The sequence below is a fragment of the Convolutriloba macropyga genome, chromosome 13, assembly GCF_964194025.1.
Source record: "Convolutriloba macropyga chromosome 13, txConMacr16.3, whole genome shotgun sequence".
Taxonomy (NCBI): Eukaryota; Metazoa; Xenacoelomorpha; order Acoela; family Convolutidae; genus Convolutriloba; species Convolutriloba macropyga.
Window position 1 is genome coordinate 34,875,183 of NC_134480.1, and position 72,089 is coordinate 34,947,271.

The window sequence follows — 72,089 nt, forward strand, 5'->3', positions numbered from 1 at the left end:
AAAATTCATGATGGCAAAAACATGAAAACCATTCTATTACCACTAGAAACTATGCAGTAATTTATCATCAAACCCTTTATCAACCTCTAGAGTAGAGATCTTGACACCTGGGGCTGAAAAACGCAAAACCTGAAAAAAATTGCAAAAATTAGTATCATTTTGCGTGTTTGTGTTTGTAGTACCAAAAGATATAGCCCATGAATTGGTCATAATAAGCAATTTCGTCTCCCAAAAAGCCTTGTTCAACTCTTAAAAGCTTCAACCTGAGACTAATCAAAACAAAAAATCACACAAAGCTTGAAAAAATGCAACATTTTGAGTCCAAAAACTCCTAAAAAGTATCTTTTAATCTTAAATTAAGGCCATCCTAGCAGCTGCACCATTATAAAGACCTGAAGGACTACTAAAGCCCACTTTGGGTCTCTAATGAAACTAAATGCCCGCCGGGCTTTACCTGTGTATCCCGTTTTGAAAGATCAAAGTCGTTGAAAAATGTGTGAACCCATCTTAAAAAACAAAAACACAGCGCACCTGTACAATTCAAATTCTTTGAATTGTAATAATAAAACTACAGGAAAAAATGTGGAAACAGTAACCAAATGTACTGAATCAATGATTGCTTTACGTTATTTTATAGGGGGTTGCCGAGAAGCAACATAAAAAAACAAAAAAAGAGCAAAAAAAAAGAATTGCTCAAAATGTAAGCGATCGAAACTTTTATTAATCAAAACTTCACCTGTAAGAATGAATAAGCTATATTAGACGGCATCACACAATATCTACGAAAGAAAAAAAATGTGCTCATGTGCGACCAATACAACAGCCCCAAGTTTTCCGAAAACCTATCTCTTTGTGGGGAAACATTAAAACTCTGAATGTTCAGAGCTTGGCAATTATTTAGAAATAGTTAACTGGCTTGGAAATATTCAAATAACAAATTATATGTTCTAATGAAGCTGTTTGAAAAGAGAAACAAAAAACATAAAGAATTTTTATAAGTGTTGTAAAAATCAGAACACTTAAGATCAGTAAGATCATTTTTTTAAAACCGAATGCATGTAAATTTTCTAATTACATGAATAACAGAAAGAAACGATTCATATCATAAGTTGTCTCAAAAATATTAACGTCGAAGCGTAAGCATTAGGTTTTTCGGAGACATCAAGGGAAAATTTTTCATCAGTTTCGTTTCGGTAAACGTGCCTGATTGCAATAACGTCGTTGATTCAGCTATCTTATTTCCTTCCGTAAATGCAGTAAGGTGTCACTTGATTTTTTTCCTTCATAAATACGAAAATCAAACGCTCAGAAATCTGAGTGGTCAAATATATATATATATATATATATCATACTTTGCATTAACAAATTTTGCAGAAGATGCACTCAACCAACTGTCTATTCGTTAACTCTGATCTTTACCACTTATACATTAGACTGATTTTATGAGCAAACTTAAAAAAGAGGCGTTTAAACAATACGTAGTTTGTAGTTGCATTTTCAAAAGTATACTACTGTGAGTGGCATAAATACTGATTCGACGATTTGTCCAATAGCTTTATCATAATGTGCCAGATATTTGAAAAAACTAATAAGTTACTTCGAGTATCTATCAATTACAGATTGGGGAAAAGGCAAAAGTTACCTGTCTGAGTCTTTTAGAAATACTGCAACAACGTGTAGTCAAAATTTCAGTTTGTATCCGACTGTTTCGAATGCGTTTCGAATGTTTCGAAAGTTTTTTTTGAATACGTCGAATTTTTTTAATATGGTTTGAAACTGTTCAGGAGCCAAAATCATTGTTATTGGCTGCAAAACTCCGATCAATTCAGAATACCACCAGGCAATCTAAGCATCAATTGTTTACGTAAATAGTTAAAATTAATATAGCAATGGATACATTTTAACGAAGCAGACTTTTCAGAGCATTTTCTTTTCTGCTAAAATCATTTAATTTGGAGTAAAAATAAGGAAAAACGTTGCTTGACAAACAAAAACGCAAAAACGAATATAGTGATTATCAGATATACGTCAGATATCGGGTCTAAGAGAAGTGCTCAACATCAGTTTTTTAAAAGCATCTGTGATCAAATCACCGATTTTAACGCAACTATAATCTTTCATTGGATTACGAAACATTCGACCAGGGATAATGCTTTTTGAAACCAATTGAATCAATGAACAAAACAATTGAAATAAAAAAATAATGAAACTAAAAAAAACTGCGGAAACATCAACCAAATAGTTCCAATCAAGGACTGCTCTACGTTATTTTGTGTCTCTTCACGGGGGATAGCCGAGAAGCAGCAAAAATGGAAAACAGCAAAAAAACAAAAAACTCGGATTGGTTTGCACAAAAATGTGAGCCTTTGAAACTTTCAGCAATCAAAACATCACCGCGGCGGTACATATTAAATGTTTTATTTATATTTATTTCATTTTAATTCAAAGTAATGCATGTGTTTTGAGTTTTTCAATAGTTTACATCGGGCATGAAATGCCTGATTTAGGAATTCAGATAAGGGATCTTAATTGTTTGGACAATTTAAGATGAGAGACAACAATTGATCGAGAAATGGCGGGTAATTAGCCTGCTCAGATAGAGATAAGAGAAATGGCGGGTAATTAGCCTGCTCAGATAGAGAAATGGCGGGTAATTAGCCTGCTCAGATAGAGTGAATACGGATAATTAGCAATGCTCAGCTTGAGGACATTCGGTTAGTGAAGCTTCACAGAGAACGCTAATAATAACAAAATAATGCGTAGGATGAATCACTATAATTTTATCTGCAGAACATGCTGTAAATTGCAAAGTGGGACATGTTCAGAAAGCTGGCCTGGCTAAAATCCAGGCTGTAAAAATTAATGTTCCAGCTCTGATTTTAACTGACTAACAGATCCGGGCGGTGAAAAAGATTAGGATATATTTGACAGCATCACACAATATTTAAAAAAGAGTACATTTTCAATTTTCAATTGAAGTTTGCTTTGCTGATTTCATTCAGAAAAGAGTCAACAAACTGAAGACAAGTTTTGAGATTTTAGCTCCTCTAGATCTTGTGGTCTCCAGTTCTTGTTACAAAAAACATTCTCAGTATTGATCAATTTTTGCGTCATCTTGAAAACAAAACTAACAAGTATTCCTAAAAAAAGATGTTTAGTGAGAAAAAGTTCGCAGTTTAGAAGCAAATACTTATTTTCCTACAAGCCAGACAAAGGTAACATTGAGTTGTTTGGCGGTACTTATGAACGTCTGCCTCCGATCTATCCCTCCGATTATGGACTAAATTTGTATCAGAAACAAATGATTTCAGAAATTAAGTATATGAAAATTACCAAAAAATACATATTTGCGTTTATTACGCTTCCTTTCCCCTCTGACAGAGTTTTGTTAAGAATAGAGAAATGATTGGTTTTTTGAAAGAAAAAGATAGCGACTACAATTTGTTTCAAGATAGTGAAAAACTGGCTGTTAAGCTATTGCATTCATTGGTTTTTATTGGATTAAATAATTGCTTTTAATTGGATAAATTTTTGCTCAGATAAAAAAACAGCTTCAAAAGATGAAAACATTGAATAAACTTGAAACCTCACAAGCTCTTTTTCATCACATAAATGCCAAATGTTATTTAAAGTGGGCTAATAACTGGCTAACACATCACTCAATTCTACTGCTAAGTTGTTCTATTTAAGTTTCAAACAATGAATTCTACTTTTTATTGAAAATCTTTACGAACTGTTTCGACTTCGTAGTTTCTGTTTAATCAGAATAACACTTAAAAGGGGTCTAAATTCTTTTTTCCGGGGTCTTAGCTTGAGATTAGGGAAAGCTTACACATCACTCGAAACTTTACACGCAAAATATATCAGGATATCAAACTTCATCGAGTAAAAAATATCTTATTTTCAGAATAAATTTCTTCGCCATTATTGGTTTGGAATAATGTAAAGGAGCTGAATAAAATTAAATTTCTAAATTGAGAAGACGAGTAAAAAACACACTGCAGCTGAAACAATTACGTTTGTGGCTATAATGAGCATAAGCGATAAAATTTCGGAGATCATGTTTACGAAAATTTTTACAGGACATCATATCAACTCAGCTGAAAAGAAAGTTGAACTCAGTATGTCTCCGTTTATATTTTAGGCTATTGCTGCACGTGGATCTGCAACAATGTCCAGACAGCCAGATACGAATGGAGGTGTAAGTGGTCGAACTCATATCAACGCTTACTGAATGCCCGGACTGAACGTCAAGTCTTAATCAGTACTGATTCAGTGAAATTGCAAGTCTTGGATCAGTACTCTATCAGAGCTCTGATTAATTCACTTTTAAGATCTGCAACGTCTTAAATCAAGTCTTAGGTCTTGGCAAGACTTGATTCAAGTCTTGGCCAAGACTTGACAAGTCGTGAGAAAGTCTTGGCCAAGACTTGACAACAATCTTGTATCAAGTATTGAGCACAATTCATTTTGTTTGTGTGCTTTCGTTTGGTAATGAAAGAAGAAAGCCAACACTAACATTGGCCTGCAAAAAACTCTTCAAAGTGAAAAAATAAGCACATAACAACACGATCACATCCACAAAGTTCAATTTATAGAAAATGGAACAAATTCTGATATCGCATATCGCCCAATGATACCAGTCATGACAACTTTTTAGAAAATTTATGGATAAGAGATTTTGGGGGGAATATATGAGACATTCAAAATTGGTATAAACGCAATTCAGAAATAGCTTGGTCAGATTAGCAGATTTTGAGTAAGAATTTTACCATTTTTTACTACTTTTGAAATACATTAGTTATAAATAATTTCAGATCAAAACGTTTCTTTGTCTACCTGCTCATTAATCAAGACTTGACTCAAGACTTGTCAGATCTTGGCCAGGGCTGGACCCAAGACTTTCCAAGTCTTGGCCAAGACTCGACTTGGACCTAACAAATCTTGAGCAAGTCTTGACATTTCGTCACAAGTCTCAAGAATTAAGATTAGAAGTTATCAGTACCGGCATATAATTTACTTTTCTTAAAATTTGGTCATCGGTTTTTTTACTCGGTTTTGGTCTTCGGTTTTGACGTTCGACGGATAAAAATGGCAAAATTTTGCAAACCTTCAATCATTGAGCAAAAATTTGAATCAGTCGTATAAATTTGGCTCATAATATTTAAACGCAAAATTTCGAAGCTTATCTCTACCCAGGTTTAGGTGCGCGACCATAGACTGCTCTGATCAGACCATTTCTTAGACTATGCCCTTTTACAAAACAACCATGCAACCCTCTGATTAGACCGTAGTGCAACCCAAAATATTGTGAGACCATAGTGCGACCCGAAAGACCTCTGATCAGACCATAATGTGACCCAAATCCCTCTGATTGGACTATCGTGCGACACAAAATTTTCTTGCGATTCTGATGCGACACAAAAATGTTGTGCGACTTTAGTGCGACCAACGCTCCCTCTAATCAGACCGTACTCCGAACTTTGTCCTATGATCAGATCATACCCGAATACATGTTATAATGCGTTGACATTTGTTTAGTTGATTCAATTCAAACCTATATACTGCTCAATCTAAAATTGAATAATTTGGTATATCTTGTTAAGGCAGAGCAAAACTAATTGATGAGATAAAAAGAAAAGTCATTTTGAACTGCTTGCAATTTTTCTTTTGTGTCAGTAAAACCAGAGGTAAAACCCTGCAGTCAAATAAATATGGCCAGTTTATGCTCTGTGGTCAGATTTTGAAGCAACTTATGTCCTGTCCAGACTTTGGTCTGTGATCAGACCGTAGTGCAACCATTGTTCAGACTTTCGTGCAGACCTATGATCAGACTATAGTGCAACTTTGCCCTCTGATCCGACCGTAGAGCGACCATTGCCCAGACCAATTCCCAAACTTTCCCCTCTGATCAGACCGCAGTGCGACCATTGTCCAGAGCATCGTGCGACTCAAGCGTTTCCAAGACCAGGTATTTTGGGTGGCACAATAAAAAAAAGAACATTGTTAATTTCTTCTGGTAAACATAAGTATAAAAAGCAAATAGTAAAAGAGGCAATGTAAAGTTAAGAATATAACATTATGTAAAACTATAAAATCATTAAATTACCTTACTAAAAATTTGACCTTACATTATTAAAAAATGGCCTAAAATGCGAGCAAAAAATGTTCTCACAATTCTATATGTACATCATGAAGATTAAAAAATAAAATTAAAATCTAATGCTCTCAATGTCTTCTTTTATATCAGTTACTTTTGGGTCCTTCAAAAATTCTTTCCAAAAATAATCTTTCAGTTCTTTTTTTAAGGAGGCTTTCGATGTTGTTTTCAGTCTATTATTAGAAAGCAGACTATTATAAATTGGAATGGCTTGTGCAATAAAAGAATCAGTTAAAAGCTTATTGTTCTTTCTTAAATCGAACATTACTTTTTTTTGACCTGTCATGTTGTTTTATTCTCATGGTAGAGAGAGGTTCATTTTTATATGCTGGAAGATCGTTGCTGAGTAAGAAAAAAATTTTTTGAGCAATGGTATTTCAAGAGAAAAGAAACTGGTAGTATTTTGTCGCGAAGTTTGAGATCTCTAGACCGATCGTATTTTCTCCTATTAAAAATGGATTTTATTCCCCAATTCAATTGTTTTTCTAAAGTTGTGAGTAATGACTTTTGCAATCCTGTCAGAATTAGAGGGGAATAATGTAGATGACTTATTACTATTGCATTAAGTAATAAGACTTTCGTTTTCTCTGGTAAACTTTTACTTAGTGTATTCAAAACTTTTATTCCTCAAGCCATTCTCTGAAGAATCTTTTTCACTTCTCCATCAAACTTTAGTTTGCTATCAATAATTACGCCAATATACTTCACACTATTGGATTCTGCTATTCTTTCGTTGTCGACATTCAAAACAGTATTTGTTAACCTCTTCCTGGTGCTGAACACAATATATTCTGTTTTTTTTTGTTTGTTCACTACTACCTGGGACTTTGCAAAAAAATCGATAACTTTTGAGATGTTATGTTTAAGTGTCGGATGTAAAAAGAAAAAAATCGTCTGCTTACTGGACGACCGTGGATTCGTTTTCTACAATCTTTGCTAAATCATTGACGTAAATGTTAAATAATAGAGGTCCTAAAATAGTACCTTGTGGAACTCCTCTTTTCAAATTTATCCAATCTGATTCAATTTCATTCAGAACAACTCTTTGCGTTCTTTCACTCAAATAATTCTCTATTAAATTGGTAGCATGTTCGTCAAAACCTATATTTTCAAGTCTCCGTAGCAGTATTTTGTGGTTTATAGAATCAAAAGCCTTTGAAAGATCTAAAAACGCCCCTGTAACATTTTTTTTCTTGTTGAGTTCTAATCTTATTTGTTCTGTCGATTTCAGGATAGCATCAATTGTTGAGATTTGATTTCTATAACCAAATTGACTAGCAGACAATAAATGCTCCCTTTCTAGGATACCTGTGATTTGTGAACTGAACGCCTTTTCAAAAATTTTTGACAAAGCAGAAGTGACAGAAATAGGTCTATAATTGAGTGGGTCTTCGAGATTACCTTTTTTGAAGAGTGGAGTTACACAAGCTTTTTTATGATCTTCTGGAAATTTTCCTTCTGTAATGAACTGATTACTGAGATAACATAGTGGTTCCCCTAGCGCTGCTTTAGCATCTTTTATTGCCCAAGCTGGTATTTTTGATGGACCGACTGGTTTACTTAGATTCAATGAATCTATGAACACATTTGTTTCCTTGGTTGTTATATATCTGAACTTGAAACACTTTCTCGGAGCAGTTTTAGGAGGAATGTTGTTTGTTTGTTGCAAGTCAACGAACTCTCCTAGAGTGGAAAATCTGTAATTTAGAAGATTTGCAATTTCCATGGGCTTTGTTATCTTATCACCAAAACTGTTTAATAAAGATTGAATTCTTGCTTGAGTCTTTTCTTTATTATGAAGATCTTGAATGAATTTCCATCTGGCTTTTTCAATGTTTAACTCCATAAAACTTGAAAAAATTTGTTTTTCTTTTTGACGAATTAAATCGTTTTTAGTTTCATCATCGCTAATTCTTGAAAACTGTCTTTTTGTTTCCCCACATAGCCCCGTTTCTTGAAGCAAAAATTTTGGTTTATCTGTTCTTATATAACAGGCTTTAGTTGGAGCATGTAGTGCCAATGCTCTTTCAATAATTCTGTGAAACTTTCATAACATCATATCTTCTGTCACTGCACCGTAAAAGTGTCTCCAGTCTGAATTTTCAATAAAATTTTGGAATGCTATGTCAAAAATTTTTTTCTTTGTTGTTTTTGATTTTAGCATCACAGATTTAAGAGCTGTGATTGTTGCAAAATGATCAGTTTTCAAAATCGTATCCGCTACTATGCCTGTTTCGTAATCTTCTGTTATGATATAATCGATAAGTGTTGAAGAAGAGTTAGTGATTCTTGTAGCTGTATCATTATTCGTTGGTTTAAGATCATATGGAGAAATTACAGATTGTAGCAGATTTCTGTCGCGCTTTGCAAAATAGTTTAAGTTGTAGTCTCCAGCAAGTATGACAGATTTTCCTTCAACTATAGCAAGATCAATTCCCAGGGCCAATTTTTCCAAAAACATCTTTACAAATTTTTTTCGGGACAGTATGATAAATTCAAGACGCATTTCTTTTTTTGTATGCTCAACTCAACCCATAAACTTTCAAAATTTGTATCCGGAAAGCAGTTGAGATCATTGCGAAGACGAGGTTTCAATATTTTTGGAATGTACTTGATAATACCACCACCCTTCGTTTTTGATGTTTGGATGCGATCTTTTCGAAAACAGTCAAAGTTTTGCTTATCTATATGCCAAAATTCTTCTGGGTGGTTTTGTGACAACCATGTTTCAGTAAAAGCATATATGCAGTTGTAACCAATGTCCTGAATGAGTTCTTTCAACAGCAGATGTTGTCCTGCTAAACTTCTGGCGTTTTGATGTAGAATTTTTATTCTGGAATCAAATAATTTCAACTTTTTCATCATAAGTGCATATGGCAAAACTGGTCCAGGGTTTAATTCGATTTCACCACTTTTTAGTAGAAGGTACCATATAACAACCAAGAAAAAGGAAAGGTTGAATTTGGATGTTAAAGCACATTGTTTGCTGTTACAGCTTCCTTTGAATGAAGGTATTCGAGATGCATAATGAAAAATTGTAAAAAAAAAATTCTGAAAAAGTATCGGAGGATATGAGTAGTACACATAGTATAACTATGAGTGAGTTGAATACCTGCCATTTTTAGCTATATCTGACTATAAATCATTTCACGTTGCAAAATAGCTTAAAAACAACAGAAACTGCAGCTAAAATCCTTTTGTATAGCGACATGTTTGCCTCCATCGTTTGTAAGTGTTAGCCCTACTCACGTATGCACTTTGAGAATATTGCAAAGGTTGTAAACGAACAAGATTACAAGAAGTTAAAAGAAAATGACTTAAAACTACATTTTTAATGAACGGAATTCCCTGCTGAAAATTAAAATGTATATCATCGTAAAAGAGAGCGTTGTAATTTGCCATTTGACTCAACATGTTTCGGACAGGAAGTATTTTGATTTTTCAGTGTTTTCTGGTGTAATATACTCTCGCAGCTTTTCATTGAAATCGTAAATTTTGTTGTTGGTTTGTTCGTTTTTCGGCAACTTTTTGAAGGGAGGCACTTCCATCAATACCAATGTTTCTGGGCTGAACTTTTCCTATATTGCAGAGACATAATGAGACACATCTTTAATCTGAGAATAATGTTTCTGAATGATCACTTTTTTGTTTTAGAATAGCATTGATCCCATCCTGTAAAATGACTGTTTTCATATTTTTTTGATCGTAACCCTGTAGAAATTGCAGTTTTCCTTTGTGGTTGAGCCTGGGTAAGCATGTATACTGCAGTCCTGAGGAAATGTCCGATCTCTTGCCAGGTGTTTGATGATACTACTACCAATTAAAAAATTTTCCGTTTTCTCATCGATCTTTAATGTTTCAAACTTTCGAATAAAAACGTCATTTTTTGCACTCGTGTTAATCGTTGGTGTTATTATAGCAGTTATTACCTGTGCTGATTTTTTAAGGAACTCACTCACGGTTACCACATGCTCGGCGATGAGACTGTTCTTCTCTTCCAATTTTTGATAAAGTTCGCAATAAATTTTATAAAGATCTGCTTTCGAATAACTATTAAACTTTTCTGCAGTTATCATCATGATTGGAATATGTTACTGGAGGATATTTACAGGAGTAATTTACAATTCTTGATAATTACAATTAGAACTTTGTTACAGAATCTGTTGCTTAAAAAGAACTATTGTGCTAACCTTTAAAACTAGCAATGCATAAGAAAGTGCTTCAAACGTTTAAAAAATGAAGGTCAAGAAGCAACTGTACAGAAAGAAAGAAAATGAAGGTCAAGAAGCAACTGTACAGAATGTACACAAAGAAAAACACAATGCCACCGGTGTGCAACCCAAACGGTCTGATCAGAGCGGTCTAGGGTCGCGCATCTAAACCTGGGTAGGTTGTGCTTTTTGTGAGTTTACGTTCTTCTTCAGGGCAAAAATATTGTAAAGTTTTATGCAACATGATTTCTATCACATTCTTCGTGTCAGATTCGCTCTAATTTTATGTTTTGATCAATTCGGGTATTTTCGGCTTAACTCCAGTCAAGCATAATTTTTTTTGCTTTTAAGTTCAGGCTATTTCCTGCTTTCATCATGTTTTCCAATTCCGATAATTATTTGGACCCAAGGTCTCTACTCGGGAAAATTTTGTAAAACCTCGACCAGGGTGAACATTAACTGAATATTTCTTTGCCAGGTATGCTTTTTAAAGTTTGCCCACTTACCATAGAATCAGCTCTGCCCAGTCCATCAGAGACCTTTGGATTTTTTCTGTCGTACAGATAAAGAGCAAATATGCAACATTTGTTGGATGACCAACCATATTGGCCAGGGACATTTAGTCATGCCTATGGAAGTGGAGCAGGTTTCATTCAAGGAAACGATCGGGAAAAATTCTGAGACGATTACGAGACTTCGGAAAAGTTTTCAACTGCTCACAGCAAAATCAATTGAAGTTAATTCTTCATCAATTTCAGTTGAACAGCTAGCTCAAGATGTTGTCAAATTTCAAAATGATTCCATGTCTGGAAACAACCCAAAGTTGTGTCTGGAGACATACCAGTCGTATTTAGCCAGAAAGTGTGCGCTGCAACAAGCAGAGCTTGACAAAATCTGTGAAAAAGCGGAACATATAAGAGAAATGGCTCTGGCTTCAAAAGAGCAATTAGCTGATCTGATCTCAGTGATCCAACCCACTGAAAAACAAATACAGGCCTTGACCTATCTTAGCACCATAAGAGTTTACACGGTTTTTTGACATGAACTGCATTTAATTTTGATAAAAATACATGCGAAATGGTGATTTTTGTCGGCATCTTTTGTTTTTTTTGTTACATCGTCCACACCAATGAAAAGTTGTAGGCTTTCTCTAATAGTGGAAAGCGGAATCTACAGTTTGCTTTTTTCCGATTAAGGCAATGATTTATTAACTTGTTTGCACAAATAAAATTGCGCAAATATCAGTAATAATCGTATCGTTTTTGTTAATTTGTCCCGTAAAGCAGCATTGAGTGCTGGTATTCTCCCAATTGGAGCCTGAACTTTTGTAAAGGAAAACTGTTGTTCATTTGTTGCTGATTTTTTGACACATATGTCTTTTATTTTTGACTTAGCGTGGCTACGTTATTTTTATTTTGTTTCTCATGAACCGATTAATTGTTTGTGAAAAAATTCTCATCTGTTTCAAAAACAAAGTGCTGATGTGAGGTTTAAGAAAAAGTTTTTCTCAACATTTAAGGAGTGAAACCCGAGGCCGAAAGTATTCATAAAGTTGTCGGATAACAATGAATGACAAAACAAAAGGTCATCTATCGTCTTATGAATTGAGCAAACTAAACTAATTAGAAAACTCTTGAAAAATCAATTATGAGATTTAAAAAAACTGACAGATAACGAAACAAGAGCAGTTGATACAGTTTAACCCGGGTTGCTCGTCATACAAAATTCTTAGTAGTCATACAAGGTCATATATGATTCCTGGTAATCATACTAGGTCATATATGATTCCTGGTAATCATACTAGGTCATATATGACTTGTATGAACTCATGGTAGTCATGCAAGAATCATATATGAATTCCTAGAAATCATACAAGGGTCATACAAAGAATCAAAACCTAAAAACTGTATAATTTTCGTTTCTGTCAAAGTTGAAAAAATTTCTTTGAAACTATACAAGTCATATATGACACATAAAACGAATATCAAAACTTTAGTTATTTATTTGGAACTACTCTTTTATTTAGTTCCCAACCTTGCAAACGATAATGTAAGTTAGGGTCTTTTAGTGGACCATAAAGTTATGCCAGAGTGATCACATATGTGATGTCTTACCGAATAAAATTAAGTAAAACATAAAAGGGAAAAAAGGTTTATGAAAACTGGATGTAAAATTCTTGGTAATCTTACTAGGTTTATATATGATTTCTTGGTAATCATAAAAGGAGCAGATATGACTCTCTGTTGTCATGCAAGGATCGTACAAAGAAATACGCTATGATTTGTATAACATCATATATGATCCCTGTATGTGACGAAGTGGCGACCCGGAAAAGCAGAAATCAAAACAACAGTTATCTAGCACACTGCTACATGAACTGAGGAACAACATTTAAACCATTGCACAGTGATTTCAAATGAAGCATCAATTGGTCTAAATAAGCAAGTTAAACGAACTAGTAGTACCCCATTGACAACCAAAAGGCAATAAACGAAGTTTGCGAAGCAATCAGGTCAACTCTTTTTTTCTAGTTCTCAGAGAGCTATCAGACAAAGTGAGATTAATAAAAGAATTACAAATCTTAATCAAACCGGAAACAATTTCAACAGAGACGCCGCCAATAATAGTACAAGAATTTTGAACAGATTATCCGCCGCACAACTCAACAAAGCGTGGTAGATTCTAGACCTGTATCACAATATCTACTTCCTACAAATACGATACAGCATAATTACACAAACAGCAGACAAGCGTTAAGAAATGTGTAAGAAAAACTGAAGATCAATTAGTGGACACGTGTAATCGACGTTAAACCAATACCCTATCTAAAAAGAGCACAGACAAAGCAAATTAAAATACCTGCGACACAAATTGGACAAGCAGAACCCCGGGTCGAGGTGTCACCACTAAAAATCGCTAAAAGATGTAAGATTTGCGGTGAATTTGAATAAAAGTGTAAGATTTGAATTCAATGCGATGAATGCGGAGAAAAAAAACTTTTAAGCCGTGAAAAATTTTTTTTCAGCGCTTAAGCGGTGAAAGAAAATTTTTCACCGCTACAAGCAGGGTCCGGTGAAAAAAACTTTTCACCTCTACCAGCAGAATGCGGTGAAAAAAAATTTTTCACCGCTACCAACAGAATGCGGTGAAAAAAAATTTTTCACCGCTGAAATCGCAAATCTTACAAATATTCACCGTGCTTATTTCAACGCTTATCTTATATTCACAGGAAATATCATTGCAGTATGTGACAGATGGCGCAGTGGATTATGAAGTTGGTGACACGCATGAGGTAGAGGTTCGAACCCTTCTACGACAGTGTCTTTTTTTGTAAGAATTCCGGTGAATGCGGTGAAAAAAATTTTTCACCGCAAAATTCAACGCAATTCTTACAAAAATTCACGGCTTTCAGCGCATTCAACGCTAAAAGATGCGGGCGCTTTGCGGTGAAAAAAGTTTTTTTTCATCGCTATTCACCGCTAATCTTACATTATTTTTTGACAAAACCTCGACCCGGGACAGATCCTAGGAATGCATTTTCATCCGAAGCTGGATCATCGGATATCACACGCCACGAACTCATCCATCGAATTAACAAAGATCAATAATTATCCGTATTGAGACAAGTCATCAAGAACAACGAGGAACAAAAAACCCTAAACTGAAAACAATGTGAACAAGACCTCGTACAGCTTTGGGAGAGGTAGCGCTGAGTACAAAACAGCACCTCCGAACAAACATATCGGGGCGGTTCTTTCTCGAGCCACTGTCACAGACATGGATTGGGATGTTAAAAGAAAAAGGAGGCCAACCTGGCTTTCTGGGCCGGAATGGAAGCAGACAACAAAAAAAACATCCGCCTAATATAAAATGAAACAGGCAACTAAGTTATCAAAAAATGGTCGGTGAAGACTTGGGGTGTTCCATTGGACTTTTAGAGACAACCCAAGATTAACCAAGACATTCACTCGAGTAGCTATACGTCGATTTTAAGATACAACAAAAATAAAACCCCGGATAATACTGGTAATTCTCATTAGTACTTTATAACTGATATTGGCTGCCATAACAAAAACAAAATATGTCCTGCGTTTTGAACGCGAAGACTTCATTTCCTCAAACAAAGACAACATAAAACTGGAACTCGCCACCTTTACGTAAATGAAGGAAATGTTGAGGTAATATCAATTTTGAACACAAACATAAAAGTCTGAAGTCTTCCAAAGATATGAAGAAAAGTGCCTTATTGCTTCAAAAAAAATGCAGGTCCAAAGATTTACACATCATAATACCAAAATCAAACTACGAGAAAACACTATGGCATGAAACAGACACAATCAGAGACCAAGCACGAATGACCATTGGAATTTCCATGTCTCATTTCCACACTCTTGGTCAAAAACATACAAAATAATTTTGCAGAAACTTGCAAAATAGTAAAAAAAAAATTACGTGTATGAAAAAAATGAATAAATGAATGTAAATATATTATAACGATCATAAAAATTGTAGAAAATATAAAAATTGTAAAGATTGTAAGATCCACGGCCATCAATTCAAAAGGAAATCTCAGTCAGAAGAAGACCAAAACCAGTCTCAGTTCAAGGAATTGTAATTATTGGCTCCAAAAAGAGCTGCATGAAAGCCAGATTAGATAGTGAATACCCTAATGACCAAACTCGCACATTATAGACTCTGATAAAGAACATCCCATAACCACAATTATAACAACGAACCTAGTTGAATCCCCCTCGTCGATTAAAGCTTTGTTGTATAAGAGCTGCTAGAAATGACCAAATAATTAACCCCGGACATCAATCGCATAATTTAAAGCTTCAATTACCTCTTTTCTTAGCACAGGTCAAACAAATTAACGCGCACTAAGGCTTATAATATATTAGAATTTGAGCTTTTGCTTTTCTAAATAAAAAAAGCCTCAGTTAAGGCCTGGATTATCCAGGACCAAATCCAAACTATAACAAGAACTAATTATGAATAGGCGCCGCTAAACCTGTTCTATTTCCCTGCTCTTTGACTGACATTTGCAACTCAGGGAAACTATTTAAAGCATATCACGTGCACCAGAAGAAAACCAAAAAATTTCTCCGCAATAAATTCAAGGTAATATCAGCAGAAGTTGGAGAATTAAAGTGCCTACAAAAAGATGAAACAGGTTCAAATGCTCCCGAAAGTTTTTTTCAGGAAAACAATAGCCGTTTCTTGAGATTGGCAGAGTTGATTCCCGGCCAGTAGGAAAATTAGGAAGCCGTTTCACTATGAACGTGAACATGGTTTGATCGGATATCGGTCTACGCTTCACTGATAGTATTGAGGAGAGAAGCAGGATGAGATTGAATTTTGCTTAAACTTATGCCCGCAGACAACAGTCTTTTTACATTACTTCTAAAATAATTCCAAAGCTACTTAACTATTCAATTAGCTTAAGATAACTTTAACTGCAATCATAACCTCTGTTTCTAAACAAGTGAAATTTATAAGCTTTCTCTCCGCACGAGTATATTATCAGACCTTGGAAAGATGTTGGCCGTCTCATCACCACAACAGTTCATCTCGATTCAACTGGAAATTTGTAAGCAAGTACATTTATATTCAATCTTTTACAAGTTAACACTTTCAGACCCAATCTTTAAGTAGAGACTTATAGCACAAACAGGTCTTAAGCATATATCTATTCCTTATTTTGTTATATCTTTTTTCAAGTTAGTCGACATATATGAAGAGATCTCGTTTTGCTTGATCTGCAATAATCTGCAATCTCTAATTTGATAATTTTTATAGGAAAAATAAACAAAAAGCAAAAAACAAAAAAAAAGAAAAACAGAAAACCTGAAATTAGTCCCGAAAGAAGCATCCAAAAAAAACTTTAAAAGTCCATCCTCTCAAAAGTAAAGTTTATTGCGGCCAAAAAATAAAACCAGTTATAGCAAGCCATATTATTCCACCTAAACTATTTTTACAGTAAAGTTAGATCTAACAGGTTCAGAAACGGCTACGTAAGCAATTCTGTCAAGCAGGGTGAAGCCCAGTGAGCAATCCCACGTGAGGACCTCCAAGATCCTGGGAAAAGCACTCAAGTTCCTAGCAAGATCCTGGAAACCTTGTGAGGTTCTTGGAGAATCCAAGGTCTTGCGTGGACTTGGCATGGATGTCATGGGTTCAAGCACTGCGAGGAAGAGTTGATCGGTAGAGGAGCAAAACTGAGAGGCACAAAAACCAGCAACATCTCCCAAATCTAATTGCCTGAACAATTTTTCAATAAATTCAGCCTTATCCTTCCATAAACTGAATACAAGCCCAAAAATCAACACAGCGACGACGGCACGGAATAAAAGATCCAAAATCCCATGTAAAGCTAGTGTTCACAAAGAAAGCGAAATACGTAATCGCTGGAACTAATGGCCATTTCGTCAAGTTACTCATCGAAAAGTTAGTTACTCATTACGGAAATTGAAAACACTTGCAGAAGAAGTGATGAAAGAAAAGCTACGGGATGAATCCAGAGAAAGATCACATCCAAATCAACCACCAAAACTACCGAAGAACCAGACTCAGGTCAACAAAAAACTAATAGGAAATGTGAACAAAAGCTACAGCTGGAAATGACTGATTCATTACAATCAAGAATAGAACTCTTACGGACTAATAAACTACTCTAAACTAATATTGACTTCTATCGTTGGAATTATACGTTCAATACGTGGTTAAATCTAAGCTTTATTTTGAGCATGGGCCACAGAAACAGGGCCCCAGGATGATAGCACACCGCTGCCCCACACATATAGGGACTTTTGGTGCCATCGTTCCAATACGATTGTACGGGGCAGAATAGTGTACTAATTGACTTTATACGCTTTAAAAATTTTCCTCTTTTTTTTCCGCGCTCTATACGATTCAATCGTTCATCATGTTTTTACCACCAATATAGGAAAAATCAGCACCATTTTCTACTAGAGTTGCTACTACATTTTTGTACCGACCAAGAAGTTCATTTATAACTCATTTGTAGGGATTTTTCGACAACTTAGGTGGCAACCTAATTCGGGATTCGTTTACCCGGGTCGAGGCCGAATGGTTAACTTGTAAGAACTTGCACGTTTCTTCCAAAATATTGTTATCTTTTAAGAACTTGCTAGTCGAATGGTTAACTTGTAAGAAATTGCAAGTCAAATGGTAAACTTGTCAATTTCATACCCAGTCATTTACAGCAGAAAGCAAGTGAGATTAATTGCACAATTTGATTATCATATTACAATGCAAACTAAGTTGATGAAATGTTTACTTCTCAATTTTATCAACTCAAGAGGTCCTTTCGCAATTCATTTAAGGAACAGTAGAAATCAATTGGGTTCTTCACCATTGCTTTTTTAAAAAGTGTTCCTAATAATTTATAACCTTTTTGACTTTGATTGAAGTTTCAAATTCAAATGTCAGCATTTTCGCATAAAAGTTTCGTGACCCTTCATTTTTTATCAATTTTTAATTTATAATTTGAATTCACACTTTTCCAGATCTGAAGCATCTGTTTACAATCATATCTCGCAACGTTTTATTGTTTTTTGCTACAATATAGTCAGAAAATTTATCTGGTAACAACTTATTTTCAAAGAACTTATGTAAGAATTTATGTAAGTCAAATGTTAACCATTGTAAGAACCCGGCGAGATGAATGGTTAACTTTCAAGAGCCTTTTTAGTTTTATGGTTAACTTGTAAGAACTTGTAATTCGAATGATTAACTTGTAAGAACTAGCAAGTTTTAGGAAGAAAAACTTTCAAGTTAATGCATCGCCTTGTCAGTTTCTGCCAGAAACTTGCATGTTTTTACAAGTTAACCATTCGGTCTCGACCCGTGCAGTTATGGGAACCAAAATGAATCAAATTATCTGTGTTTCAAATTTCACTTTTAAGTTTCAAATTTTTTCTGTGTTTCAAATTTCACATTTGGCTCACTACAAAGCCTCACTTGACTGAAAAGCATTCAAAAATTCCCAGGGTCTAATTTCACAATCCTAGTTGAGTGTTGGACGTTGTAATGACGGTCCACTACTGGCTTTTCATAGTCATAGCTCGAATCAGTGATCGCGAGGTTCAACTTGTTGTAAAAGATTTTTGCGTCAATTAGTCAACCGCTAATTCTCACAATGCTCTAATTGTGAAATGAACTTGAATACTTTCAACTACGTTGAGTTTTCGACACTGTAGTACTAAACTTGTCTCTCTGTAGATCATCGGCAAAATGTAAACATGAAGCAAAAAATTCAATTAATTTAGAACGCGTAACGCGTTATTTTGTCTAACTTTTTAGTTTTTTACGAAGTTCGAGAAAAAATTGGAAAAATATGTAAGATAAACGGTGAAACGTTATTCTTTTCACCGCAAATTTTGTACAAAATTTTGCGGTAAAATGCGGTGAATGCGGTGAAATTACCTAAGTTCACCGTTAGAGTAAGCGGTGATCTTACAAAAACTCACCATATTTCACCGCTTAATACAAGTTACCATCTTTGCACGGATTCGAACCTCTCGCATCCTGCATAACAGGCACATCTTTTTCAACTGCGCCACTTTTCACTAACTAGCGGTGATATGTGGTGATTTTTTGTAAGTTCACCGCTTGCTCTAGTGGCGAAATTAATTAAATTTAACGCTTAAAAAAATTTTCAAAAAGATGTATGATTAATCTTGGGTAAATTTTCCGTGCGTCTTTTAATAAATGTATCTTAACTTCGTTGAACAAAAGACAATTCGGAGCGTTTTCTCAGCGATTAATTTATGTTCTTTCACCACAAATTTAAGCGGCGAATTTGCGTAATTTCACCGCATTCAGAGCTGTTCTCACAAAATTTTAACACTTTTTTGTAGGCGGTAAAATTATGTAAGTTCACCACTAAGTTAAGCGATGAATTTATATTATTTCACCGCATTCACCGCTCATCTTACATAATTTGGACACTTTTTTCGAAGCTGCGAATTTATGTAATTTCACCGCTAAAATCAGCTGTCAATATATGTAATTTCACCGCTGCCAGGATCTAAAGTTTTTTTTTCACAGCATTCACAGCCTGATTTATGCAATTTCGTCGCTTTCACCGCTTATCTTACAAAATTTTCCGCATTCGCCCCTTATCTTACATAATTTTGCGTTGAATGGCAGTGATACCTCGACCTGGGAAGTAATTTTTTTTTCGTATGGCATCACTTGTAGAGATAGGTCTTGGGCAGGTGGCGGGTAACAAAAAAATTAGTCTAATGAACTTGAAAAGAAATACTGGAGTTGAATCAGAAGGTCGGGCAAGAATGCACAAGGGTTCTATTGCTGTTGATCACCAATCTCGTCAGATATACCAGTGGTTCACGGGTAGAGAAATTCAGGTCAAAGACTACAGCCTGAAGTGTGACGATCCAATCAATTTCGTGACAGGTGAGAATGTTATTTTTCCCCAAATTTCTAATCAAAACAGCTTTTATTTCCAGTTGAGTCCAGCAGGACAGTGATGAATGCGAGAAGCCTTTTCAGCTATCGTCAGTGCCACTAAAGCAAAGCTTCGGCAAAAAATCTGTATACAAAATTGCTCATAAACCGTAGTCCAGAAATCTTTGTTTTTAAACTGGAAGCAATCGTCGGTATATTCGGTTTTTAAGCGTATGAAATGTTCGGTATGTTTTGTTTTAAAACGTAACAAACTGCCGATTTGTTTGGTTTCCTATATTCGGTATGTTTGGTTCCAAATGTACGAAATTGTTGGGATGTTAGCCTTCAGTTTAGGTACGTTTGAAATTAATGTGACCAGAAATCAGCCCTTATGACATTTGACTGCATATGTGGACTGCATGATTTCATATAGAAAAGGATGACGATTTCTTTCGTTTCCAATCGAACATACCGAATCGAAGAGGTTTAACATACTAACGATGTCCTTCGGTTTAAAACCGAATAGACTGATCGTTTCTTAGGCTTGAACGCAAAAATACCGTATCAGAGAAACCAATCAAGCCAACAATTTTTTAAGCCAAAAACCAGACACCCCGAAATTTTGTTCGGGCTTCTCGACTAGTGGAGCCGTATATTTTTTTCATAGAAACAATGAAAAATTGACAAGAAAATTCAGTGATCAAATAGTTTCCCGTGTAGAAGTGTCAGTGAACTTAAGAGGACATTTGCACAACAAGCTGAAGAAAACCGGCAAAGAAGTTCTTAGGACTTAAAAGTACAAAACGTAAGGAAACCTCAACATTTTCAGGAATCTTTGTTTCAAAATTTGGTGAATTTTGAAATAATTAGTTTAGTCGGCATCATTGGCTTTAGACATATGAATTATTCTGCAAATTCGGTTTAGATAAAGTTAGAGAGCGTCAGCACTTTGAAAAATAAGTAAGAATTCATCATTGGTATTATCGGTTTTAAACGCAATTATTTGTCGGTTTTCGCGTGAAACAACAACAGCTAAGGTAGCCTTTTGTTCGCTCGAGCTTTAACTGTACCTGTTGCCAGATTATTTTAAGACACTGTGCAAACTTATTGAAAATCTCTCTTAGCTCGAAAACAAAAATAGTTGAACAACTATGAGGTTTTTGTTTGCTCTCCGACCTAATGTTGAGAGAAATGCTTGTTTAACATTGACGGAGATAAATCAAATTCTCGGAGATTTTATATGATGATATACAAGCAAGCAAATATCAACTTTTTGTAACTCTAAGCCGTTTGAAATTGAACATCAATTGCTTGTTGCGTTTCAAACTGAATGTACTAAAATTGCCAAGTTTGAAGCCGCGTTAGATACGGACAATATCAAAGGAAAAATACCGAAAGTAAAGAGAAATTCCTCCTTTGAAATTGATTTTTTCGTGAGTAGCGTTTTGCAGGCTTTCAGCTAAATGGGAGCAAACTACTGAAGACATGTGCTTTACTTCTTTAATGATTAGTTACTGGTGTTGAAATTGTTGAATAAATTCGTTTTTGTCATTTTCTTAGCTCTACTCACTTTTGCTAAAGTTCACAGTCGTATTTCAAATCAGATGTTTTAATCTTGAAAACAATACTTTAAAACCATTAATTCAACCGTTTCAGCGGAATTATTCTATAGATTTAAGAAATACTCTAAAACTTTTTTTCATATTTGTAACATATATCATCATATTCCTTACATAGTTTTAGCAATTTTTATAACATTTTCGTAATAAAGAAACTAAATGTTTTGAAAATTTGGATATTAATAGTTCTGGATCGAAATATTGAAAATAAGATACTGAATTTTTTGACAAGGTCTCATACGATTTACATTGTGAAAGGAGAATGATATGGAAAATAAAAGATGAGGAAAAAACCGTTTCGGAAAAATGGAATCTATTTGATAAACTGCCGAAATTGTAGTAGAAATTGTGTAAAGAATTTGGAAGCCGTTTGAAAAAGAAAACTTCCAGTTTTGTTCGCACTTTGTTAGGAAAGTATGAAGAGTTAGAACTAAAGTGCTGAATGTTTTGAAATTTTGCGCACAATATTTGGAAATTGAGTAGAATAGGTAATGAATATATGGATACTATGTATGACAATTTTGGGAGCCGTCTACGCTAGTTTTGTTGATTTTATTCAAGGGAAGTGTATGCAGTATGTAAGATAATAAATGAAGCATGGCAACAGAGCAAGTAAAATGTTCAAATTTATTAAGATAGGTGTTGGGGTATGATTATGTGCACAAAAAATGGAGAAATTATGTAGGTTAACTGCCTACTTTGTTGATATTGTGAGATAAGAGTGCAAAATCTAAGTAATTTGTTTGCAGAAACCGAAAGTGAGTGTCGTGACTTATGAGAAAAAAAAACTTGATCAAAATGTAAAAGGAATTAAAATAAAGGAAAGCGACTAAATAATAGCCGTTGAGTGGCTGACGGTGGCTATTAAACATAAATAGGTTCATTTAAACCTCCAATGAAAAAACTGCGATCTATGATTATCGAAAATACGACGTACAACTAATAAATAACGGACAAATACAAACAAAAATGAAAAATTCAATTCAATTTTGCGAGCAGACAGTGTCGAAGCCGTTGAAACAATAATCTATTCACTAAAACCTTACGTATTCTCAATTGCGCCTTCTTTCTCAAATCAAATATTTCCATTACCTTTGAATACAACGTAACAACTTGTTAACATGCGTTTTCACATAATGTTTCGACCCCGTTCATCCATATTGTTGATTTAATTGTCGACTGAATAAGGAAAAGACAGAAAACCTTCAAAAACTCACAGTTTTATCAAAAATAATTGATGTATGAAAAAAATGCTTTGAAAAAAATTGTAACAAATTCCAATAACAACAACAAGCATTAATTACGACAAAAGCTCAATTTTTACTTTTAAGAGCACTTTATAACAAAGTCGAGATAGCATCCAGCAATCTCATAGCTTAATAAAAAGCTTCAACTACAGCAGCAAGGATGTTGGATGTTTTGCTAATGAGACTACGTTACATGTAGACAAAAAAGAACAAAAATTGCGAAATTAAAGAGTACCTTTAAGTTTTTTGAAAACAATTCATTACAAAGTCATGAAACTAACGACCTACTAATGTGGGTCGGGTCACTAAGTACCAAAAGTTTTTAAGTTGTGTCAAAAAATGCACAATTTTTTGCAACCTCAGTACTGCTCTACAATTCTATAGAAAATTGTCGTAAACATGTTCGATGCAACTCTTTCTGCGTTCGACGTTTTGCCTTTTTTTAAACTCGAGTGCTGGATGTTTTCTGATTAGAAAGCTTTCATTTTAGTGTAAGAGAGTACTGAAACAGCAATTACCTATGTTTTAATTCATGAAAGTGGCCAGCATTTTTGACTTTCAGGCAATTTTCTGGATGTGGCTGTGAGTGGTAACGGCACATTGTATGTGCTTTACGAGCTAAATCAGAGATCCAAACTGGCAGTTGTGGACACTTCAAATGGCAGAATCCAGCGCCATATCGATTTATTTGGTCATGATACAGTAGCTTACGGTCGAATTTCTGCGCTCAAAAACCGACTTGTTTTTGTTCCATGGAAAAAGGAATCAATTCACGCCCATATCTATGATAACGAGAAGTTTATAAAAGCAGTTCATATAGACGGTGCAGGATATCCCTCTTCTGTTTTCTTCATCGCAACTCCCGATTATCTGATGATAACGAAGAGGAACCAAATTACGCTGAAGGATATCAGGGATATGTTTCTCTTAGCTTAATGAATGATTTTGTATAATTATCAGGACACCTTTGTAGTCCTTTTATAATAATGAGTTCGCCATAAGAGTGAAAGTTAATTATGACGCTAATAAGAATACTAAGAATTTTTTTGCACCAATTAAATTAAAAATATGACCATATGGTTACATATACTTGAAAAAAAAATACCTCAAATCATTCAAACGAGATAGAAAATAATAAACGTCAATCAGTTTCTGAAAGAATCACATTATAAAATTCTCTTCCGATTGTTTTCTTCCTAAAAAATAAAAATAACTTTTAAAAGCTCCTGCGTTACTATTCAAAGGAACTTTTTCATGTTGTGAGAGCAAGAAATCATTCAAAGTTTTCCTAAAAACGTTTTCATTTTTTGCCAATTCTTGCCACTGTGGCAACTTATTCCATTTTTGTACGCATTGACGAACAATCGAATTCATTCAAAGTTGATTTTAATAATCTGTACAATTTAGAATTGTTTTGTTCGAGTATTTTGATGAAGACTCAGATACCCGTGGAATTTTTCAGAATTTTCTGGCCTGGCTATATCACAATGAAATTTGGTTAGCGACGTTTTTGCTATTATTAGCTCGGCTGGCAAGATCTTTGTCTGGATTAGCAGATTTGTCAAACTTTTTGCGTAGAAAGCACACCTTTATACCACAATTAATCTGCCGATTAAGACGTTTTAGGTTTTTGCAAATAAATTTTGAAAAAAAATTGCAGAACCCGATAAGTGTGAAAACAAGTGATTTTAAAAGAAGAATGTGCGCGTTCAGGGTAATTTGATGTTTTATCAGGTATTTTGATCTTTAAGCTTGAGCCATCTTTTGTAAGTTTTAATTCAGCTGTTCATCGAAATTAAGATTCCTGTCAATTTTAATACCAAGATATCTGCAAACTTTTTATGTTGTGATAACTTCGTTTTTGCAAAGAATAGATTCGAAATCAGAATTATTGCGCCAAAAAAGATTAATTCGGTGTTGTTTGTATCCAAAATTAGTTTATTCATCTCTAAATATTCTTTTTTTTGTAAAAAAAACTTCCTTGAATTTTCCATGTAAGCTAATTTCCTGTCCTACAACAGACACTTGTGTCATCTGCGAATTGAATTACCTTTCCCGTTGTTTGTATATTAGATGAGAAATCGTTCACATATGAAAGAAAAAAGAGGGGTCCTAAAACAGTCCCCACTGGCACACAGTGATTCAGAATTTCACAATCAGAGAACATGCCATTGAGTTTTTCCTTTTGTCTGCGGCTGGCAAGAAATGAAAACAGCAATTGAAAACAGCAATCATTTTGTTCAGCTAGTAATCTTGTACCCAATTCTGTCGGTCCCAGACCGAAAATCGAGATGTCCAGACAAAAATCCACGCACCTGTAGGAGGTCATGAGTTAAGGGGGGGCGTCGCGACGGTTAATTCAAACAAAAAAATGATTTGTGTTTCTTTTTGCTCTTCTTCTGTGAAGATTTTCAAAGAAATGCAGTATGCCAAACAAATTATTGTTGCTTGGACTAACGTTTGCGGCAAAATTTCGCAATTCATCCCAGTAAATAATTAAGTTGTAAAAGAAACAGCTTCAATATCAGTGACAACGACATAAAAGACAAGACATTCAAACTTGCCTACATGGGAGACATTACAACTCTTGCTTGGGTTTCTCCAATTCCCGGAAATCCAAAAGTAGGATATCTGTTCGCATCATGCAATCACCCAATTTACTCCAGGAATGAATTTGATTCGAAGGTGTACCAGTTAGATCTGGCAAAAGTTGAAGATGGGGTTAAACTGAAGCCTTTGAATATTTCGTTCTTAATCAGCCAAGGTTCTGAACGGTTTGAATTTATTCACGGATTGGGAAATAATTCAGTGCTATGTGTCGAAATTGACCGTCTTGACGGGAAGAAAAGAAACTACGTTGTGCTTCAATTGTTGTACAATTAAATAAATTATCAAAAAAATATTTAATTTCCCCTTAAATTAGAACGTTTTAGACTCATTTAAAGTTTTATTAGCTAGTCAGGCAAAAGTTGTTTGTATTGTTATAATAATAAATTAGTTCTCGAGTTTATTCCATTGCTTGCATTTATAAATTTACAAACAACAAAACATAACCCGAAAGGACATCAAAAGGTCGCTAGACCGGTCAAGTGATGCCTTTTAATTCTTCTCAAAGTCTACTTATTTGTTAATTCAAACCCTCTAAAATCACATTTTACCCTGGTAATACCACTTTCCAATCAAACTTAGAAACCCCTAAGAAAATGTTTAACAAGAATGCCAATTTTACAAAAAAAATGCAGCTCGCTTTATTCCTTACCAAAAAAGGTTAACAAAAAATCTGTTATCTATAATAAATGAGTCTCTAAAACAATGTAAAAAGTTTGCTAAATCCTGTGCACTAAATGAGCATAATTTTTGAATAATACTTTCATCCATTTTAGTTAAAACATTATATAAGCGTCTTAATCTATTTATGAGTGACTTGTTTCTTTGCTTTGTTTGCAAATATTTTGTTTTGACTAGATGAGTTCTTTCATTTATTTGCATATTTTCTTCAATTAATTCCGGAAATGAGTTATTTAATAATTTGCTTGGATGTTCATGGCGGAGAATTCTTGACAGTAATTTCATCAGTTCATATATGTGTAACTCTTTAACAGAAAACAACTTGTGTTTACATCGCAGTTCGTCAATGCTTTGGAATCTCTTAGCTGAAAATAACAAACGAAAAATTCTGCTTTGCCACCACTCTAATTTTTGAAGATCGCTTTTATTGGCCACTCCATACAACAAAACCCCGTACTGTAATACTGGTTGAATGTAAACTTTGTATAATCGGACTAGTCTTTTGAAAAAATTTTTATACTGATAGATTGTTCCATAGCAGTTGCATGCAAAAACCATGCAAAAAATTTGAAAATAGACAATGCATTGAGAAACGAAGAGCAAGCTTCAGGAACAACAAGTGAACCCACCAAGAAATGCACAGAGTAATTGAGCACGAATCATTTTGAGCCCTGAAGCTTTTTTGATTCAAATTTTTGACAAAAAAACAATGAATTAATCTTTGTAATAGTTAATGGAAAGTTAGTTATCTAATAAATTTGCTCAAAATTCTTCAAGAAATGTGGTCACAGTAAACTATTTGCAGACACTCGCAACATTCAAGGTTTTAAAATGGAAGATATGAAACAATTAGACTGGAGCTGGAACGGAATTACTGAAAAAGAATCTGGAAAGACGACTTCCGTCTTGCAAAGTCAGCGAGATAACCTTCTTGTTTCCAGGATCTTGCTGGATAACCTACTCTCTTCCAGGAGCTTGCTAGATAACCTCCTCTCTTCCAGGATTTTGCTAGACAATCTTTTTTTCTTCCAGGATCTTGCTAGATAATTTTCCCTCTTACAAGATCTTGCTAGATGAAATTCTCTCATCCAAGATGACGATAACCTTCTTTCTTCCGGGATCTTGCAAGATAACCTTTTTTCTTCCACGATCTGGCAAGATGAATATCTCACTTCCAGGATCTTGCTAGATAACCTTTTCCCTTCAACGATCTGGCAAAATAAACATCTCTCTTCCAGGATATTGGTGTACATAAACTTCTTTCTTCCAGGATCATGCTATAGATAACCTTCTCTCTTCCAAGATTTTGCTATTGACAACCTTCTCTCATCCACGGTCTCGTAAGATAACCTTCAATCTTCCAAGAACTTGATATAGATACAGACTCTTGTTATATAACCATTTATTTTCCAGGATGTTGTTTGATGCTTTTCTCTCTTCGGGTATCTGGCTAGAGAAACTCCTCTCTTGCAGGATCTACTCAGATAACCTTCTCTCTTCCAGGATATGCCAAGATAACTTTCTCACTTCCAGGATCTGTCAAGATAACACTCTCTCTTCCAGGATCTTGCTAGATAATATTCTGTTTTCCAGGATTTTGTTAGATAACCTATAAAATTACAGGATCATGTTAGATAACCTTTCTTCCCGGATCTGGCAAAATAATATTCTCTGTTCCAGGATATTGCTAGAAAACCTTCTTTGTTCTGTACATTGCAAAATAAATGTCTTTTTCCAGGATCTTGCAAGACAATACTTTAGCTTGAATTTCTCTTAAAATCAAAAGATAAACTTGTGTTTTGTTAGATAGTACAGATATTTTTCCTACTGTGATCTTGTAAAAACTTACAATATAAATTTCTTCCAGGATCCTCCAAGATCTTCTAAAATCTTCCAATGTAGATAACGTTTTCTCCTTCAGGATCTTGCTATATAAATTCTCTCTTACAGGATCTGGCAAGATAAACTTCTCTCTAACAGGATCTTGCTAGATAACAAAATCTCTTCCAAGGTCTTGTTAGATAACCATCTAATTTCCAGGATGTTGTTAGATGCCTTTCTCTCTTCGAGGATCTAGCTAGATAAAATTCTTTCTTCCAAGATCTACTCAGATAACCATCTCTCTTCCAGGATGTGCCGAGATAACTTTCTCACTTCCAGGATCTGTCAGGATAACACACTCTCTTCCACGATCTTGCTAGATAAGGTTGTGTTTTCCAGGATCTTGTTAGATAAAAATTTTTCCCGGACCTGGCAAAATAATATTCTCTGTTCCAGGATATTGCTAGAATACCTTCTTTGTTCTGTACGTTGCAAAATAAATTTCTTTTTCCAGGATCTTGCAAGACAATACTTCAGCTTGAAAATCTCTTAAAATCAAAAGATAAACTTGTGTTTTGTTAGATAGTACAAATATTTTTCTTACTGTGATCTTGTAAAAACTTACACGATAAATTTTTTCCAGGATCCTCCAAGAACTTCCAAAATCTTCCAAAATAGATCACGTTTTCTCCTTCAGGATGTTGTTAGATAACAAAATCTCTTCCAGGGTTTTGTTAGATAATCATCTAATTTCCAGGAGGTTGTTAGATGCTTTTTCTCTCTTCGAGGATTTAGCTAGATAAACTTCTTTCTTCCAGGATCTACTCAGATAACCTTCTCTATTCCAGGATGTGCCAAGATAATTTCTCTCTTCAAGGATTTGTCAAGATATCACACTCTCTTCTAAGATCTTTCTAGATAATATTCTGTTTTCCAGGATTTTGTTAGATAACCTCTAAAATTAAAGGATCTTGTTAGATAAGCATTTTTCCCCAGAAATGGCGAAATAACATTCTTTTTCCTTTTTTTTCATTAAACATTTTCTTTTTCCGGCATCTTGCAAGACAATACTTCAGCTTGAAATTCTCTTAAAATCAAAAGATAAACTTGTGTTTTGTTAGATAGTACAGATTTTTTTCTTACTGTGATCTTGTAAAAACTTACACGGCAAATTTCATGTCTGTTTACAGCAATATACATTGAACAATTATTGTTCACAAAAGATAGTTTTACAGCGGTTTGAAACTCTCTACCATCGGTTAGTTAAAAAATTTTTTCCGGCACTTGAATTGGTTATTGGACTTTTATTGGTTTTTGAATGGTCTTTTAAATCAGATAAAAGAATCTAAATTTATTAATGTTTAACACTATTAACCTTTTAAATAACGCTGATCGAAAATATCCCAGACAAAACATTAGTTTAAACTCTTGAGTTTAAAACAAAGTTTCTATCGGGTTATAACAATCTGACAGGTATGATCAGTTTTTGTTCAAGAAAAAGGAAACGATCAGATTTTTATCAGTGAAAAATGGTCAAAGGGCCATCCCTAGTCGAGAATGGGTGGTTGGTTATCTTGTAGGAATCTAGCTGATTCTGGTAGATTCCTACAAGACTATGAATCTTCTGCCCGAAATTTCTGGCAGATTCGTACAAGATACATAGAAGGTACAATTCTAAAATATAACCATTCTTGAGCCTGGGTCTCACAAAATAACTATTATTAACAAAAGATAACAATTTGTTTGTAAAGTTACTGTAATATAAAACTTTTCTGGGAATGATTTCGAAACTGATTTATCTCTGGGAATTCTCTAAAGTAAGTTTACCAGGCAACAACATAATGCTAATTGAGCTTGTGATGTATTCTTGCAATAATTGAACACAATGTAAGAAATATGATGATATAGGAAAATGCGTTTGTTGTAATTATTTGCGTTGCATTGAGGCACAGTATGTCATGTAATTTACATGAAGTATTTAGAAATAAAAGTTTTGGAAAAGTAACTTTGTAAACCATTCTAGCAATCTAGCAGTTTTTTATCAAGCACTGTTTAATAATTTTTCCAAATTTTTCAAAGGTCGACAAGAAAACTGTACTGAAAAAAAATCGGAAAAAACTTGAGCAGATTAGATATTATTAATCAATTGAAATGAATCTCTACCGGAACGAGCTCTTTCTCCCTCATCAGAATTATGCAGGATAACCATTTTTAAGTCAGAATATTGCAAGACATTCTTCTGGCGGATTCTGCTAGATAAACCATTTTCTGGCAAAATCTTGAAAAACTTGGAATAAAACCGTCTATCTGTCAGAATCTGCAAGATAACAATCATGTCTCGACGAGGGAACTCACATATAAACCATGAACTTTATTGACTTAGCCTAAAAAATCAAGGTATTCGTCGGATCATAGCAACTCAAGATGTTGCTATAGATAACTTTTTCTCCTTCCGGCTCTTGCTAGATAACTTTCTCTCTTCCAGGATCTGGCAAGATAACCATCTCTCTTCCAAGATCTTGCAAGATAACCATCTCTCTTACAGGATATTGGTGTACATAACCTTCTTTCTTCCAGGATCATGCTACAGATAACCTTCTCTCTTACAGAACCTGGCAAGATAATCTTCTCTCTTCCAGGATCTTGCTAGATAACAAAATCGCTTCAATGATTCTGTTAGATAATCATCTAATTTCCAGGAGGTTGTTAGATGATTTTTCTCTCTTCGAGGATTTAGCTAGATAAACTTCTTTCTTCCAGGATCTACTCAGATAAACTTCTCTATTCCAGGATGTGCCAAGATAATTTCTCTCTTCAAGGATTTGTCAAGATATCACACTCTCTTCTAAGATCTTTCTAGATAATATTCTGTTTTCCAGGATTTTGTTAGATAACCTCTAAAAATAAAGGATCTTGTTAGATAAACTTTTTCCCCCAGAAATGGCGAAATAACATTCTCTGTTCCAGGATATTGCCAGAATAACTTCTTTGTTCTGTACCTTGCAAAATAATTTTCTTTTTCCGCCATCTTGCAAGACAATACTTCAGCTTGAAATTCTCTTAAAATCAAAAGGTAAACTTTTGTTTTGTTAGATAGTACAGATTTTTTTTTTTACTGTGATCTTGTAAAAACTTACAAGGCAAATTTCATGTCTGTTTACAGCAATATACAATGAACAATTATTGCTCACAAAAGATAGTTTTACAGTGGTTTGAAACACTCTACCGTCGGTTAGTTAAAATATTTTTCCAGCACTTGAATTGGTTATTGGACTTTTATTGGTTTTCGAATGGTCTTTTAAATCAGATAAAAGAATCTAAATTTATTGATGTTTAACACTAAGGAACCTTTTAAATAACGCTGATCAAAAATATCCCAGACAAAACATTAGTTTAAACTCTTGAGTTTAAAACAAAGTTTCTATCGGGTTATAACAATCTGACAGGTATGATCAGTTTTTGTTCAAGAAAAAGGAAACGATCATATTTTTATCAGTGAAAAATGGTCAAAGGGCCATCCCTAGTCGAGAATGGATGGTTGGTTATCTTGTAGGAATCTAGCTGATTCTGGTAGATTCTTACAAGACTATGAATCTTCTGCCCGAAATTTCTGGCAGATTCGTACAAGATACATAGAAGGTACAATTCTAAAATATAACCATTCTTGTGCCTGGGTCTCACAAAATAACTTTTTTTAACAAAAGATAACAATTTGTTTGTAAAGTTACTGTAATGTAAAACCTTTCTGGGAATGATTTCGAAACTGATTTTTCTCTGGGAATTCTCTAAAGTAAGTTTACCAGGCAACAACATGATGGTAATTGAGCTTGTGATGTATTCTTGCAATTATTGAACACAATGTAAGAATTATGATGAAATAGGAAAATGCGTTTGTTGTAATTATTTGCGTTTCATTGAGGCACAGTATGTCATGTAATTTACATGAAGTATTTAGAAATAAAAATTTTGGAAAAGTAACTTTGTAAACCAGTCTAGCAATCTAGCAGTTTTTTTATCAAGCACTGTTTAATAATTTTTCAAAATTTTTCAAAGGTCGACAAGACAACTGTACTGAAAAAAAATCGGAAAAAACTTGAGCAGATTAGATACTATTAATCAATTGAAATGAATCTCTACCGGAACGAGCTCTTTCTCCCTCATCAGAATTATGCAGAATAACCATTTTTGAGTCAGAATATTGCAAGACTTTCTTCTGGCGGATTCTGCTAGATAAACCATTTTCTGGCAAAATCTTGAAAAACTTGGAATAAAACCGTTTATCTGTCAGAATCTGCAAGATAACAATCATGTCTCGACGAGGGAACTTACATATAAACCACGAACTTTATTGACTTAGCCTAAAAAATCAAGGTATTCATCGGATCATAGCAACTCAAGATGTTGCTATAGATAACTTTTTCTCCTTCAGGCTCTTGCTAGATAACTTTCTCTCTTCCAGGATCTGGCAAGATAACCATCTCTCTTCCAAGATCTTGCAAGATAACCATCCGTCTTACAGGATATTGGTGTACTTAACCTTCTTTCTTCCAGGATCATGCTACAGATAACCTTCTCTCTTACAGAACCTGGCAAGATGATCTTCTCTCTTCCAGGATCTTGCTAGATCACAAAATCGCTTCAATGGTTTTGTTAGATAACCATCTAATTTCCAGGGTGTTGTTAGATGCCCCTATCTCTTCGAGGATCTAGCTAGATAAACTTCTCTCTTCCAGAATCAACTACGGTAACCTTCTCTCTTCCAAGATGTGCGAAGGTGTTCTTCTCTCTTCCAGGATCTGTCAAGATAACACACTCTCTTCCACGATCTTGCTAGATAACGTTCTGTTTTCCAGGATCTTGTTTGATAAATTTTTTTCCCGTACCTGGCAAAATAATATTCTCTGTTCCAGGGTTTTGCTAGAATACCTTCTTTGCAAAATAAATTTCTTTTTCCAGGATCTTGCAAGACAATTCTTCAGCTTGAAGTTCTCTTAAAATCAAAAGATAAACTTGTGTTTTGTTAGATATTACAGATATTTTTCTGGCTGTGATCTTGTAAAAACTTACATGATAAATTTTTTCCAGGATCCTCCAAGATCTTCCAAAATCTTCCAATATAGATAACTTTTTCTCCTTCAGGATCTTGCTAGATAACTTTCTCTCTTACAGAACCTGGCAAGATAATCTTCTCTCTTCCAGGATCTTGCTAGATAACAAAATCTCTTCAATGGTTTTGTTAGATAGCCATCTAATTTCCAGGGTGTTGTTAGATGCCCTTTTCTCTTCGAGGATCTAGCTAGATGAACTTCTCTCTTCCAGAATCAACTACGATAACCTTTTCTCTTCCAAGATGTGCCAAGGTGTTCTTCTCTCTTCCAGGATCTGTCAAGATAACACACTCTCTTCCACGATCTTGCCAGATAACGTTCTGTTTTCCAGGATCTTGTTTGATAAATTTTTTTCCCGTACCTGGCAAAATAATATTCTCTGTTCCAGGGTTTTGCTAGTAGAATACCTTCTTTGCAAAATAATTTTTTTTTCCAGGATCTTGCAAGACAATACTTCAGCTTGAAATTCTCTTAAAATCAAAAGATAAACTTGTGTTTTGTTAGATATTACAGATATTTTTCTGACTGTGATCTTGTAAAAACTTACACGATAAATTTTTTCCAGGATCCTCCAAGATCTTCCAAAATCTTCCAATATAGATAACTTTTTCTCCTTCAGGATCTTGCTAGATAACTTTCTCTCTTACAGAACCTGGCAAGATAATCTTCTCTCTTCCAGGATCTTGCTAGATAACAAAATCGCTTCAATGGTTCTGTTAGATAACCATCTAATTTCCAGGATGTTGTTAGATGCCCTTTTCTCTTCGAGGATCTAGCTAGATGAACTTCTCTCTTCCAGAATCAACTACGATAACCTTCTCTCTTCCAAGATGTGCCAAGGTGTTCTTCTCTCTTCCAGGATCTGTCAAGATAACACACTCTCTTCCACGATCTTGCTAGATAACGTTCTGTTTTCCAGGATCTTGTTTGATAAATTTTTTTCCCGTACCTGGCAAAATAATATTCTCTGTTCCAGGGTTTTGCTAGAATACCTTCTTTGCAAAATAAATTTTTTTCCTGGATCTTGCAAGACAACACTTCGGCTTGCAATTCTCACACGATAAATTTCTTGTTTGTTTACAGCAGTTTACAATGCACAGTTTTTGTTCGCAAAAGATAGTTTACAGCGGTTTGAAATACTCTATCATCGGTTAAATCATTTTTACAGCAGTTTAACAAGTTATTGGACAGTTAGTGGTTTTCGAATAGTCTTTCAAATCAGATAAAATGAATCTAAATTTATTAAAATTTAACACTAAGGACCTTTTTAAATAACGCTGATCGAAAATATCTCAGACAAAACATTAGGTTAAATTGTTGAGTTGAAAACAAAGTTTCAATCCGGTAACCACAATCTGACAGCGACAATCAGTTTTGGTTCAAGAAAAAGTGATTTTTTTCATTGAATTTTGTCAAAGAGCCAACCCTAGTTGAGAATGGATGGTTATCTTGTAGGAATCTGATCATGATACTTGAGATAAACCATAAATGTCGGTCTATTGATCAAAAAATAAAATTTTTTGGTTTCGATTCTTCGGTTTTTGAGAAAACGAAAACTAATTTTATGACGGTACCATTAATACTGTGCCTTAAAAAGATTTAAAAAGCAGATTTTTTAAAAAATGTTTCATAGTGAAGCTCATAGTTTGAGTAAACAATTCAAGAAAATGAGTTCATATATAATTGGCAAACAGAAGGAATGAAAATTGTTTAGACCAAATTTCGAAAAACATCAACAAAACGGTCCGCGTTTTTTTTTGAGCGCAGCATGGCCGACGGCCACAATCCTTATTTAGCTGCACAAACAGCATCATATTTTTACCTATACTGAAATACTAGATATGAAGTAGATATCCTTAGTTGAGAAATTGATGGTTTTTAAACATAGGAAATTGTCGGAATCGTCGTTTTTTTCTACCCCGGGTGAGGTGCTGGAAACATTTATTGATAGTTATCGTCTGGGGCTACCCTCCCTGACAATAATTCCATAACCTGGATCGTTCTTTTTGTCGCAGTAATTCAAATCTTAGTCGCGCTATGTCGAAATTTAGGCTGACACTTTCTGATAGTATCACTCTAATTCGTTTCCTAGAACCCGAAGTTTGAAACAAAAGAACGCTATTTCGGATCAAAAGACCAGATATATTGACTCATACAAGTAGAAATATCGATTCATATTCTAAGTGATTTTGTTCATAGTCGCATTAATTCGAAAATTAAGTGAAAAATCTCCCAAAATCTCTCTCTAGTTGGACACAAATTTTTTACTTTTAACCACGCGTTACCTTTAATAGGAGAGCCCTTCTGTTAGAGAACGGCTCTTTCAAGGATGGGAAGGCTGGCAAAATTGACCATTTACGATTTTCACCTTCGAAAAATAATGTTTAAGTACGGACTCCAGATCAATCAAATTGTTGTCTCTGAAACTTTCGAATGGTTACTCGGAGTCGAAATATGAGCACACTTTATTCGAAATGATTCGCAATAACTCGCGCTAATTCGCACAAAATCGAATCGGTAAATTTTTGTCTGCATCGTCTGAACATGGCAAATTCTTCTCTGGATCACCCGGTTCATATTTCCACCACCTCACCTCGGGCAAAAAGGAAAAAACCGACGAAGCTTCCTATGATTTGTTTGTCGGTTTTGTCGTTTTTGTCCTGTATTTAACATAAAAAAGAAGCATATGCGTTAAAATTTAATTGTTTCAACAAAATGCAGCAATGTTATGACTATAATGAAGCAACAATCCCTTATAAATTCCACATTTTTACAAGCAATTTAGTTGCCCTTCATCGAGTAACCTTGTCATTTCTGAGATACTGTTCGAATTGAACATAACTAAAAAAAAGATGTTATTGTTTTTTTTTTCAGGAAAAACGTCCCTAATGGAACAAAACGAGCCAAAATACTTCCCTGATGGTGCGCGTTAAAATCACACAAAAGTTTTCTTCTCCAAAATGAAGCAAAAACTAAAAAAACGATCTTTATTTGGATGGAAGTTATATGCATCAGATACTTCATTTCTTTTCAGAATCAGAAAACAGTTGATGAGTTTCCAAAAAATGTGATAGATATAAAAATTACGTTCAAAAAAAGTATTTAAACTTCAAATGAAAATCAAGCCAGAGACGTTCTCATGAGCAATTTTTGCAAATTTTAATGAATTAAATCAAGCAGTATTATATTTTGCATTGGCGCATCGAAATTTTACCAGTGCTTCAAAAAAGTGAAAACAAATTTTAATTATAGATGAGATAAATTCTCAAAGAATTCTCTCTTTCAAAATTGTATTAAGCTATTGTTAGGTTATATTTCGACGCTTCTTTATAAAACTAGCAGTAAATTTCGGAATTTATATCATATAATAAGTTTTGGGAAATAATTTTGCTATAGATAGCCACGACAACAATTAAAAAAGAGGGAGACCAAATCAATTGCAAAAAAATATGAAAGATTATTTACAAAACAGTGTCAGAAAGGGGACGAGAGAGCAATGTGTGTTGCCAAATTACAAGTTACATGAAAAAGTCATGTGTGCAAACTTGCTTGACATCTGGATAGATTTTAGAAACAGTTGCTTCGACTGTTTGCGGAAGGAGAAATTTTGCCAAAAAGAAGATTGCGCAGAATTCGTTTCATAGCAATCTCTCTTGATTGGGTAAATGAATAATAAAACTTTTGTTTATTTATGACACTAGCCTCGATATACCGCTTTAATTCAAGTAACGCCTTGTTGAGTTTCAACACCGATTTAATTCAAAAACAAGAAATATTTCAAGCCTGTGTTACGAACATGAAAACAAGCTTGCGCAAAATGTACTAATCAAAAAGGAGTCCAAATCAATATTCGTACCTAATAAATTAGTATATACTAACATTTTTGCAAAAACTTAAATGGGAAGAACATTTCAAAATTATTAGTTCAGCCTACTTACTGTTACTCATTTAACGCTGTGTTTGAAACGTCAAAATGGTCGACACAGAAACGACAATGAAATCAAAATAAAGTTAAATACGTAAGCAATATTGCCAATATTAATAGAAAACGAAAACAAACAAAATACGTTTCAGGTTTTTACTTTGTGTTACGTAGTAAATGAACGAATTATTAGCCAATCCGAATTGAGTATTTATATTCGAATTTAAATGCGTATAAAACGTTCTAATACGTATAAAGTTGCGAAAAAGTTCATTTAACCTATTCTTAAGTAAATATAACCACAATATGTATCGATTATGCTGGTTTTCGGCTTAATATTTTTAGGTTTTCTGGACAATTGTCGATTGAATACGAACTGATTTGACGTCAATGACATCAGACGAAAAAACCAGTTAAATGAACAACAAAAATCTTGCCGTCTACGTTCCACTTGTGGCTTTGTACGTTTTACAGCTAATACGTTACTTGATATGATTATATGGCTTGAATGAATTGAAGCTTCGAAAGAGTGTGGTGTTACAACTTTAATATTGGTGCCGCTCAAAAATCGAGCCAGCTTTCGAAAAAAAAACGATTCACTCTCTTCCTTCACCGCTCATTTATAACGAAGGCATTCTCTCTTACTCGTCTTATGTGCACATCAACTAAATTGAATTGAATTTAAACCCAAACCACCCCCATTACCCCAGCCCGTGATTGGCCTATTCTAAAATAATCATCCAGATAGTGAAAAACTGGGAAACATTTGTCCCCAATCACAGAATTTACCACAAAAGGACCGAATTTGCTTCCTGAAACTGACCGAAAATGTCCACCTAGACTGATCGATGGACATTTAATGAACAGAATGGCAACAGTGATGGTTGTTTTGAGTTTCTATCTATCAAAAGTCGTGGAAATTACTTGAGGCAATACAATTGCAGACGTTGGGAGTTGGAACTCTAACTTCAGACGTTGGGAGTTGGAACTAATTTCGCTGTTCTGGAAGTTTTTGCCAGTGTTGGAGGTTTTACTATCAACATTGTCCTGTTATTTCGTGCATTCTACAAAAAAATTGTAAGACAGAAATTAATTTTAAATCCTTTATAAAAATCCTTTATATATCCTAATTCATTTTATCTTAATTTAAATTTAGACGGCAAGAAACCCAACCCGTGAATTTTTTTTTGACATTGGTGTAAAAGAATTAAACTGATCTTTGTAGAAAAAATTGTAAGACTTTAAATCCTTTATATATCCTATTTCATTTTATCTTAATATAAATTTAGACGGCAAGAAACCCAACCCGTGAATTATTTTTGACATTGGTGTAAAACAATTAAACTGATCTTTGTAGAAAAAATTTGTAAAGGGGCCCACAAAAAACAATTTTTGAGACAAAAATACATCGATTTTGAAAATTTCTGGTAGGTTTAACAAAAATTAGAAAAAAAATGATACAGTCGGTTGTTATATTAAAAATAACCTCTGATATAAGGAAGTTTGAGAGAAAATTATGCTAAAATGACCAATTTTGATAATTATTGGTCAATTTTGAGGCCATTCAAAAAAAAAGAAAATTATTACCGAATATTTATAAACCGTATTTTCGAGCATAAAAGTGTCCAGTTTAGTGGATTACCGTTCCGTATTCCAGAAATTGCAAAACTTTGACCAAAAAATAGAGAAAAAATGGACAAAAGCATAAACTTTTGAGAAAGTTGTCAAAAATCAATTTCGCCAACAAGAAGGTTCGTTAATTGAGTGAAGCTCAATACGCAAAAAAAGTTGTTAAAAGTTTCACAACCTCCGGCCTACAAAAATTATCGAGTTCCCATATTTTTTCTCATCGCTCGTTTATGTACCGTTTTTCGTCCGCGCCCTTTTCGTCCTTTAACTTTTCAAATCTCCGTGTTCCGTTTTTCTTTTCAACAACGTCGCTCTCCCAAAACGTTGCTTTCCGTTTTATTCCGCTACTTTTCCGGATTTTGATGTAGTATGTCATATTTGATTAAGTATGTTGTTGTTTTTGCTGTAGTATTTGTAGTATGCTGGTTAGTTGTTTAGTTCTTATAGCTTTCTGGTGTTTCCTTTGTCTCCCGCCGCGTTGAGCGCATAGCGTTCAGCGCTCCACCTCCGTTTTTGTTGGGAACTGTGTGCTCGACGACTTTTTTTGCTCTTTGGGCGGTTTGTTTTACAGACTGTCTACAGTGTGCTGTGTTTGGTGCATTTTGCGTTCGGTTTGTTTTGTGTAGATTTTGTTTGTTTGAAGTTTGCATATAATTGATAACCATGTGCAGTGGTAATCTAACCATTTTTGCTGGTTTTGGGAAATAATAGCATCGTGATGTCTAATAGTCTTGATCAAAAAATTGAACGCCTAGTAACAAAGTGCAAAGAAGCATTTATGACTGTTGTAGACAAAAATTAGGACCTGATTGCATTTGCTGGAAAAACGGAGGATCCAAGTGCACTTGTTCTTTCATTAGAGTCTTACTTGGAAGCAACGACAACAAAGAACGACAAGATACTCACTTCAGCACAAAACTATATTAATTCTGCTGATGATAAAGTAAGTGAGTTCCAGGAACCAAGGGCTTCCATTCGTTCTAGACTTCCCTCAATTATGACCTCGTCAAAAACATCTAGTCAGCGTAAACATGATCTTGTAATTGCTAAGGTGAAGCGCGAGGAAATTGAAAAACAGAATGAGGCAGCCATTTGCCTTGCTAAACAGAAAAAGCAAATGGAAATAGATGAACTGGAGGAAAACAACAGGAAACGTTTGGCAGAAGCAACTCTGCAAGAATTTGAATTGTTGGACGCCGTTTCTAAAGGTAGCTAATCTGAAACAACTGCAAGTGCTAGGAGCTCAATGAGAAGTGAAAAGGCTGTCCAAGACTGGATCAACACCTCACTTGCTTTAAGTTTTAACAATGAGAAGAAAACTAGTGAACCAGATGTTATGATTGACCCTTCAGAAAGTCCTAGCCACAGCAACGGCAAAACAGTGGAAGATCAGAACGCTGAAATTTCAAGGCTTTCTATTCCAAAAAATTGTCGAGGCAATTACATTTTAAGCAATGAGATCTTACAGCAACTCGATCCTTATTATACTCCAACTGAAAATCTTTTGGCTGCTGCTAACACACAGGCGTTGTACCAGGCGCACCTAAGGGCGCAAATGGATCAAATAGGCCAGCAAGGCATGGCGCTTCCAAGCATAACTAACCAAGGAACCGCGGATAGTCACCCGCCTTCTGTGCACGCCCCAGGGGCTTCTTCACCGCCCACTCAACAGCCCATTCTACCGCAGCCATTGGCACCGCAAGTAAATTACAAAAAGCATCCGAGTTATTTCCCAACGCACAACTTCAAATTTCACAATCCAGGGGACCTGAAACATCAAGTCTGCCCAAGAATAATTCGGTCCAGCGAATATGCTCCCGGCAACAAATTAATTTTGTCCCCCGAGCACCAAACGCCACTCTTCCTCCTTTTCAGACCAATCATCCGGCCCCCTCAATTAACGTTCCCTTGCACCCAAGCGCCCCACCAAGTCCAAACACTCAATATCACAACTCCGAACCCGCTCGTCCTAATGATTTTCCCATTCCGAACCCAGTCTTCGCACCTAATCTCACTGCTCCCATCCCACACGCCCCCTTTGATTAACCAGCCTCTTGTCAACAACAATTTTCAGAATAGTAATAACCGAGTACACAAAGTTGTACGTTCTGTTGCTCCTCCTTTCCCAAATATGCCCAATATCCCTCTTGGCCAAAGTTTTGTGCCAAATATGAGTCATTGGCGTTTTCCGCAGCACAGACCGTCTTTAGTCAACCAAGACATTACTACCGTAATTAATGTTGCTCCAAATGTACAGGCACACATCGCATCATCAGTTTCTAATTTTCCACAACAAATATATTCGAATTCACCCCGTTTGATTGAAAGGCAATCACCATCCGGCACACATCAGGAAAACCCGATTGCAACTACAAGTAATATTGTACTTGGTCTAGCCACTCCGGTTTTTCAGCCAACATACCCTTATGTTGGGCCCACTCTGTTGAGTTGGAGTAGTCCGCAGGTGTCTGCACTTGCCCCTCCGATACCGGACAATGCGTCATTGATAGAGAATTGGCTGATGCAATAACCAGCAAGAAAAATTACCCTTTGCCCGAATGGAAATTTGCTCAGTATAATGGCGATCCATTACAGTGGCATGAGTGGTATGGTCAATTTAAAAGCGCAATTGACACGCAGTTGCTCACTGATGACGTTAAATTGATATACCTTAAAACACTCGTCACCGGTAAAGCAAAGATTGCAATCGCCGAGTTGGCTTACTGTGGTTTAATGTACAAGGATGCACTAAGGACTTTAGAGCGTAAGTTTGGCCAGACACAGGCAGTCGTAAGTGCACACTCAGATAAACTAAGCACATTTCCGCCTCTTAAAATGCACAATAGTGATAACATCATTAACTATTCTGCAGCCATATCCAGCCTCCTGTTGGGGTTTTCAAGTCACTATCATTTGATGCTGACTTGAAGAGCGCTTCCCTACTCAACCAAGCGGTACAGATGTTACCACCAAACATGAAAGAGCCATGGTCGCTCTTTACGGTTAAAAAGCACTGGGTTAAGCGTATCCTCCTTGACTTTAACGATTGGATTAAAGAAAAAGCCGAGGCCCATGATCTTATGAAACAAAGCGCAACCAAGGCAAGGCCTTCAGTAATCAAGACCAAAACAGCCTCAAAAAAGTTTGCATCAAATTCACAACAAAGGGAACAAAGAAGCAAATGCCATCTTCCTCCACAAACTCTTACTCTCGCTGCATTGTATGCAAAGGTAACCACCGGCTATGGGAGTGTCGAGTTTTCAAGGAAAAGACTCCAACTCAGAGAGCTAAGTTAGTGGCAGATAATAAACTTTGCTTTTCGTTCTTACGCGATAAGCACACATTCCGTCAGTGTCCTCAACCAAGAAACTGCCGAGCAGAGGGGTGCAATAGTTCGCATAACACACTATTGCATGGAGCAGATAAAGTTTTCCCAGCAAAACAGTCAACAAAGCCTAATACCATTCAGCCTTCTGGCAGCATAGGTCGTAGTAAAGCAACTACTAGTCAACAGCCGTTTAAAAAGACCACAACGATGTCATCTGTTACTAATGTTAAGGGGCTCTTTCAGGTAACGGAATTGCATTTGGTCAAGATATTTGGTTTAGATACCAAGGCTTTAGTTTTTTGTGATACCGCCTGCTGTAACTCTTGGGTGGCCGGTAGTCTCGCAGATAGACTCTGTTTGCACGGTAAAGTACTAAAGCTAACTGTCAAGGGTATTAATACCGAAGAAGTAGTTGACAATAGAATTGTTGAAGTTACTGTGAAACCAAGAGAACATCAAGATTTCGAACCATTTATCATCAATCCTTTCGTTAAAGAGAATCTTAACGTCGGCTCTGATATAATTAATGTACAGGCCCTGCAAGAGACTTATCCACACTTAGCAGTCCTTGATCCCGTGATATATTCATATAAAGACATTGAGATGACACTCGGACAAGATGTCTATCATGCCATCCGCCCGTTAGAATACTTCTCTGCCGATGAGAATCGTTCGACTCAAGATCTGCAGCAGATGCAAGGGCTCACGAAATCCTTGAGAGTACCACCATACACAATGGCCTGAGATACAATGTCGGAATGCTGTGGGGAGCAGATAACACCCAGTTCCCAAATAATTACTTTTCTTCATTTGTGCAAATAAAGTCCCTCGAAAAACGATTGGCCAAGGATGAAGACCTTAGGGAGAAGGATACCAGTACCATCAAGGGGGTATTTAATTGAGGTTCCGGACGCTCACAATGTTCGTACACCACCATCCGGTTTTAAACCCGAACAAACCGGGTAAGATGCGTAGGGTGCTCAACGGAGCAGCAAAATTTCATGGTGCCTCACTGAAAAAATCTTTGCTCACTGGCCATGATCTGCTCCAAATCTTTATTTACGTACTTCTTCGTCTCCGACAACATCCATATGCCGTCTCTGCCGGCATCGAGGGAATGTTTCAACAGGTTGGTGTATTACTATCAGATCAACCATCACTTCGCTTTCTATGGCGGAGGACCCCACAACTAACGTTGTAGTGTATCAATACACGCGCCATATATTCGGGGCTAAAGACTCGCCCACATGCGCCAACTATGCATTACAACGCACTGCGAGAGACAATGCCAAGTTTTACCCAGAAGCTGCGAAAGCCGTCCTTGAAAACTTCTACATGGACGATTACCTTGACTCAGTGGAGTCTCCTGAGAACGCCATCAATAGATCGAAGGAATTGGTACATATTCTCCATCTCGGTGGGTTCAAGCTTACAAAGTTTGTAAGCAATGTACCAAAACTGGCTGACTGAATTGATGGCTCCCCTCAACCAACTGAGCCCAAGGTTATTGTTTCATGTCAGGAGGATTCATCGCATGTGCTAGGGTTACAGTGAGACCACACTAATGACACTGTAGTTGTGAGTAGGGGTACAAAATGCGCTATCACCAAGTCCCTCACGCAACCTTTTGTCCTAAGTCTTGTCTCGAAATTCTTTGACCCCATTGGTCTTGTCGCACCTTTTACCGTCGGTGCACGACTGCTCTTAAAAGATATCTGGCGTATCACAAGACAACAATGGGATGACGACCTCCCACAGGACATTGCTCAAAGATTTCTGGTTTGGAGTGTGGACTTACTAAAGCTTGAAGATATCAAAATTCCTCGAAGCTATTTTACTGGACCCTTCGATAATGTAGCATTGCATATGTTCAGTGACAGTTCCCAGGATATTTTTAGTGCCGTCGCATTTCTTCGAGCCCGAGTAACAACTCCTACAGACAAGGTAAACACAGAGCTTGCATTCGTTTTGTGGAAAGCGCGCGTGGCGTCAATGAAAGTAATGACTGTCCCAAAACTGGAGTTGCAAGCAGCTCTACTTGCCGCTCGGCTGAAGAACGAAATTATTCAGGCACTTACTGTAACTGTTAACCAAGTATTCATGTGGACAGACAGCACGACCGTTCTTCAGTGGATAAACTCTAATGAAAAGCAACCAATCTTTGTTGCAAACCGCGTTTGCGAAATTTTGGAGTATACCAGCGTTGACCAATGGAACCACGTCGCAACTAAGGATAATCCCGCTGACGCTGGCACGCGTCGAATGTCCGCTGAAGTTTTGCAACTAAGCAGTTGGGTCAAAGGTCCAAATTTCTTAACTAATTCACGTTTCCCCTTTGAACCGAACAAAGACGTCATTAATAACATCAAGCTCGGCGTCAACCAAGCAGTCAATTTGGAAGACGCTGTTTCCCTCGCTACATCTCTTAAAAAACAGACAAACCCCGTTCCGTCGTTATTCCCATTTGGTAAGTTTAGTTGTTAGCAAAAGTTTTTGCGCATTGCCGCATACGTTCTCCGGCTTTTGCCGAAATATGCCGGCTACCGTAAACTCGATGGTAGCATTACTGACCCTACTGAGCTTGACGAAGCCGAGCGTCATCTCCAGTACTTGGTGCAAGGAGAGTCTTTTGAAACCGAAAGAAAAGACCTTCTTGACAAAAAATTTGTTAAACGGAGTAGCCAAATTGCTCCACATTCACCATTTATTAGTTCAAAAGCGCTAATTCGTTCCTCGGGCCGCATCAAGCGGTTAATGGAAGTTGGGATTAACGTAAAGTACCCAATCATCTTAGACGCACGTCAACCGATTGTAGAACTGTTTCTTGAACACACGCACGTAAAGCATTATCATCAAGGTGTTGAATACCTAAGATCAATCGTGCTGGAACACTATACAGTACTGAAATTAAGATCATCTTTGCGTGCCATCAAAGCACACTGCCTGAGATGCCGAGAATTCCAAGCTGTAACTATGCAACCAATCATGTCTGACTTACCAAAGGAGAGACTTGCTTACCAGTCTCCTCCCTTTACGAACACCGGCGTTGACTACTTTGGGTCGTTTTACGTTACTGTATGCCGTACTACTGAGAAAAGGTGGGGCTTCCTCTTCACCTGCCTCACTACTCGCGCTGTCCATGTCGAGATAGTTACATCCATGGACAAGAGTTCTTGTGTTATGGGAGTTGAGCGGTTTGTGTCACGTAGGGGTACACCTGCCATGATTTGGTCCGACAATGGTACTAACTTTATTGGGGCGGAGAAAGAACTCCGAGAAAGTATTGAAAAATGGAACGTTGTCAACATTGCAGCCGAGCTCGCTCACAAAGGCGTACAGTGGAGGTTCAATCCACCCAGCGCTCCACATCAAGGTGGTATCTGGGAGAGGTTGGTACGCAGTTTCGAGCGCGTGTTGTATACTATTCTTGACACGCGTTGCCTCACGGATGAGTTAATGCATACTACCTTTTGTCTCGTGGAGAATGCCCTCAATTCGCGTCCTTTAACACCCGTAAGCGCTGATCCGTGGGATTTGAATGCTATAACGCCTAACCACTTTCTTTTAGGAGAACACTCTACCGGTATTCCGTCTGTTGTCGGCAATAATGAGTTTGACCATCGCAAACGTTATGCTCGTGCGCAGTCGTACGCTAATGCGATCTGGTCCCGTTGGATCAGAGAGTACGTTCCGACGCTGAACCGACGCTCTAAGTGGCAGACGCCTGCCGAGCAATACCTTAAGACCGGTGACTTGGTAGGGATAGTTGAGGAAACCAACCCTAGGGGTTACTACCCCACCGCTCGGATTGTGAAACTCCGTTACGGCTCCGATAGCGTCGCGCGCTCCCCCGTTTTACGTACGTCGACCGGTTCACTCGTCCGCCCGCTTGTAAACTTGTACCAGTTTTCCCAACATCTTCTTCCGGGCCGGAGGATGTTACGTAGTAATTGAAAAAATTATTAGCCAATCAGAATTGAGTATTTATATTTGAATTTAAATGCGTATAAAACGTTCTAAATTGTATAAAGTTGCGAAAAAGTTCCTTTAAGGTAATCTTAAGTAAATATAATCACAATATGTATCGTATATGCTGGTTTTCGGCTTAATATTTTTAGGTTTTCTTGACAATTGTCGATTGAATACGAACTGATTTGACGTCAATGACATCAGACGGAAAAACCAGTCAAATGAACAACAAAAAATCTTGCCGTCTAAGTTCCACTTGTGGCTTTGTACGTTTTACAGCTAATACGTTACTTGATATGATTATATGGCTTGAATGAATTGAAGCTTCAAAAGAGTGTGGTTTTACACCTTTAATATTTTGAATGCAATTGTTCTTTGCGTTTCTACTCGATCAAACGACAATTGTGATCACGTTATCTCGAGCACATTAATTGTTAAAAAAGACTTATAAGAAAAATGAGTCTAAGTCTAGCGTTATCTCTCAATAGCGCATCTGTCGCATTAACTAATCTAAAATGTATTTTCTCCGAGGACTCTCTTTCCAACAAACTGATTAGCTGGAATAAAAAATGGTCAAATTGACACAAAACTGTTAACCAACTTTTTTTCTTATTTTTTTTGTTCTTAAACGGTTTGTCCTGGCTTTGCTTCTTAGTTCTTCTTAAGTTTCTTTTTCTCAAAGCGAAATCTAATTATTCCATTTAAAGCTCCATTTCCAGTATTTTATGAGTAACATGCAAAACAGTACTTCCAGACCATCCAGGCGTAAGCGAGTCCACCATATATCTTTGAATTCACACCAGACTTTCTTATAAGTTCTTGCTCACATTTTTTGTGGTGGCCAATTTTTCGTGTGCTCAGAAAGCAAACTTTTAGACCTTTGAGCGTTCATCACAGGTACGTTCAAAGATTTCTTTTTACAAAACGTATGCTGCCGAATCTTTTTCAAATGTCAACCATTTTATCTTGTAAACCAATTTCGGGAACCTGTTTAATTCGTAAACATATAATAGAGTTGGAATTTTTTCTTTAGTTTGAAAAAGGTTTGTTATATTCTTCTGTTCGTTCAATTGACGTTTTGATTTCAAGTAAAACAGTTTTTGCAACCAGTAGTTGAACTCTGTGCAATACCGTTCTGTTGAACCATTTATAAAAAAAAAAAGAAACTTCCGGCTTCTTTTTAAAAATTTTTAAAGAGACGCTAGTTTAACAGAACTTAATTTTCTGAGAGCAAGTTCAATCAAAAACGTCTTTTTAAGGTTCCAATTGAAACCAAAAAGTAGATCAATGTCTCGGCATAAAAAAACTTTCATCTTCTGATCAAACCGCTTGGGAGAGACCTTTGTTGGAATGACAGCTGAAATTTTAGTTTCAAAATTTTCGAAGAATTGAAAATTTTGATATAGCCCGTGTACTTTAACATAAGATAACAAATATACGCTCGATAAACAAATTAATTTGCAAACAGTACTTTCCAAAATTGCTCTTATGTTTCTTTTTACAGCCCGGACTTGAGGCTCAGAGCATTTCAGCACCTTTCAAGTTTAAAAATTTAATTCAGTTCTGAAACATTGCATCTCCAGAATATTTTAAGTTTTTTTATGTGCAGTTCGTTTCCATTATGATTATATTAAGGTCATGGAGTTAGCCCAGGCTAAACTTATCCTGTACAGTTTGAAATTACTCATACCCCAAAATTAAGTCTGAGCAGAATAATGTCATACTTTTGTAGCTTATAACTGGTAAATACTACAGTAGTATACACAGTACGTATACATAGGCTAGTTTTCAGGCAATTAACACAAAATCAATTTAGCTGAGTTGTTACGACTCACTACGCAAATTAAATGTTACAAGTACCCACGTGGAAGTTCGAATCGCATATATATCAACCCTTGTTGGCGGGAGTTAAGTTGAGCAAATAATTTTTCATGAAATAAATTTTACACCAAAATCAAGATTGGCCCGCGTAAATTGGGACAAGAACAGAGTACTGGTCATCCTAAAAAACAGAATGTATCTATACTGATTCAGTGCTGATTTACACTGCCACCAAACTCCGGGAGTAATTTAAATCCAAATTTTAGTATTTTGAACAAACTCCGCATAAAAAGTTTACAGAACGGGAATACTTAGCAAAATTTACACCTAATTGTCTTCAACTGTTTTTAATTTTTTTATTCTCAACACGGATTTTTTTTGTTCGCCCTTTGAAACCAGTAGTTTGCTCCCAAAAACAAAAACCGCGCGCTCTTTATTAACCTCCGTTTTCTTTAGATAAGTGCCCATCTTTAAGTCCCCGCTAAATAGCGATTCAATCAATCAAATGAAAAATATCAAAAGGTGTCTTTTATATTATTTTTTTCAAAATTTTTTCAAAAAGAAAATTAGCGTTTCGTGAATAAGTTTTACAATTTAGCGTTCGAAAAGTTTTGGCAAAAAAAAGATCTTCGCGAGTTCATGTGCAGACACACCTGCTTTTCTTGAGGTTTGATGGCTATGAAACTTCGAACGCGCAACCAATGACAGTTACAGAATTTTGGATTTTTTGACTGAAAATTTCTAGCCTTTTCTTTTCGGCAGAAGTATGAATGTACCATTTTTCAAGAATTTTAACACAAAAAACGGATCTTTTCCATTTGTGCCCCCTCCTCCATACTTTTTGATCTCCTCTCATTACGGAACACGTACTATCACATAGTGAACTTTTACGTAAAAACATGGTATGTGTTTTGGGCGGTTCAAATACGATGTAAAAAAAGCAGGGGTTTAATCAGATAAGATCCTAAAAATTATATGATTATTGATTGTGGATTCTACAGGATAGGATGTTGCGCTTATGATGTTCCTTCTTTGAATTTGGCAAAAAAAATTTCAAAAAAAACTTCACAATTGACTCACATTTGAGTTGCAGATGGTTTCCTAATTATCTTCAGGAGGCTGTAATCAAGAAACCCATTCTGTTGAATAAATATTTCCATTAAAGCAAAATTGTAGTCAGTCATAACCAAGACTTGAAAATTTTTGAATCAATGGAGGTCAAGACCGGAACCGAGATTTGCCATCAGTTGGTTATGGTTGGTGTAGTTTTTCTTTGATTGCAAACCAGAAATGCGAATGTTTTAAAATGTGCAAACATTTATTGATTGAAATTAAATAGGTTACTTGTAATAATATGCTTCCCGTTAGCCTTGATATTAGTGTGGCATTTTTCAGCAGTTTCCATTCCAAAATTCAGAATTTTCATTTGCTTTTGATCAGAAAGGCGACAGATAAACGACAGATAAGCAAACTTGCTTACTACATAACGGCGAAGTTTTTTCTGCCGCTGCAAATGTATTAGGTTTCATCATTAAATAAAAAACCTATAAGAAGATACATAATCAGAAATGGTTAATCAAAATTTTTTTCTTCAAATCGTATATTTAGTAACAAAATAGTCAAATCTAGCAAACAAAGTGACTTCGATAAACTTACGAAACACCTGAAAATAACCAATTAGCATTAGCTGAATTACTCTCGAACGACTTAAGGGGCTTCAATTCTATTTTGGCCTGCCTTCATCCGGGTTGGGAAGGGGAGATGATTTTGTATGAAGAGGCCAATCTGACTAAAGGGCCTCAACTGACGTTATTAAAGAGGTTACGATATAATACTATTAGAACGTAAGGAATACAAATACAGCCAAATTTGTGCCATTTTTCAATTGTGACTTTCAAGTGTAAGCTGCAGCCAATTGAGTTCAGGTGCTTAAAAAAGTTAGCCATTTAGATCACTCTTAGTTCGTTTGTAAAAGACGCAAATCTCAGTCCAAAATTTTTTAAAAAAGAACAAAAGTTGCGATAACTCAAAGGAACACCGTATTTATTTGTGATTTCGTTCGAGAGCAATTTATGACTTTGATATATAATTATTCTTATCGACAATCTATCATACAAATCAGCGTATAATTTTTGGTTGTGTATGCACTGAAAGGTTTTATCTCCCATGCAAATTTTTCTGTTAATTTCTTTGAGTTTTACTTTTCAGCGGACTTTTTCGAATCGGATACTTTAGACTCCGAAGGGTCGCGAGACCCTGAGAGGTCGGTTGAACCACCAGGACCTCCACCAAGAGACGCACCATTTGATGCACCTTTAGATCCAGAGAGAAAAGTTCCTGCAGCTGCCGAGCCCCCAGGTGCTGCAGAACCACTTTTAGACCCAGCAAGGTAAGTTCCGGCAGTCGCAGAACCCCCAGGTGCTGCTGAACCACTTTTAGAACCAGCGAGGTAGGTTCCAGCAGTCCCAGAACCCCCAGGTGCTGCAGAACCACTTTTAGATCCAGCGAGGTAAGTTCCAGCAGTCGCAGAACCCCCAGGTGCTGCTGAACCACTTTTAGAACCAGCGAGGTAGGTTCCAGCAGTCCCAGAACCCCCAGGTGCTGCAGAACCACTTTTAGATCCTGCGAGATAGGTTCCAGCAGTCGCAGAACCCCCAGGTGCTGCAGAACCACTTTTAGAACCAGTGAGGTAGGTTCCAGCAGTCCCAGAACCCCCAGGTGCTGCAGAACCACTTTTAGATCCAGCGAGGTAGGTTCCAGCAGTCCCAGAACCCCCAGGTGCCGCAGATCCACTTTTAGCTCCAGAGAGGAAGGTCCCAGCAGCTGCAGATCCTCCAGCGGCTGCTGAACCGCCTTTGGAACCTGCAAGATCGCTTTCGGCTGTTGCTGATCCACCAGGTGCAGCAGAACCACCACGGGATCCCGATAAAAAGGTTGAACCTCCCCCAGATCCAGAAGGTTTAGCCGGACCATCACGTGATTCAGAGAGAAAATTTGATCCTCCAGCAGCCGCTGAACCGCCCGCAGACACTCCACGTGAACCCGAAACCCCCTTCGATCCGGAGATTTTTGAAGCCCCTTGTACTGTACTGCCGACAGGTTCTTCTTTTTCACCACCAGTTTGTTCCCGGATGCTCACGAAGGTTGGTCTCTTCTCAGGGTTCAAGTGGAAGCACTCTGGCATGATTTGAGACCAGGGAGTCTTGCTATCTGGTGGCGTAGAAAGCCGTTCGCCATCCTAAAAATAGCTACCGTTCTATGACAGATACTCGGGGTCGGGGATTTGTCGAAAACTATTGTAACAATTGCGGTGAATACCGTTGAAATTTATCATCCCAATGCATCCGCATCTTTTAACAACTAATGTGGTAACTTTTTGTTTGCAAGATTTGCAGTTTTAAGCGTAATTTGCAGTTTCAGGTTTCAGGGTTTGCAGTTTCAGGGTTTGGGGATCTAAAATACGGACCATATCTTTTTTACAAATTCGACCAGCCTTGACAAAATTCCTCTATATCACGTCACAATGGCCATCTTTTGTCAAGGATTTATTACATAGACTGGGTGTACCTGAAAGACTGCAACGAATATGTCATTGGGTCTGATGTTGTCGTAGGGTTCCTTTCCATACGAGAAGACTTCCCAAATAACCACTCCAAACGACCAAATGTCGCTCTTGCTAGTGTAGATCTGTTGTGCGTACACTTCGGGAGCTGTCCATTTCACAGGATGTCGAATACCTGGAAACGCATAATTGCAACCTGAGTTTTTTTTTCAAAAGATCTACGCTAAAATCAAAATAAAATTGCACAAGATCTAAACTAATTTCATCGCAAATTTATGTAAGATTTACGCCAATTTCAACGCAACATTATGTAAGATCAACGCTAAATTCAACGCAAACTTTTGTACGATCTACGCTTAAGAGCGCAAAAATATGATAAGTGTACGCTCAAGCGTAGATCGCGTAGATCGCTCAAGCGAATATTCAACGCATTCATCGCCAATATTTTAAAATTTTGCGTTTTGTAGCGTTGACATCTCGTCTCTGGTAGTGGGCATAAAACGTTTGCGCCTCCTAATGTTGTTATAGTCTCAGATTGTTTAATTTTGATCTCTGCCTAAGAAAATACCTGTGACTTTTGCAATCCCATCCAGGGTGAGGTCCCAGACCGAAGCCGGATATGTCCAGACCAAAATCAACGCATGAAGGGGGTGCCGTGCGTTCAAAAGTACATGGTCTGAAATCACGAATGAACGCACGAAAATCTGGACATGAACACATGAAAGTTTGGACGTGAATGCACGAAAGTGTGGACTTGAAAGTCAAGTAAAAAACCCAAAGCAGAAGTTACTCATTGCAATTATTTTGAATAGCATAAATTTTTCAGAGTACTGGCGTTTCTTAATACAAAATGAATACCAAGAATCGGTTACATAACGATTATCTACAATCGTAGATTAAGTTTGTTTCATTTCTGGAAGAACGCATTAATAATAATGTAGTAAAGTTGTACTGAGCGAACTCTAAACTTTGCTCAAATGAGATCTCATTAAAAATATCATGTAATATGTCAGATATCATAGCAGGACTGATTGTAGAAAAGTGACAGGCGTTAAATCGACATAAACGTAACTTTTTAAAAAAAATCTCTCGATTCTCTATTCTAGCAAAGGGATTCAAGAGTTTTCATGTGAATTTTTCTGATAAAGAGTACCTGAATTTCCGTTTAAATGTCCATGAGATTTTGGGGTTAAAATTGCAAAAATTTGCGTGTATAAGTATCCATACGGATTGCAGCCGAAGAAATTAGTGTTATTGTGGTTCTAACTGAATGATCACTTATATTGCAAACTTGTCGCAAAAACCAGTTCAGCTGCAAAGTGTTCTCTTTGATCATTCAATCGCTGATCATTCAGTCTCATTTGTTATACATATCAAATCTGACCATTCTCAGGAAAAGTTCTTCAACTTTGTACTTTTTTATGTGTGTCCCTTGATTTCACTTGGGGATGGTTTGATAAAGCTGGACAGCTATCAATGTTATTATTTTTATTTCCAAATTGAAAAGAGAAACTTTTTGTTCCGACCCAACTTGTGGGGGGAGGAACTATATACTCAAATGGGTTTTTTTGTTCAGACAATTTTGGCCGATCGATATATTCATCGAAGAGAAATGTGAGTGGTATCATTAAAAAGCTCGTCCAATGTAGAATTCGAAATTCAAGATTTTTTTGAATTTCCTTTTGTGCGAGGAGTTATCGAGGTTTAAAATTTTGTGTGAACACAGGGCATTTGGCATTTTTAGCCTAATTTTTGTTCAAATTATTTAGCATTACGTTTCACGCTAAAAAAACAACATTGCATTCTAATAGACGAAATGCAACAAAAATGCTAGTTCTGGTCTCATGGGTAAGTTTACTATAAAAAAAACCCAAACTCTATTAGAGAGCTGTTTTTTAGCAAACTTTTTGCATTTTTTGTTTTTTAAAGTCACTTATAGACTATTCATTTTTCATGCTAAGATTTCGTTAATGACGAACTTCATTAACAGTCGCATGAACCTCATTGGACAAAAAATCAGTTTTCTAGGAATTGCTCATGTTTGTTTTGGCTTCTACTCTAAGTTTTCATAATATTGTTTGAAATTTTGAATTTCTTTTTGAAATTTTGCAATTTTTTTGTAGTCCTATGGCATGAACTCTATATCTTAAATTTCAATAAGCTTGTTAACGAGCATTCATTGATCTTATCTAGTGCTTGGAGTAGACAGCTAATGGCTGTTAAGATTGAAAGAAGAAAAATATTTTTTCGATTTTTTTATTAACCGATCTCAAACTTATTTTTTAGTCTACTTTACGCACAAGTGAAGGCCAATGGTCACACATGATAATCTGAGTAAAAACTTCTTATTCTTTTCGTTTCAAAACTGTTTGCCTAAAACTGAATGTGAAAATTTGAGTTCTGTCTGTTTTCGTTGTTTTTATTTGGTACTCGTTTTCACTTGTGTCCAATTTTGTCCAATTCGTCAATTTTGTCCAATTGGTTCCTCATGCAGTAACAAGGTAATTTGTCTTTTTTTTGAAAAATTTTGGTTCTGACTTCTATAGGACTTCCAAACAAATTTTTGTTTTTTTTTGCTACTTTCATTTTTTCCCTGTCGCCTTTGAGCGTAGTCTCAGCAAAAAGAGAGGTCGCGTTCTCTGTCAAACGAATTAGAATGCAGTATTCTTTTCTGTTGTCTCTATTAAATGCCTTTTGGCGTTCTGTTTTGCTGCCTTCTCTGATCATAACATTAATGGCAAAATCATGACATTTCTCATATCGTTCTAATGGCGTTAAGAGTAGATTTTTGATTCCTTTTCCTTTTTTCGTAAATAGATTAGGATTCTATAGCCGTTTATATTGTTTTCTTGAAAATTGAATAGATTTTTTTTTATTTCTGATTGTATTGGTTCCTTTTGTAGTCGGATTGCATTATGGATAATGACAGGTCTAAATGATTTCATTTTAAGTAATAAAAGAAGCTGTTGAATGACACTGCAGCTGATAGCTAATGGCTTCCATGATTTTGAAGTAATTTTTTTCATTCAGCATTAAAGTTTTATCAATTTTGCCATTCTCGTTTTTGTCTGATTGTTAAATTTGCTCAGGTAGACCGGTCCTATATGTTGTCTTCGAAACGGAACGTTAATTGGTTTTGATTTTTTTAATTTGCTGTTGTTTAGATTTTGTTAGTGAGAGTTTTTCAAAAAAAATTACAGAGATTGAGTTTTCGTTGTACGTAATTCTTGTTGTCGTTTTCTTTTTAAATTTTTGTTGTTTGTTTTTTCGCCTATTCTTCTTAATGACAGGTATCATCGGCCCTCTGTTAAGTTTTTTTTAAATTTATATTGGGTCTTTTATTCTCATTTGGAATACAATTGAATGAAAAACGAAGTTGAGTGGGGTCGGAAAATTATGTGCCAACGCAATTTATAGAGCCTCCTTACTTGTTAATCACGAGAAGGTAGTGAGATTTTGATTATGATCTCCACTATACTAATGAGTTACACCTTGGCGAAAAACATTTAGAGTTTTGGTTTTTCATTTTTTTCAAAGTAGCTTCTTTCGTAACTTTTTATAGCTTCTAACTTTTTATACCTTTAGATGCAATAATTGGTTTTCGCTCGTTACTTTGGTCTGAAAACCATTGCCTAATTTTTTATTCTGGTCTACTAATTTGTTATACGAATGGATGAAATAAAACAATTTTTGTTTGCTTCTCACTAATGCCTGTTTGCAAAAAATAAGCTGGTGTTTTTGCTATATAAAGAAGAATAATGTTAATGGCATCTATAATGCAAACACGCCAAAAAGGTCAGGTAAACTTAATTGCAAAAACACCTGAACTTACCTGAACAGTTCAGTAAGTTTCCTCTCAACTGAACTACACCTGAAACCACCTGACAATTACCGAATATTTTCTTAAGAAATTCAAGTATCACTCCCTGAACTTTTAACTGAAATTAGCTGAAATTTAGCTGAAAAATATACATGAACGGTTTAGGTAATTTGTACAGTTCAGTCAATTCTACCCAAACTTGACCTGAATTTTCAGGCAAAGATCTGCGTGAACAGAAATCTAGCGCTGTATTTTATGCAAGAAAAAGATTTTGTGATTAAAAACATAAGAAAGAAAGATTAATTAGATTCAAAGAGATTCAGTTTAAAATTAATGTTTCCTGTTGCTCAGATATCAAAAGTTTAATGCTTCTTCAAACTGTTATTTTGAAACTTCTTTACTGTGAGCTCCTCTGAAACTATGATTAGGTCAAAAACAGTTTGTTTGAGTCAGAAAAACAGTAGGGCTGAAGAATGGGAAAATCTTATACTAAACTTAACCATAATTTTGCAAAACTTAAAAAACGGTTGGAAAGGATTCATAAATATTCTGTTGTGATCCTAATTTTGAGGTCCATTCGGGTCCACCACTTCGGAAACACTTACTTATACATAACAAACGAGCTTTATTTCGATGGACAAGCTTTTGAAGAAAAGCTTATATGGGATAAAAAATCAGCTCCAATTAAAACAAATAGGACGCTGAGTCTAACACGCTTCAAAAAACGCGAGCTGAACGAAGGGCCAGAGAAAACAGCAGGGCCGAAAAGTGGGAAAATCTATATTAAACTTGAACGTATAATTGGGAAAAGTAAAAAAAGGGCCGGCCATTGTTTGATAAAGTTGTTGCGGTTTCCCCTAGAATTTGTAATTTTATTTGGTCTTATTTTAGTTTTTTGATGAAAGTTTGTTGTTCTTATTTTTCTGAATGCTGAATGCAACATAAATTTTTTCAGGTAACTACACCTTTCAGGTAAAAATTTACACGAACTTCATTTCAGGTGTGGTTCATGTGCCTTTGCGCCCGAATTTCACTTGAACTTCCAATAACCTGAACCAGGTTCAGGTCAATTTTCCTGAATTTTATTAATATGCGTCATAAAAGCATGGCCAAACCCAGGTTTCAAGTTTAGACTTCGACTTGTCATAAGACTTTATAATTGTTTTTTGACTATAAATACTCAGACCAGCCCTTCGTTAATGTCGAGGGAAAGTCTTTTTATGGGTCAAGCTAAGTCTTTTCATAGCCAAGTAAAGTCGAGCAAGGTCTTTTTATGGGTTACGCCAGGGTCTGGTCATAAGCCAAATAAACTGAAGCACGGTCTTTTCTTGGCTCGAGCCAGCATCTGTTCACAAGCCAAATAAAGTCAAGCACAGTATTTTCATTGGTCGCGCCAGGATCTGTTCATAGGCCAACTTAAGTTCATAACGGTCTTTTTATGAGTCGAGCAAGAAAATCTTTTATGAATCATGCTGGTCATTTATGAGTCAATAACTCCCCGTCCTTATGAACCCTTCGCGCATCAGTCTTATTTGTATAGGGTCTTTTTTTGGCGGTCAGATCAGGCGCGCTTCTTATGAACCTCAGTAATGCACCGACTCTAGATGTCAAAGAAGCTGAAAAGGCTCATGCAAAAGCTAAGTCAATTTTTCGGCTTCAAAAAACCACTTTAGATCTGGTCGCCCTTTTTCTCGAGCTTATGAATCGAGAAACTTGCGAGATTTTTGCAGTGAATAGAAAATCTGGCAAGAATCTTGCAAGTAACTTGATACTCGTATGCAATTACTTTCAAGATTTCTTCCAAGATTCTTGCAAGTATTCCTATATCTCGGTCACTAGGGTAGCTAAAGTCTTTTTTGCTACATTGGGTCGAGCTAAATTCCAGTTTTAATTTTGGATCGATCTAAAGTCTTGTAAAAAAATTTTTGTCCAGCTAAAATCTTTTGTGAAAAATCTGAGTCCGACTAAAAGTCCAGCGTGTCTTAAAGTCGAGGTAAAGTCTTTTCATAGCTCAAATAAGCCGGGCTTTTTATTTTCACAAGTCTGTACCTAGACCTGGGTATAATAATTACATTGTGTTTTTTTGTCACGAAACGGCTCCGTGGGCTTTTATATGAAATATTATAGCCCCGGTTAATGTATATTTTTGGTAAGTCGGGGCGATGAGCTAATGATATATGACAATTATGTTGTAAAAGTGTGTGTGTGTGTGTGTGTGTGTGTGTGTGGTGTGGTGTGGTGTGGTGTGGTGTGGTGTGTGTGTGTGTGTGTGTGTGTGTGTGTGTGTGTGTGTGTGTGTGTGTGTGTGTGTGTGTGTGTGAGGGGGGGTCTAGGTCTCATGTTTCAAAACTGATACCGTACTTTTTTGTATGTCCTCCTTGGTACCCCATCCGTAATCCGACAGCTTGCACTTGTCATCTTCTGCTATCAACAGACTTCTACACCTAAGATTGCGATGGATGATGCCCTCTGTCTCCAACTGGGCCATCCCACTTCCCGCTTGGGTCAGCCAAGTGGCCAGTTTGTCAGGAGGTGGGTGCTGGTGACAAAAATGACGCGCTGCTTTTTTAGGTTCAAATTGATTTCGTGAACGATAAATTTCCGATTTTAGCTTATACATATGCATATTTATACCCAAATGCAAAACATACATCGGTTGCGGTAAAAAAAGCCCACGGAAAAAACCCCATTTCATTTTAGATAGGAACCCTCACTTAAATGGACCCTCAATTAAATAAACCCTCACTTTACTATTAAAGAGCTGCGCATTTAGCGCGTTTGGCCATGCCTCAGCGGCCCGCGGGACTTGATATGAAACTATCACAACCAAACAAATTATTACGACCGAAATTCTATTTTAAAATGGGGTTTTATTTCCGTGGGATTTTTTTCCTGTGTAAAGTTAAGTTGGTTTTTTGCGTGGGGGTTTATTTCCTAGACCCACATTATGGTACGATCTATATCATTAAGAGTATTACAGGCCAAAATATTAATATGATACTTACCTTTCTGTAAATTTTTAAAAATTTCTAATAAATTTTTCTAGCAGTGTACAGGCTCCTTATAAAGATCAGCATATTCCAAGTCTCACAAGATGTTAGATATATTGATGAATTATGTAATGTCTTGCACAAATTCTTGCAAGATTCTTGCAAAATTAAGATTCCTTTGATCACTATGGCTTGAATTTAGCCTCAGTTTTGAAAATTGTGTTCAGTGCTCAGTTTTTTCTGGCTGTATGAGTTTTGCCCAATTTGTCAAAATTTCCACTCTGTTCTTTTTACTGGGTTTGCTTGAGCACATGTTTGGTTCTGTTAGTTTTATATATCGCGTATCACATGGCTTTGCGGGTACTGTACTTTTGGCTGTTACATTATGAATTATTGTTCCGACCCTCTTGAGGGGGGAGGAACTATATACTCAAATGGGTTTTTTTTTGTTCCGTGAATTTTCGCCGATCGATATATTCATCGTAGAGAGTTGAGACTGGTATCATTAGAAAGCTCGTCCAGCGTAGAATATGGAATTAAAAAGATTTTTTTAATTTTCGTTTTCTACAGGGAGTTATCGAGGTTTAAACTTCTGAGAAAAGTGGAGTGAATTCACGTTGTTTTTATTCACATATTCCGGAATTTTTGCCTAAATTTTCGTCAGTTTTGCTAAAATTTGCTATAAATTTTAAGAATAGTGTCGTTTATTTTATTTTTGAAGATGAACAAGCATTGTTGATTGTTTTAATTTAATTTTTCTGGTCAAAAAATCTGGATAAACATTTCAAAATTTAGCCTTTTTCATCAAAAACAGCACGAAATAAGCTACTTTAGTCCACTTTGATTAAATTTGCCGACAGTACACCCCAAAAAACACTCATACAATCTTTGTAGACTCAGGGGGGGCTATTTCTACTTCAGAGTCCTCTGAGAGTGCTCTGTAGTTAAAAATTTGCCTTTTTTGCTAACTTTACTCGTTGATTATCAAAAATGCAGAATTTATTTTGAGTTTTCAACTAACAAATTATCTATATCTACAACATTCGAAAAATCAATTGTTCCTAACGGACAGTAAGCATTAGCAGGGATAGTTTCGGACCATTCTTGGACTGTTACAATCCAAAAAAAATCGGGTTGTTTTCAGTCGGTCTTTTTTTTAAAAAAAAAGACCTTTTTTTAATAATAAAGAACAGAACATATCAAATCAAAGCTCAGGAGTGATAGGTCCAACCAATTTGCTTACTAAGCAGCTCAAAGCTAATGCATTTAGTTTTTTACTTGAAAGTTTATGGTCGTTTCTTTTTTTAAAAGTAATTGACTTTTCAATAAAAAAATAATGGCTTAATTAACTTTTCCTCTATTTTTTTCTTAATTTGTTCAACTTCCAGCTTAGTTTCAGCAAAAGAAGAATGCTTCTTCTTTCTACTGATTTAACATTTTTTCTCGGTTGCAGTTTTAAGCCTGAAGTTACTGTTTTCTGGCTTTGATACTACAAGATTTCAGACTTTTATTTGTTTTGATATTTGCCAGTTTTTCACGTTTTCCAATTTTGTCACATTATCACATTATCACAGTTCTCATGTCACATTATTTGCGTTTAGAATAAAGCACATATTAAAGTTGTGAAAGATATCTATCATCGTTTTAACGGCCTCGACGCCTCTTTCTTGAAGAAATCAATTGAATTTTTTAAATTTTGTCTAACTGTCATTTAAACTTTGTCATTTCGGTCGTATGAAATTTCCTGTATAGTGATAGCTTTCATTGGCTTTTCATGGCAAAATAGAAGAACAGATATTCTGATATTAGTAGAAAGCTGATGGCTTTCATGACTTTGAAAACAATCGTTTTCCAAAATTAAAAAAAAAACTTTTCAATTTCGCAATTTTGTTCTTTTTATGTTTCTTTTTGTTACCTAATCTCGTTAGTGAATTACAGGTCAAATATGACATTATGGGTGTCAAGGGAATAAAAGGGATTGGTGTCCCAAAATCTTTTTTTAAAGAATTTGTTATGACCTTACTGGCTTCGACACCGGTTTTTCACAAAAAAAAGTAAATTAATTTGATTTTTGTCACATTTGACGTTCTTTTTGTAGATGCAAGAAATATTCTGGATAATTGCAGGTCTTGAGGGCTTCTTTTTCATGAACAAACGACCCTATTCAAATAGTTCTTTTTGTAATTAATGCCTTTCATGACATTGAATGTAATTTTGTTTCGCAAAAAAAAATTAAAAGTATTACTTTAGCACTTCGCTTTTTTGTCTACTTGTTACTTAGTCCTACTAAAGAATGGCCACGTAATACATTATAGCTATTTGAAGAAGGCGCATTTGAACATATTTTGAGGGCCAAAATATGGCTTGACGGTTTTGACAGCGTTTTCTGGCAAGTTTCAATTGAAATTTTGTTTGTTTTTTTGTTGTTCTTTTTAGCCGCTTTAAAAAATGAATAAGGACAGGTCCTAATGCCCTTCTATAGAAACAGTGGTAATCGTAAATTTGTGGTAATATTAATTGATTCATAATGGTATTTATTACTTTGTAGATAACTATTTCAAAAAATAAGTTAACTTTTTTACTTTACTTTTTTTGTTCTTTTTTGTATAATTGTTACCAAACCTTTTTATGGACTGGTCGCATATGTTTTCTGGTGATTTATAAGTTATTTTTGTTAAGTTTTAGGTTTCTCTGACGGTATGTTGACTTTTTTATTAAATTTAGTTTTTAAGAGGGACATAAATTTTTTGATGTAATTAATGTTTGTTGTTGTTGTTGTTGTTTGATTTTGCTGTTCATCTTGACTCGCTTTTTTAATATTGGCATATTACAGCAATCTAATGCATCAATTTTTACTCCACTGAGTTATTTGCTTTGGAGGCTATCTTATCATTCATACAGAATTTTTTGAAAAAGACTTGGACTTTTTTGGGATTCGCATAAAAAATTTTCTGGGTTTTTCTATCTGTTCCTCATTTGGTAGACAATTATGCCAAAATTGTGGATGGGCGGGGTCGGAACCTTATGTGCCATCGCACATTACCGAGCCGCCTTGTCTGACTTGATTATCAATACGTTTAAAAGTGTCTCTGATGGCTTAACTTAAAGAGAAATTGTATCTTATCCGTTTGTGTCTAACCCTCCCTCCGATTACGCATAATTAATATACATTAAGCTGTTCCTTCTCAGTCTTAATTATTATATAGTTTTGCAAAATTATAACAAAATTAATTTAAATCGAACTCAAGAATGTTTGCAGTAAGGCATAATATTTCACTTTTAATGGAAAAATGGAGCAGAATAAATTTTATATTTTACTAACCGACTGGTATAAAGTTCTTGAATTAAAGTATTTTTTTAAATTTGCAGAATTAAAATTGAGCAGCTTTTCCCTGAATGTTTCCTGCATGAAACGATAGAAAACTCCAATATTGAACACTTTAACATATCTTGTAAGATAACATTTTGAAAGACAATTTCAAGATCTTACAAAGCTAGCCTTCCGGTCTGGACTTAGAGGACGATATTTTTGAAAAGGACACCTGTGTTTTGAGTATCTCTAGGAGACTTCCCTTGGAACAGAACTCCATGATGACCCAGATGGTCTCATCTTGCATGTATCCAAAGTATTTTACAACACACGAGTGCTCCACTCCTGCTAGCTTCCCACCCTCCTTTTCAACCGCATTCTCTGCCGACCTGGGAAAATTTAGCAAATAATCTTTTTGGTAGAAATTCAAAAGCATTGCAGGTCATTTTGTCCGTCCAACTTGCTTTGTTCCGATGATTCTGAAATTTTTCTATGTTCTAAGGTGATACGGTACGCACTACTTGTCACTTAAGAAATGATCGTGGTCAACCGATATCGGGTATGAAACGATTGTGTCAACTTTAATTGTCGGGGTGTCATACTAGAGTTTATCACAAGCAAGAGTTTCATTGACTTAGAGCAAGGTGCCAGGCCAAACCGAAACGGGGAAGACGGAGCCTGATCAGAAATACTTTGCCCAATTTGTTACTTTTAAGTTCGTTAAATCTCTACAAATTTAACAGTATTCATGTTCCTGGTATTGATTTCAAGCAAAGCTGCCTTCTTCAGATATAACCAGCTAACGTCGGTTCAATCGCCCTCAATTAACTCTTGACAGGCTGGCTTCGCCAGCTTGGGTTTAGGAAAAGCTAGAATTGTGGGGTTTGGAGAGGTGGTGAGCGGAGTAAGGATCTCAGAAGGAGGTCGACTGTTATAAGTTAGTGATAAAAATGAGAGGGGGGTGATGGTTGCTTAACAACAGAAAAAATATTAAAAGATTATTTGCTTATATGGCACGCGTACTTGAGATTGCAAATAACATACATATGCGGTACAGTTAATTGTCATTCTTTGATGCCAATTCGGCCTGAGACGGTCTAATCAAATTGGATTCCCATTTTAAGTCTATGGCGTCTTATAAACTTTTGTTTCCAATTAACTTACATAATATCACCGCGTTTCACCGCAAAATTAAGTACAAAACTTGCGGTGAAAAAAAAACTTTTCACCGCTTATCTTACATATTTTTCCGTTTTTTCCTCGACCCGAGCAGGCTGCACAACAAAAAACATTTACAACAATGAATCCGAGTGCTGTCGGACGAATTGCTTTTAACAACTCAGGGATTGCATTTGATTTTAGCTGTATTACACACAAGGATTTAAGCCTTGAAAGACAAACATTGCACGGTAACAGAGCGGTAAAACAAGGGAAGAGTTTGCGGTCGAATATTGCCTTTAAATCATAAAAATCCTCCCCCTTGTGCACTAAGAACTATTTAAAGCGCTAGCAGAGTTGCTCAGAGACCTAATGCGATTAGATATTATTAGATTATCTTGTTTTTCAGACGACAGCCCAGGCTGAGGTCCCAGACGGAAGCAAGTATGTCCAGACGGTAACAGACGGAATGCGCCTCTGTCCAAACTTTCCTGTGTTCGCCAGATTTTTGCGTGCCCCTGTCCAGAATTTCGTGCGTTCACCAGATTTTCATGCGTTCACGTCCAGAATTGCGTGCGTTCAACAGAACTTCGTGCGTTCAAGTCCTGACTATCGCGCGTTCACCAGATTTTCGTGCGTTCATGATCAGACTTTCGTGCATTTAACAGACATTTATGCGTTCACGTTCAGACTTTTTGCGTTCGCCAAAAATTTATGCATTTGTGTCCAGACTTTCGTGCGTTCCCCAGATTTTCTTCACCAGGTTCGCCAAATTTTTGTGCCAGATTTTCGTGTGTTTATGTCCGGACTTTTTTGCGTTGAATGTTTGTCCCTCCAGTTTTTGTCCCTTCAGATTAAGCTATTTGAAGTTATTCAAGTAATGGAAAGATTGTTCGTGAATGTTCTTCCCTAAAAGTCAAAAATTTCATACAAATGTTTTGCGTTTTCAAAACACAGCCGTAGAATACCGGCAACTACTGAAAGACCCGTGTCGAATTTTTACTCCAACAGAATTGTAAGATTAGGGGGGCTAATTGTTGGAATTGTTATCCAATTCCTCTAAAAATCTTTTTGGGGCGGTAGAGGAAGGGGGGCGTAATGAGGGGGGGGGGAGGGGTGCAGGTAAAATGGTGCAAGAGCAGGCTGATAATTTTGGGGGATAATGATGTAAGAGTAGGGGGTAATGGGGGTTAAACGATACAAGAGTAGGGGGTAAGGGGTTAAAACGATACAAGAGTAGGAGGAACTGGGGTGGGGGTTAAAACGAATCCCGCTTTCTCCCCATCCCCCAAATCCTACATCGTTTTATCCCCCTAAATTTACACCCTAATTTTTTAAAATCTTTTTTGGGGTAGAAACTAAAATTTCGCCACTTTACCCCCATTGCCCCCCCTAATCTTACGTCGTTTTGTCCCCCATAGACAATTAGCACCGTACTCTTAAATCAGGGGGTAATTAGAGGGTAATTTTGACAAGGGGACCGATGCAAAATGAACCATCAACTGATTTTCTCCCAATCATTAGTTTCAAAAAAAATGGAAACCAAGAACCATAATTTAAAAGCCTAGCAAAACATTAAAAGTTTTTTTTTTAAAAAAAAGAGTTATTAGTTTTGAGGTGTGAAGTCCGTAGGGACGAGAGACGAGAGGGGTAGTTGGGGAGAGAGGTAAGAGAGGTATGAGTAGGGAGCCAGAGTAGTTGTCGGAGGGATTAGGTACGTGTTTGTGCTAGTGAGTGATAATTAAGTTGGGGATACGTAAGGAGGGGTAGGTATGTGGCTGGGGATAATTAGGTTTTTGGTAGGGGGGTTGGTAGGTGGGGTGAAAAGCTAGTTGATGAGAGTGAGGTACTTAGGGTGAAGATTGATCAGCGAGGGGTTCTGTCGTTTTTATCAAATCTGCTCAAAAAGAATTTTTGGCTTTGAATGTTTCCAGCGGTTCTAGTAACGTACTGTATATCAACACAATTGTTATAAGAGGCATTAAACACACTGAGAGAGGGTGAACCCAATACATCCAAAAATTGTAGCTATGCCATAATCGGTTCAAAGCGTCGTGCTTTATACCGTTATTCTTACCTAGAAATAAAAAATAAACAGAAATAACAATAACTGAAACTTAATTTTTGATTAGAAAGATAGAAAGTGCTCTCAAAAAGGCATACAACCGTTAAAAATAAAGTGGCAGAATGAGTGGAGGAGTTGACCTAGTGGAAGGTTACCCAGTGTATGACAGGTTGTCGGCTGCACGGAGGGAGAGGGAGAAAGGGGCAGAATTATCTTGTAAATTTGAGGCGTATTTAGTAGTCGTGTAGATAGACTAGAGTATTAGGTAGGCGGTGTGTGTGTGTGCGTGTGTGGGGGGGGGGGGTGGTTGGTGGGGTGTCCAGTTTTTTCACCCCTATGAATTTACACGCTAATTTTATATCTTTTTTGGGGTAGAAACTAAAACTTCGCCACTTTACCCCCATTGCCCCCCTAATCTTACGTCGTTTTGTCCCCCATAGACAAATACCACCGTACTCCTAAATCAGGGGGTAATTAGAGTGTAATTTTGACAAGGGGACAGATGCAAAATGAACCATCAAATGATTTTCTCGCAATCATTAGTATCAAAAAAATTGAAACCAAGAACCATAATTTAAAAGCCTAGCAAAACTTTAAAAGTTTTCTTTAAAAAAAAACAGAGTTAATAGTTTTCAGGTGTGAAGTCCGTAGGGACGAGAGCCGAGAGGGGTAGTTGGGGAGAGAGGTAACAGAGGTATGAGTAGGGAGCCAGAGTAGTTGTCGGAGGGATTAGGTACGTGCTTGGGCTAGTGAGTGATAATTTAGTTGGGGATACGTAAGGAGGGTTAGGTAGGTGGCTGGGAATAATTAGGTTTTTGGTAGGGGGGGTTGGTAGGTGGGGTGAAAAGCTAGTTAATGAGTGTGAGGTACTTAGGGTGAAGATTGATCAGCGAGGGGTTCTGTCGTTTTTATCAAATCTGCTCAAAATGAATTTTTGGCTTTGAATGTTTCCAGCGGTTCTAGTAACGTACTGTATATCAACACAATTGTTATAAGAGGCATTAAACACACTGAGAGAGGGTGAACCCAATACATCCAAAAATTGTAGCCATGCCATAAACGGTTCAAATCGTCGTGCTTTATACCGACATTCTTACCTAGAAATAAAAAATAAACAGAAATAATAATAACTGAAACTTAATTTTTCATTAGAAAGATAGAAAGTGCACTTAAAAAGGCATACAGCCATTAAAAAAATCAGGTGGCAGGTTGAGTGGAGGAGTTGAACTTGTGGAAGGTGACCCGGTGTATGACAGGTTGGCGGGTGCACGGAGGGAGAGGGAGAAAGGGGCAGAATTATCTTGTTAATGTGAGGCGTATTTAGAGGTCGAGTAGATAGACTAGAGTAGTAGGTAGGCGGTGTGTGTGTGTGGGGGGAAGAGGGTGGTTGGTAGGGTGTCCAGTTTTTTCACCCGTATGAATTTAACCCCCTATACTTTAAATCAGATTTTTTAATCCCTCTATCAAGTAAGCATTAATTATTTATTCCCTATGTTGTTTCACCCCATTTTTTAGTTTCCTATAATTGAGGATTATTGGGCCTCAAATATGTTTAGTCTATTTAGTAGAGATTAGAATTGGGGTGAAATGATTGAGGTGTGAATATACTTTTCCCACCTCGAACATTTCTACCAATTTTAATCTCTAAATTCATGGATCATAATTGTCAGGTTCATAGAGCTAACGACTCAATAGTTTAAAGCAAAGTTATAAATATTAGCAAAATAGTTATCTCATCTATTCCCTGATGTGGCGACTAAAGCAATTAGAAAGTAAATGGAAATCAACATTTCCTGTTTCATTGGATTTTGAAATCAGCATGATAACTGCCGATTTTGAATTTACAATTTATTCCAAAAACAGAAAAATATTGTCTGAAGAAGGCCACAAGTTTTAAGTTAAAAAGAATTAATAAGTTCGCCACTGCCTAGAATAGCTCGAAATATCAAAGCTATAATTACCGCGATTCCCCAATCACACAAGAGTGCCAACTTATTCTTGTAAACGGTGAGCACAAGTATAAGGCTTCTATTGGAAAGTCGGCCACACCAAAAAATACAAAAGATATAAAAGCCCTCAGCAAAAACTTAACTCCCGCATCAGCCGTAGAATCCGCAATTTTACTAGTAACTGACAGTCTCTCGATCTAGAATGCGTTGCCGTCAAATTTAAAATTAAAACACACATCGAAGCGTTTGGGAAAAAATATGCAAACAGTATCAATTCCTGAACCGTCGGACTGGTATTTTGACATATCTAGAACTTTTCAAGAGTTTTTGCGGTATGACAGTGGAAAACATGACCACAAGCGTATTTTAATCTTTGAAGATCCGTAATTGACATCGGCTCTCGAAGGTTCGAAATTTTGGCTTCTGGATGGAACTTTTAAGTTATGGCCCAAAAATTTCTCTCGAATTTATACCCTTCATGTATATTTTCTCGGTATTGCTTGTGCTGGTTTGTTTTGCTCCTCCCTCTAAACAAAACGGAAAAACGTACAGCCGATTACTTGATGCCTTAAAAACCTTCGCACCAGATTTTAAGCCCGAACAGTTTCTCTTAGACTTTGAGGTAGCCCCAATTAATGCCTACTAAAAACGCCAACCAGTTTCATTGCTATCGGGCTGCTACTTCCATTTAAACCAAAATTTTGTCAGGTAAATTTGAGAACTTTGACTAAAAAAGCTCATGAAGCAGCCCTGTCACTTAAATTGATCCCTGCTCTAACCTTCGAAAAAAATTGGTTAAACCGAAATTTTTTGAATTCATTATCGAGGAATTATCCAATTTGGCAGATAAACAGCATTTAGATAGCTTGGTTATTGAGAAAAAGGACGAACCATGTTTATCTTTCCCATCAAATAATATCAGGTGTCCACAGTTGAGTCGTCGTCCCAAATTCCCCTAACAGTTCTGGAATCAAATAGACGCAGCCAATGAGGGAATTGCCAGTGCAACTAATGCTGTTGAGGGCTGGCATTATGGAATACAAGCCCTGTTCAGCGTGTCCCACCCAAAATTTGGAAACCTTTGACTAACTTGCAAAAAGACGCTGCGGTGAAAAATTTTTTAATGCATCATTCGGGTGAAAATATCCAAAAAGAAGAAGCATAAGAGCTTGAAAGGAAACGTGCAGAATTTGATGGAGATCTACAGGGATTAAACTGATATTCACTTTTTTAGGGCAATGCCAGTTTGACTTAGTTGTGTATTTAAATTAAAATTGTGTGCGTGTGGTTTGCGTTAATTTTAATTTGAATTCCATCGTAATAATTTTGAGTTGGCCACCTCCTTGAGTCCTCGCGGAGTTACGTCGAAGCCTTATGCCGTGACTCATTAGGGAATTTGATCCCGGGCGTTAACTCTATAAACAAAGATAGGTAACACAGTTTTGCAACATTTAGATATGAAACTTGCACAGCATAGCTGCTAGCAAAAATATCAACCTGAATTGCATTGAAAATTCTGTAAAACGCGCGGTTAAATTTAGCTTTGGAAAGCTAATTTATGTCTGCTCAGAAAGTAGGTTTTAAAAATTAGTCTACAATTTTTCATTTGAAAATTACCGGTCTCATCATTACTCTTCAATTTGAAACGAACGCAAGCTGTTCAATGCCGCACTATTGAAGGTCAGCAGTTTTGTGTTGTTTAGGTCCTTTGAACTTTAGGGTTGCTAATTGCTCTATGGACCCCTAAATAGATTTTAAAAATTTCGGTGATAAAACCGATTTTGATGTGAATAAATTTCGGGGTGAAATGACTGCGGGGTGATTATTTACGGGGTTAAATTATAGGGGTTTAAATAGATAGGGGTGAAATAATAAGTAGAACCGGATGGTAGGTAGGTGGAGGAGGGTAATTTAAGAAGGGTAGTGTTAAACTTTTGGATTCAATTATAAATAATTTGTAAATCATTGGATTAATTTATAAACTATTTGCAAACTTTGAGATTAGTTTAGAAACCAGTTTTAAAATTTGTGTTAATTTACAAATTCCTACAAAAATTACTTCCCGCAAAAAGCGAAAAAATTCTACGCTGTACTAAGCTGAAAAAAATTGACTTGTTGAGAGTAAACTAAATTAGAAAAACTGAACGCAGATAATTGCAACGATTTTGTACTAATATAAGGAGATGATATAGAATCACAAGTCCTCACAATGATGTTTTAATTTTGAATTGTACAAGCTAGAGACTGCCAGCTAATGAAAAATAGAAACACACTGAGTATCTAAATGTTGAAATGTTAGTGTTCAACGTGCGAAAACAGAAGATAGCTTTCAAAAAGAATTAGGTCTAAGTTCAATTCTTGAACAGACTTGCTTCATCTGAATCAAAACTTTTATAAGACCAATATTCCTCTTCGAGTTGTAAAAACACACTTTTTACGATAATGGCCTCAATATTTACCAATTAAAAACATTTGAACTTGAGTTAATGGTTGACCTGTTTTTTAGTATCTTGACAGCTGCATCCTTGTCCTTGTACTTTCCCTTGTACACCACCCCGAAGTGTCCTTTTCCTATTTCTTCTTCAGTCGTGAAATCTTTCCTCTCTATTGCTGCGTGTAAACCACCGCCCTGTAATTATCGTTAGTAACAATTGCAAACATCACCAGAGCCTTTCCCCTTAAAGTTATCGGAGGTTCACTGATTTTAGTTTCTCAATTTATTAGTTTTTTCAATAGGAGTTTTAAATTGCGGACTACAAACAAATGTTGAGTATCTTGAATGCTTATATGCGTTAATTTTAAAGACAAAATTGTTTTAAAAAGTTTACCTCAACGCTTAGTAAGGTCCAAAATAAAACAGTTTTCATAACTTTTTAGCGAAAAATATCATTTTACAAAAAAGCTGCACCCTTTATTCAGAATGGTGATACAACGAGTTCGCATTTGTTCTTCGGGCCATGAAGTCAAGTTGCAAAATACCTTAGCGACTTTGGTGTTGTTGGATTTGTACCAGAGACCCAGTTTGTGAGCCAGACCCGATTGCTGATTCATGTAGAAGTCAATCAACTGCCTCACACTTGTAAATCTCTTATCCTCACACACGTACACCATTCCCGTCTCTTCTTTCGCAATCCGGTAGTGGGCAAATTTTTGGGCACCCGACTGCCGGTCGGAAAACCCGAGCGACAACGTAACTTCGCCCTCGTAGATTCCGTTTTCACGAATTAGGAATTTTCCATCGGTGTAGGGATTGGTCCGGATCAATTCCTCTGCTTTTTGTCTCGTCATTGTACCGAAGTAGACCTGCATGGAATCCTGAGCCGACGAAGGTGCCCGTTCAAAATGGCTGACTGGGATTAACCCTCGTCGACCACTCGTGTTTCGGGCCATCGCCCATTTCGGGTCCTCGGTGTAGTGCAAGACATTGACTTTATCCCCGATTTGGAATGTTAGCTCATGACGACAATGCTCCTTGTAGTCCTCGGCGGCGGTTGCCTGTCCGTTGGGTCCGGTTATGATGTTTGCACCCCGGACTATTTCGTCTTTGTTTCTGGTACGGATTGGAGCCAAAGAGTCTTTGCCATCTTCGCCTGAAAAGAGGAATTTTCTCCTGGGGGTATGTGAACCCCTGGTCAAAACTTTTAGCCGTAAACAAGCAAGAGCGGCGCTAAGATGGGAAGATACTTTAAGAAAATGCAGCTCAGAAAACTCTTGAAACAATTGTTGGGTTGCAATTGGGTGGCTCTTAATTGCGTGCAATTCTCCAGTGTCCTCCCATTTCAACCGCATTATCGTCATTTCACCCTCACCCCATCCCCCCTCCTCCCCCGGGACAAATTACTCCATCAGTCTGAAATTAAAATTGGAGGACATTCAACTCTAGGCTGCCCAGATTTTGAGAATGAACGCAATAATGCTGTGAAGGCCATTTTTTAGCTCCTTCTCCACCCGATAACAATGTTGTTTATTCTGAATCTTCCCAATGAGTTTTGCAAATTGTTCAGTTCCAACCTGCCATTGAACCCCCAGGAGCTGCTGATGCCTTCCCAGCTCCGGGACCAGTTAATCCACCCACTCCCACTCCACCCGCAAAGGATGATCCACCAGGTGCCGCGCTTCCACTGCCACCTGGGACACCACTCTTAGATGCTCCAATTTCTTGAGATGTACTCCCACCAGTGAGGGATCCGCCCGGCCCTGACCCGGAGCCCCCTCCCGCTGCTTCTGAGACTTTTGAACCACCCCCCGTTAGGGATTCAGGGCCCTGAGTCGACTTCCGTTTGGATGCCATGGCCCCTCCCCCAAACGCACGAGTTCCACTTTTAGAAGCACCCATTGTATCTTCCTAAAAACGTCAGAACGAAAGTTCTTGAACCTTTTAAATTGTTATCTGACTTACTTTTTTGGAAGTCTTTTAAAGTTCTGAGTGATGTCTAACCGTATCTACCGTTGCTTCATGCTAACACTCTTCCCTGTATAACTTTTATATAAGCGTCTGTAAATGCTGGAAAAATCAGACATTTGAGAGAATGAGAGTGCGTTGACTAGATCTTCTAAAGCTTAGAAGATCCTCTGATCAAGAAACTCGTTTGAATCGAGAAAAACGCCGATGACCTCATTTGTTTCCCCATACGGCGGAATATGGTTTGTTTGCATTGGAACTTTCGGCAAAAACTTCTTACTGATCAAATTTGAATGTTTGCTCTCGGCTAAAGCATATAATTCTGAGTAGCTATACAAAGATACATATTAATCCGTTATTATATTATTAATATTAATTGAATTTATTATATTCAAAGGACATAAAAAAGTTTTTGAAAATGTATAAGAAACAGGAAAACAGTAAAAATAAAACTAGGAAAGCTGGAAACCTGCATATTATTGGATTTGTAAGTTGGCATTTTTGGTAATTATACAAATTCATATATAAAAAGATACACCTATGGAAGTTTTTAGAACTGTAAAACGTAAGGAGTGGGATCAAATTTTTATTTGTTCAATTGATAAACTGACTTTTATTTTCATTATAACAAAAAGTTATAACATATCAAGTAAAAAAAAGTATTCTCATCATTTAGTTTTCTTTCACACTGTAACTTATAGTGTTTTTGTCCATTTCACCTATCTGTCTTTCACCTTCGCTTTCACTTTTGCCTATTTCACCTAAACAGAGCTTAGAAATACTTCATGTAAAACTTAAAGTTTTTGGCAGATTTGAGAGGTATTTTACTCTATAATTAGTGAGAGTGGTCAGAAATGACATTTTGAAAATGACATTCGGAAATTTCAATGCCAGTTTGAAAAATTGTGATAACCTACTTGGATCAATCAAATACATAATGTATGATTTGTATCCTAACGGATCATTTCTTAGTAACATTTTTCGAAAGACAGTTGTAAAATCTGAATCATTTTTCGAAAGACAATTGTAAAATCTCAATCATTGTAAATTTTCTCTTATTGCTCTCAAATTTAAAAAAAAATGGGAAAACTTTTATCCTGGCCCCACGTTCTTTTGTTCAGATAGATTACGACTTTTTTGAGGACATTCCAGGTTAGCATGTGTCGTATCAATCTAGAGCTCTCTTCGTCTGAAGTTTCACTAAACAGAGAAATTTTTCTTCTCTGGAACATTTTTTGAATACATTCTATTCATAATTTTAGGTAATTTAGCCTAAAT

The 72,089-nt window shown here is 36.3% G+C and overlaps 2 protein-coding genes across 3 annotated transcripts in view; one reads left to right on the forward strand and one right to left on the reverse strand.

The window, feature by feature from the left end:
• The first annotated feature begins 4,105 nt into the window (after nt 1-4,105).
• On the forward strand, nt 4,106-23,765 carry LOC142352282 (uncharacterized). Its single transcript, XM_075404783.1, has 4 exons — nt 4,106-4,201; nt 10,883-11,365; nt 19,614-19,812; nt 23,232-23,765. The coding sequence occupies exons 1-4, from the start codon at nt 4,172-4,174 to the stop codon at nt 23,603-23,605; spliced, it is 1,086 nt and encodes a 361-aa protein (XP_075260898.1). The 5' UTR covers nt 4,106-4,171; the 3' UTR covers nt 23,606-23,765.
• A 25,860-nt stretch (nt 23,766-49,625) lies between these two features.
• The window catches only part of LOC142351497 (uncharacterized), a 35,911-nt gene continuing 13,447 nt past the window's right edge, over nt 49,626-72,089 (reverse strand). For both annotated transcript variants that reach the window (XM_075403545.1, XM_075403544.1), the window contains exons 4-10: nt 70,421-70,754; nt 69,389-69,999; nt 68,905-69,038; nt 61,470-61,626; nt 57,299-57,476; nt 51,123-51,292; nt 49,626-50,793 (exon numbers count right to left, since the gene is read on the reverse strand). In XM_075403545.1, the coding sequence (XP_075259660.1) occupies nt 49,753-50,793; nt 51,123-51,292; nt 57,299-57,476; nt 61,470-61,626; nt 68,905-69,038; nt 69,389-69,999; nt 70,421-70,754 (2,625 nt within the window). In that variant the 3' untranslated portion in view covers nt 49,626-49,752. The remainder of the gene's footprint in view (nt 50,794-51,122; nt 51,293-57,298; nt 57,477-61,469; nt 61,627-68,904; nt 69,039-69,388; nt 70,000-70,420; nt 70,755-72,089) is intronic.

What these genes read in the sequence shown, in the direction of transcription:
- LOC142352282 (XM_075404783.1), top strand. Translation starts at nt 4,172, where the DNA reads ATGTCCAGACAGCCAGATACGAATGGAGGT. An exon ending in AGCCAGATACGAATGGAGGT is followed by an intron (nt 4,202 to 10,882) that starts GTAAGTGGTCGA and finishes CACTTACCATAG; the next exon opens with AATCAGCTCTGCCCAGTCCA. An exon ending in TCCAATCAATTTCGTGACAG is followed by an intron (nt 19,813 to 23,231) that starts GTGAGAATGTTA and finishes TTTGACTTTCAG; the next exon opens with GCAATTTTCTGGATGTGGCT.